Below are 72,089 nucleotides of genomic sequence, written 5' to 3'. Positions count from 1 at the left end.
TAACTTTTACATAAAGTTTTAGCACTTCCTTAGAACATAACTACTTTTCACCTCCTTCGCAACAAGTGGACAGGTCTTTCTATAGCAAGCAGGTTCTTTAAGTTTCCCCAAGTAGTCAAAGATCTACATCACCAGTCGCATGAAACCAGGTAACATAGCTTTGAAACCTCACTAAAAACACAGGCTAGCTTGATTAATCTCAAAGTTGATGTTTTCATGACATTAGTATGATGTGTTAGAATGTTTAAGAAGCAATGAACTATTCGTTTTGCTACTGGAAATGAAAAGTGTTTCCAAAAGCCAAACTCAGTCTTCCAACACCCTAAACACCTACCACAAGTGGCTAAAGAACCCCAGGCCATTTCCCACCAGGCAACTGAGAAGCTAAGAACTACCAAGGCCATTTTAGTTGGTTTTCTTCTTTTTTTTTGCTTGGAGCTTTAGCTCTCCCAGTAATCTCTGAAGTGACTTAAGTTGCCAAAACAATTTCATCTCCTGACTACTACCTGTTACTACAGCACTCGCACACAGAGCCTTTAAACAACACAGTGGTTCAGACTGTGGCATCAAAGAAGTTACTATATTGTACTTTAAGCACTTATCTGTACAACATTACAGCATTCTGCACGCAAATTTGTATCAGAGAGAATGAAATGGCAGGAACCCTGTCAGAAAGCAGCTGAAGTTAAGAACCCTGAAGGTGAAAACCTTCCCACCACTCTTCGGAAATTATCACACCTTTTTATCAGGCTTTCCTCGAGCTGGATACCCAATACATTTTATCATTGGGTGACCTAATGACAGTAGCCCTTTAATAATCTCTTTTTAAGTGTTTCACTTTTAATTAGTACATTTTCTTAGTTTTCCTTTGTATTACATCCACAAACATTTTGGACATAGCGAAACCTCTATTTTCTATAATTAGACTAGCTTGTAGAATTTCAACATACTTTAGCAGAGGACAATTTATATTCAAAGCTAGAGAGGTGAATTACTACTCTTCCCCTCCATTCCTGTCTCCCTCAACAGTGATTCTGCGTGTTCAGTTTACAAAACTGCTGGATTTTCATAAAGTATTACATGACCCTCAAATAAAACAAGTGTTGAAAGGACATCTCATTTTAGCATCCAACACCATAGATATTCAAAAGGAAGTAGCACTGTTAGGAAAAAACCACATGGTCTGCATATACAACCAGAGAGGAAGAAACATATCACCAAGAATGTGGATGTATTTTCCATACCTTAAGTGATCTTAAATCTAAAGAACATATGAAAAGTTTCCATTTTTAATGTTTTTATTCAAATCAATATACAAATACAAACATTTCAAGATGTACAAAAATAAAAAAAGGACATTTTCTACACCTTAAAAAAGATGATCAAACTTATGTCTATATGTACACTCCTTTCTGTGGGAAATCCTAAACAGCAGACATTTTTCTGTTCTCTTCAGAGCATTCTATGCCAAATCCCCTCCCCCAAAATCCAGCCACACTTATGACTACAAGTAACATTGCAAAAAACCTAACACTCTAAGTGTCCCTGAACAGATTACACAAAACCCATTTCTCACAGTTAATAACCATGATAACTTATCTCCCTAATGACTTTAGGGCAAACTATGTGCTGATGGATAGTTTGCAATTCAAGCTTTTTGTAGTTTGTTGATATATAACAGGAGCATAGTTGGACTACATTTTTCTTTTTTAAGCTATTTTTACAAATTTCAAAAAGCAATTATAGCTTTGTTGATAGCATTCTTCCTTCCTCCCTCCTTCCCCCAAAGCTTCAACTCTTCAAACAAAAATCTGCAAATAAGAATAAAAAGCAGTAGAAGAGGTCTGAACCCAAAATAATTGGTTTTTACATCATCTGCCAACTTAATAGGAACTGAAATGATCACCTGCTAAATAGCACATTGTACTAATGAATGCAGGGGAAGCATTAACACAATAACACTGTTTTGAACCACCCTATAATGCACAACCAAGTATCTTTTGTATGAAGTTTTGCTCGGTGATACTGATCAAATTATCTCAAGCAGTATAGCTCATCTCAATGTTCTGTCATTCTATATGCTTTAACATTTGCCAAGACACTGTTTTCTTTTCATGTTCTGGCAATGTATGTTTTTCAGAGCTGCAGTAATGTAAGGATGTAAGGCAACACGTGTGGAAAGAGGTAGCTGCTCAAACTGATAATATTGGAAGATGCATTTTTGGGGCACACAAGCCCTTCTTTAAGTCTCCAATACAGCAAAAGGCTTTAAAACTGAAAACAGTTGCTCAATTTACATACATGTGCTCAGTCACTAAGAGAAAAGCAAGTTGACAGTGGTTCAAAGAAAGCTTTTGAGAAACAAGTTCTCTCCAACCTTTTTTCTTTGCCATTCCTTCAGCTGTCAACTTCATCCACATCATATAACAAAGTTGCTTAGCAAGAGAACAGTTAATATCTACTTGCACAGTGTCCAGAACATGGATATCTAAACCCATAATCTTCTAGCTGCTAGCTGTAACAAACTAGAAATATTTACCTAGCCCTATTGTGGATAAGGATCTCAAACTTTACTATGATTGAGATGAATGCAGGTTGAATACCTTTTTTATAACAGCAACCTGCCTGCAGCACACTTAACTATATTAGCTTTCAATTCTACTGCTTTTACAAACTATGACTCTTCCCTCTGTCTGAAAAATCCAGTCATCTGTAGAGAAAACACAAATACAGCAGAAGTAACGTTTAATTCTGTATCAATAGCTAGTTTGGTAAAACAGCCATTCTTCTCAACATTTTATCTTAAGGTCATCTGATTGAAAAATCATTATTCTGTACTTAGGTGTACGGGATACACGAGTTAAGTTTTACCAGCAAGTTTTAGTCAGTGTCTTATTTCCTGCTGTCTTAAAATATTTTAAGATTGTCCTGTGAGCTCATTTCAGCACTAATACATTATATACATATTTTTTTACTTGCTAAACATTTATTTTTCACTCCAAAGGAAAACTTGTTTTTCTAAAAAAGATCCTGAGCACATTTTTCAACCATTACCCCACACTCAAAATTTCATGTGGAATACTGTTAGCACTGGTAACATCAGGAAATTCTCCGGTTACTTCACACTACTGGTTAGGATTATAGGACAGCACTGAAAACTATTTGAAGTCTACTGAAGCTTTCCTTTTCTTGTTAAGACATAAGAACACACCACAGGCAGTTTTACTGCAAACTGAGAAGAAACCAAAGAACATGAGATGTATTTATTACCAAGACAAACTCTGCAACACTTAACATGGGAGTCATATATGGAAAAATGGCTAAATAGAAATTTGTAGGCAAGATGTAGCTACACATGACACTTTCAAGAAGTTTTCTCATTAGTCATCTACTTCCTGCATATAGACCTACTGTGAAACTACAACCAGCAAGTACATCAACTGACAGGCAAGATCAATATAAACCAAAGAGTTACCAATGTAAGGAAATTGCTTTACTTTCAACAAGGTGGGAAGATGTACAACATATGTTATTAAACAGCAAGTCAGCATTTGAGAGGTAGTCTAGTTGCTCATTTGACTGGGAGAGGTAGAGCTGGTTGAGAAATCAATAGCTAAGGCCAGTCAAAATGATTAATTACTCAAAGTTTCCCAAGATGCAAAAATATTACTCTCAGCCTGAGACTGCTTATGTTACCAGGGATTCAGTTGTCTTGCTCATGTCTACTCACTTTTACATAAGTAAGATTATTCTAAAATATCCATTCAGGGAAAGAATGCTCCCAGAAATAACCAGGGAAATAGCTGAACTACATTTTGGCATGTGTCAACCAATTAATCTAATTTATACATCTTATAACTATGAAGGTTAATGAAGCTAAATGGCTCTCCTCTTTAGCAGGTTGATATAACTACAAAACAAATACATACCAAAGACTAGAAGCAAGTTAAGTCTCAAATTCCATAAGGGTTTACCTATATAAAATCCTCCATGCAACTTCTTTCCACAAAAGAACCAATTATTTTAAAGATGAAAGCTGAAACACATTGGTAATACAGTCAACAGGTATTAAACCACTTGTATCTTGAAAGTTAAGACATTTGGGTACAGAATCATACATAATGCTCCCTTGGATTGATGTAGACTCTTCCAGGTCCTGAGTTTTGCGGGTATCTGCTGCTCCAATTTTTGTAGTATGTTTGCTGATAAATCGGATACATATGCTGAAGACTTTCTTGCTCCTGTGACTCTTCAGCCTCACAAGTAAGTTGCCTTCCATTCACAGCTTTCTAAAAACACACACGAGAAGTAATCATAGTTCATGTACAGAACCTGCAATTCCTATTCGTAAAACTTTAAGCAAAATAAAAAGGTACATGATTTCCAAAGCAGTCCTGTGAATCAAGAAACATGAACTCAACAATACTATTCATTAACAGACATATGACAGAAGTGTTAGTAACTACTCAGAGTTGACCTCAAACTTTTGTTTCTAAGGAAGTTAAGATTTTAAGGCTGAAAAAAAAAAATCCTAAAAGCAAAACACAAACTACTAAGTAGTCTGTCAGCACTCCCGTGCTTTGTTAATTTACTGAACTAGAACTTCAAAGCTCTAGTGTTTATGTATTTAAATTAGACAGAAAAACTACCTAGGAAATAAAAGACATTAAAAAGTTATCAACACTTTCCACTTCACGGACAGCAAATCCACACATCCAACAGTTATTGACTAGGATGGACAAATACTTTGCTCTTCATGAAAACCATCCTTATAAGCTTATTTTAAGGAACCAAACAAAACTGAAGCTTCTGTCAGGAATTCAAGCCATCTTATTATTTACCATGTGCTGCAAGTTTTCAGCATCTTTCTCTCTGTACTGGTTTTGCAAAGCAAAATGTTCTTTCTGAAAGAAGAAAAGTTACAGTGGAAACAAGTCAAAATTCAACACTGCATAAGTGGTTTGGTTTATACAAAAGTGCTAGTCATCACAAAATACACGCTGCCCTGTGAAGTGTCTTACCTGACTACCATTTAGAATACTTCTTACAAGCTCATCTCTGGCAGAAAAAAGATGCTATTATTAATTTGGGAAGTGTTATTTACACTAATGAAAACACAACTTGTCATTTTGTGTAAGTCTATATACTCGCCTCTAATTTTATTATATCTGGGAGACAAAGTTCTACCCATTTCAGGAAGAAATGCTTCCTTGCCCCTTTTCTCCATCTAGTAAATACAATGCATACATTACAGAGAGCACACTTGAATGGATATTTTCAAATCCTAAGGAACTCAGTTCTTTGTTAGGCGTCTACAGTTTTACACTGTATCAAAAGTGGTATCTAAATGTTGCACCTTTTCTTCTTAACCTTAGTTTTGAAAAAGAAAAACTGTACTACAACTATACATTTGCATTTCTGTGAATAAAGGTATTTTTTCCATGGAAGATTTAGTACAACTAAAACCACTTCCTCATGAATAGAAAACCTTCCTGCAATTGAGCCAGCTCACTATCAGAAGGGCCAGTTTTGAACCTAGTCATTTTATCTGTTATTTGAACCTTTTTGGAAAGTAACACTTCACTGAAAACAATGTAAACTCAATATTTTTACAGTTATGCTAGTGCCTAACGGCACTATGGGGAGAAAACAGAAGAACTCCTGTTCTTTAAACTCTAGAATGAGATGTCTCATTTGTCTGAACTAGCTATTACAGACTCCAGTTCAGTAGCACAAAAGGTTTGAATAAGTAAGAGTTTAAAGCCTCATTCAAGACAAAAATAAATAAATCTGTTCCCGAATATTAAATGCAATGTCTGAAAATACTTACTGGTTCAATCTGCAATGTAAACAGAGGTCTGCTTGTATGGAACTAATACTGTAGTAGATAGATACAGTTTTGGAATTATCAAGAGCCAATACAATTCTCACAAACTTTTCAGAAGTAACACTTTGACTTCCATTTGCTTTGAGTTTAATAAGGTTTTTCTTAAACATTTGCTCAGTTCCACCACTCAGCTCACTCATCTCCTCATACCTCAAACGGCTTTTAGAACTACAGAATCATACCAGTGATACATCTGTGTTCCATTTCAGATTTATTGGCATGAATTTTGGATAATAATTCTGTTTCTAGAAATCAGTTTAACTTTCAACAATAATTCTACATATTAACTTTTTAAAACTAAACTAGTGCTCATAACACTACAATTTTTAGATTAGACAGAGCTATACAATATATTGATTATAATGCCAGTTACTTAACACAGGATTCAAAACCTTGCTTCCAGCCCAAAATTTTTTTGCCACCATTATGATGCAGTAAATTTGTTACTAGAACATGCTACTTCCAAACATACAGTTAATTGCCAACTGACTTAAAGGATCACCAACTTTAATATCAAAAAATGCTACCTGAGAATTATGACTTAGGATACAGCTAACGCTATGGTATCGTCACTCTTAATTAAGTTCTTCCCTCTATGCCACACTTAACTAGTACTATGGGGGCACAACAGGCTACAGTAATAGCTTTTGCACAGTTACACATTTGCTTCCATTTTGTAATTCTTGCTTTTCCCAACAGCCTCACAGTGGTACCAACAACATAAAAAGTAGCTAAGTTGCTGGTCTGACAGCAGAAACCCCACCAATTTCAAGTAATGTTTTATTCCTTTCTCTTCCTTCCTCTTCACTTTTTACTTTTCCACATTTGTTAAAGCTCAAGTTTTGAAGTAATTTTTAGTTACTTAACTTTTAACATGACTTGCAAATTCACTGCAAAACAAGTTTGAAAACTCATCTTTTCTACTTTTCCCACTCCTATAGTGTTTCTGGCCTATTTTTTTAAGTTTTGTTTGTGATATTTTGTCTTGTAATTCCATTAAAAGTGTTTTTTCCCCTCTTTAAAAGTCATACTGCTTTTGCTCCTCAATTCTTAGAAAGCAATCTGTAGATCAATTCCAAAAATATGCAGTTTACCATTTACCAGGAGACATTGCTATCTCATCGTACCTAAGCTAAGAGCATGAATTCACCATGTAAGGAGGCGAAACACATATGGGGAACAAGAACCCTGACATCACCAAAGACTAATGTTCTGCGAGCAAAAAAAAAACATCTGCCTGCTCTAGAATTTCTATCAACAGTGGATGTAGACATGATTTAGACAAACACTGGAAACGAGAACAGGAAATTCCAGTGGGCTCATTTATTCAATTAAAACTAGAGACACAAGAAATGATCTCACATGGCATGAAAACACAACACACCCTTGCTAGAAAAGGGAGTTGCACCTTTTACTGTCATGGACTAAGTGATAGAACCAAAATTGTCATATTCTGTCAAAGAAAACTGGTGCTGGGCTACAGTGTTTCTATGCAGAACATGTGGGGGTTTGTGCTTTGATACTTACAACAGTTTGCATTGTCTTACATTTACATTTTACAGAATTATAGAATCACCTATGTTGGAAAAGATCTTTAAGATCAAGTTCAACCATTAATGCAACACTGCCAAGTCCACCACTAAACTATGTCTCCAAGCATCACGTCTACATGTCTTTTGACACATCTACATGTCTTCCAGGATGGCGACTCAACCATTTCCCTGGGCAGCCTGTTCCAGTTATGGGTAATTATAAAAATCAATAATTATTTAATAAATATAAACATTAAAATACTTGATTTTGCAGAGTTTCATAAAAGCATTGAGTCTTACTCTAAACATGCTCCTTCTCAAACACTCAAACAGTCCTTTAAAAGCCTATATCAATTATCTCACCAACTTCATCTTACATTTTCACATCCGTTCCAATTTAGAAATCCTATTATGAAAGCATCCACTAATACAAAACTTGTGCCTCATTCTAGTCCCTATCTGGTTAATGTTTTTTTTCCATTAAGATTCTTCATCAATATAGATGAGTTTATCTAGGCACATTTCGTGCTTCCTTCCATTCAGTCTTGTTTGCCTAAACAGCTCTTCAGTCTAAGGCAAGTTATAACAATAATGCTTGCTTTTTCATCAAGGAAGAGATGTTTCCACATGTATTAACACCATTAAGAAATGAACTAGAAGAGTGTAAGAGAGCCATGCTCTATAAATGAATCAATATTATGCTATGTTTAAGAGTACTGTGGATGATCTTTTCAAATTTGATCCAGAAATATCAGCATTCAGTAAATGGTATTATATATTTTTAACTGTGCTAATACAATTTCATTATCTTCTTTCCTGATTTAAAAAGGAATACAGATATCACGATTAAAGAGTTTTAGTGTTTGACCAGGTTGCTTGGCTAAGTATATGAGGTATTCTTACAAGTTGCAAGACTAAAGTCAGTCTTCTCATGGCTAGAATTACCAATGGGGCTGTATTTCCCTTCTCCACTTATTTCTGTTGCTACAAAAAATGCCCTACTAATTTCTGAATGTTTCGAAAACTCTGAACATTCATGCATTGCATCATACAAAACAATGTTTTTTCCTCTTTCCTTCAGGAGCGTCTGTCAAGCTAGACATAACTTCAGCTCTTTCCCACTGTCAAAGACTGTCCATTTCAGTCATGTTTCTAGGCTAGTAAAGAACTTTTACCTCTTAATGATATATTCTTTGAAATACAGTGAAACTAATTCTAATGATTCAAAGGATAGCCTGAATTAGTGCCCATTCCTTTTTTATAAGTATTATGCAACAGAGGAATTCCTCTTTAAGCCACTGGAATTCTTCCATTGCTCAACTTCTTCCTGATTTGCCTCAAAACTCAGCTGCCAAGCAGAGACCCCTCTCTCACCAAGGACATAACCTTCAGGCTGCTCACTGATCTTTCCTATTACATGAAAAAAATAGTTCTGAGTAATAAAACAGTATTTCCATGACAATGATTATTAAAAAAACCACCCAGACAAAAGCAATACCTTTGTTGCTAAAAAAGTTGATGAAAATGAACCTACAGTCTTCACAGTAAATATAACTATTTACATTGCCATGTTTCCTTTGTTCCATATATTATTCCTATGTTTTGGACTTCTGCCTCACTATTTTAGGATTGTAAGTGAACAGGTTCTTCTTGATTAAGTGATTCACATGAATACATAAATTGGTATCTGCAAACACCAGTATAGAGAAATTATTGTGAGTATTCAGTTACACAGTACTTTTACATACATGTAGCTTATTATTTAACGTTAGCATGTAAATGGTAATGTATACTTAAAGCATACTTAAAGTTACTTACCATTACTTACCAGTAACTCCAAGTCTGAAGGAGTAACTATGTAAGACATTGGTGACCCAGTATTATCATATGTCTATAATACCCCCCTTCATTTTAATACCAACACGCATCTACTCAGATATGAGTAAAATTTAGTTCAATATTGACTGCTAGGACACAAACAGGAACATTTCAGCTTAGTTGCTTCTGGAACACTTCACAAGATCCAAAAAAGCTACTGTGCATGATTTGAACAATAACCACAGATGATTTAAAAATTTGCATGTTAACAACTTACCAGAAGCAGCTTAAATTGGATCAATCCACTTTCAATCGTCAGTTATTGTGAGTATGCAGACGACACCATCTAAGGTCATTCTTCTTTAACTTTTCTTTGCACCTTCATGTAGTCTATAATTTCTACTCATATTGAATTTGATCATCTATTGCTGTTGACAATGCAGTGACACTTGCTGCAGTTCTTTTCAGTGTAACCAGCAGCTTACACCTGAACTATCTAGAGAGAGGCTCACCAGCATGCTTGTCATTTATGACTAAACAATACAGTTCAAACAGAACTTGGAAGAAATTACGTGGCTAGTACAGACTTTTAGTCAAGCAGGACAAGACACAGTGACAGGTTCCTAACTTGCTTCTTTTAACTCTTTACAGCTATTCGAGTGTTGGTTTATTACAGCAAAACAATGCAACCAAGCACTTCTTGGCTAAAGCTACTATTTTGACACTTATTTCTATTAGGCAAAGCAGAAGCTGTTGCCTCAAGTATAATAGAGAGTACATGTTGATTATAAGTAGTACCAGCTAGAAAGACTTAGCCTCCAGCTCCAGTTCTTTTCAGTTTTGGACTTCCACAGAAGAGAAGAACAGGTACACTGACAATGTTATACCAACAACCATTATTTTAAAATAAAGCACAGTTAACATCTAGCCTGAAAAAGAACTATATCTCTCTCCTTTCTTTCCAAAACAACTTAAAACTGCATTTATCCAGCTTGAGAGAAATGACTATTTGATTCAGCTTGTTTAGGGTCTTTTATCTATTTACAAAATACATTTAGAGAAAACATTTTATTACATGCTTAACAAAGACTAGTGTCAGCTTCAGCTTTTCTTAGTTCTTAAGTACTCAGTAATAGAAGCCACAGCAAGCAAAACTAAAAAAGAATTCAAAGCCAAGAGTTCAGAAGAGGAAAACAATAAGGGATGTATTTTATGCGTAGTCCTATAAAGGACAAATAATTGCATTTCCTTTTGTTGTCATTTTGCCATCTAGCATCACTATAGATGCACAAATAACAAAGTAGTCCATATCTTCTGATTTTTTTAAGCAAGATAAGTAATAATGGTAGAAGATTAAATCATAGGAATGTATTAGTTGAAGTACAAGTCATCAATACTGCATTTGTTGAGTATCGTAGCAACAGAAGAAAGTTACTACATAACACAAAAAAACATTGTTTCTTTTGTGTCATCTTAGGTGTTATACCACCTTCAAGATCAGAAGACAAAAGCCTATTACGCTTTTTGCCAATTCAGTGTTTTATACCTTCATATTATAAGCATCAGGCTGCTAGTAAAAGTAGCAATGATCTCAGAAAACTTTCTTGCTTCATTCAGCAACAATACTAGCAAAGTATTACTCAAAGTACTATTTATAATACACAATATTCTTTTCATGTGTTAGTTTCATGAGAAAGAGGAAAGCTTTTATTGGCAACTCATATTTGGTGAGCTTTAGTAACCAGCAGCCACATGAAGAAAACTACAAGAATATTTTCAGTGTTACTCTATCAAATCCATCTTTGAAGATGGGTGAATATTTTTTTCCTAGGGCCTTCCTCTATTAGAAAAAAAAAAAAAAAAAAGGCTTTTATAGGTCCTTAAAAGCTGCAAAATTACACCAGAGTATTAGAAAAATAGTATTAATTATACACCAATGATTACCTGATTACCTCAGGCATGTAATTCCGCATATCAGTGGTTAGAATCACATTATTTATACAAAGTACTGAAGTTGGAACAAAAATCCCATTACAAACAATTACGATCTAATTCTCACTAATAGTGACAGGTGATTAAAGTTTTCTTCAGTGTAAGCAGAAATCTAAAGATCAGGTTAAGTGATTTAATATATATTAAAAAAAAAAATCACACTTTAGGGGCTACAGTCAGGATCTATACTTTTCATGAACAGACTGGTTTATGATATGAAGTGTAATAATCAATGCTGTTAACTGAAGCTGTCTCCCATACATGGGTCCCTTCTGCGTTGCCTTGTGCAAAAGAAGCTGTTTGAACTCACCTGGAGTTTCTCAGGTAGCCCAATCCAGTGCAAAGCCGTGCTGTAGTTAAGAAGGACAGTCCTACCCTTCCTTGTTCCCCGCTAATTTTAACCATCTCATTTGCTAGAATTAGCTTTCCAGCATATCACCTCTATGATCCTGTTACATCAGACTACACTCGCACAAACACTAAATGCTGGTAAGGACCTTCACTGCCTATTGCTGTCTTGTTTGGACAGCATTACTTGAGATCACATGAAGCTACCCATAAAAGCGCACTAAAAATTTGATTACTTGTCAAAGAATTAGTACAGAGTCTTTTGTTGCTGTTAAATATAAATTCAAGTAAAAAGATAAAATTAGAAGTTACATAATTGCAAGCAGTTTAAAGTGATTTAGTGATGTTCACTGGGAATCAAAACGATACTTTGGTAAATCAGCCACGCTAATGCCCAAAACCCAATATATCCCCAGCACTCAAACCGTAACAGCTTAAAAAAATGGTAGTTGTAACTAGCAAGGAAGATGATGCTGCTGAAGTCACTTGTTAAGCTTACCAAGTATATTTTTTCCCCCCATATGAATATTGTTTTATAAAACTATGTATATTCTCTTCATCACCACAAAATTTCAACTATAGCCTTTTCTACTTCAGGAGGAGCAAAGTCTGTCAAACATTATTAGAGACATGAAAGGGATCTATCTACCAGTTCCCTGACCTTTAAGGATGACTAACACCAAGGACATGAGAGATTCAGGTATCACATGTGTAGGAAAACTTTTTGGTTGTGAATCAACAATCAAAAAACTCCATACAATACTAGGAAAGCAAAATCAGACTAAATCAACAGAATAAAGGGAAGTTACTACTTTTCCTACCTCACTGAAGATATATATATATAACCACTTACTCACCTGAAGCATAGCTTCTTTCTGTGGTACAGATAATGCTCCCTCCTCACATGAGGATGGTTTGTGAGTGGGTGGAAGATCAATCCTGTAGTAAAGAAAGAATGAAATATGACATGTCAAGTTTATGAAGTCCAATTGAATGGTCAGTTAAACATTATTTATATTAGCTGCCAAATCATCCAACACTCACCCTCAGGGACACACACCTTTGAGTCAGCAATGACACATATATGGAGTATTGCAATGATAATATACCCACCACTGGCAATAATTCAGACACACACTTTTTGTAGAAAAGCGCTGTCTATAATTTGTTATTTGTCCTATGAAGTGTTACGTAGACTGAACTCTCCACCGCCATCCTCTCTCCCCTTCAACTAAGTGTGATTAGGGACTATTAGCATCTATCATCGTTTCTAGTTTATGAGATACAGCTTGAAAAACCTTCAAGAAAGCCTTAGAATCAATTACTACATGCAAGACCTCTGTACTGTAACTTTCTCAGTGAAAGCAAATGGTTATAAAAATTAAAGTGTTTGACTATTCATGTAAATATGCTTCAGCTACAGAATTTAAGAGAAATAAACAACAAATCAGTATTTCTAACCACATTAAAAATTACCGTTTTAAGAAAACACTTGACTCATCTTGCTAGCTCAAGAGATTCAAGTGTTGAAACTTATTTTATGCTAAATTCTGTAAGCTACTTTATTCTACTCATTAAGTATAGAGACATGACATTTTCATTTCTCATTCAGTTTAAGTGTTAACTGTACACGGCATATGTGAAAAGACTTCTATTTACAGATATTCAAAGCCATCATCGGTTTTTATGCATGTTCCAAGCAAGGTCTAGACATCATCCACTTTAGCTGACAAAATCTTTTCAGACTTTTTTTGCTTGCTTGTTTTTGTTTGACCATATTGGATGCTTAAAAAAGTAAACCGCATGTCTGCATCAGAGACTTGAAGAAATAATGTGCTTTCTGGAATACTGGTTAAGTCAATCATTTCTAAGCACACACGTCTGTGGGTGATGGCTTCATTTTACACATATTTCTTTCTTAGTGGACTTCTACTCTGCAAAGCATGGTTAATTTGCTCTCATGTTAGACCTACAGTTATGATAAACCAGCAGTCTGTGGCATCAGTCAAGATGGATCTCTCCCCTGCCCTCCAGTTCAACCAATGAGCAGTTTTCTTTCAAAAAAAAAAACTTCTGAAGAGATAAAGGATTATATTACCTCTGAAGTCATTCTTAGCTTCCTCAATTCTTTTTCAGAAACATAAGTGATTTTACATTTGTCTACTCTGTAAATAAAGCCCTGAAATTATGACAGCTGCACAGCTGCTAAGGAAACTCAGACCTTTAAATTCCTGTATAGAACAAATGCTTTCTGCATATTGCTTTCAATTAAAAAAAAAAATCCAACACACTTACACTTTGTCAAGATAGGATGGCCTTTTTTTCCTTGGGGTCAGCAGCACTGTCACAAAGATGGTAATGATAAAAAGAGCAAGGACTGCTCCGATCACAGCCCCTGCTACAGCAACAGAAGATGTCTGCTTAAATGGCATATCTGCAATGTGATAGCATAGGTTACACCTTTAAGAAGTTCTCATACTTCAAATACTCAGATAAGCTATTTCAGCATTGTTCTGAGAAATGTTTCTTCCTTCCATGACAAAACAAAGCCTCACCCTGCGCTAACACTCTTGCAGTCTTGGCTCCAGTCACCCATGCTCATGGATCATTAATATAATTTCAAAAATTTCACTGTCTACTTTTAATAAATACTAGCTGCATGCTTTTATTTTCAATTTCAAAGCAAGATGAAGTTACAGAACGCATGCTTTGCACTTACATGAGCAAACGAGGTGTTAATTCAAAAAGCTAGACAACTATGGCTCTATTGGCAATCTTTCTTTAAAGCCCCTGAAGTCTGCAAGAATGAAAAAGGGAAACTTAAAATCAGGGGAAAAAAAGACATACTACAAGGAGCAATAGACATTCAAACTCACTAATACTTTGCTTACACTAATCAAAGCCACCCCTAAGACCATCTGTCATCTCTAGGACTTCACACTTCAGGCTACGAGAAAGTAATTTTTATAAATGAATTTTAACAAAAGTTATTTGTTTTGTTTTTTTTAAAAAGCATTTTCTTTTGACCTCAGCACTGCCAAATCTAATGTTTTGCAACTCTCATACTGAATTAACACACTTGCCAGTCTTTGAAGGTCACCCATTTCACTATACCAGGAACTTAAAAAGTTTTAAATCATGTAAAGCTGTGAAACTTATTAGCACATTTTAATTCAATATCATCAGTGTTTCAAACTTGCAACAAAAGGCTTTTCAAAAAGTTGAACAATTGGAATTATTCCCATGCGCTTCACTAAAACTTCTACCGGTAATATATAGGTAGATTACAGAAATAACAGTCTGACCTACATTGATTACTGGATAAGAAAGGTAACAGCAACGGAACTCAACATTAACAGAGCTCTCTACTTGTAACATATTTGTAATGCCGTTTACTTTAGGTATATTCCTTCAGAAAGAATCATATGCTGTGTTTATCCAAACACACACAAACCATACTCTAATTAATCTCTTACCAGAAGAAACTTCAGGAGCCTCTCCAGCTACGTATCCTATTCACAGGTCAAAAAACCAAAATAACTACCCAATCTGTTTTATCAATTCCTCATAGTTCTAATGCTATTCTGCCCTTATGGTGGAAAGCTGGATAAAGGCAAATTTTTCTCATCCCTCATTTAAAAAAAAATAGCACAACAAAACCCAAATCAAAACAACCCCAAACCATCTTATTTCCAATCTGATACAGGAATGCCTGTCCTCTCACTGCATATGAACGACAGGACTGCAATATTCCCTGGGATCACTCATGCAGGTATCTTTATGCAGATTGAACAAGACTGAAATCAGCATTTTTTGGTGACTTTCTTAACATTAAGGGATAAAGTCATAAACACTATCAGGAAGCTAATTCACCCTGGAAGATCACAGTAACACATCACCTTCAGTGATCCTGGTTCTATTTTACAGAGTAGCTTTCTTGGCAGAAGCTCCATTTGTCTGTCAGTACCAGTCTACACTAAAAAGAATCATCATTCCCATCTTCTCCTGAAGAATGGGCACATGAATCACTGAAAGACTCAAACACTACATTTTAATTAGCTTAAGTTTAGCTCACACTGGGTTCCCTCTTTAAGTGATAAAGTTGCAGGTAACTAATATACAGCGTTTGGCGTAGAATTCATGAAGACACTTTGGTCTTGTGAGCACAGCTTTACCAGAAGAGTTACTTGACTGTTTCATACTGTACCAACTTTACACTGTGGCGTTTTTTCTGGTAAATTCTGCTGTAATATCGAAACAAAGTATTATACTTTCAATTAAAGTTTTTGGGTGAGATAACAATAGCTACCCATTTACCTTTGAACACCAGGAAAAATAAAAATATCCCAGCAAGCGTAGCTACATACGGGAACTGAAATTGCTTTAGCAAAAATAGTAGGCCCAAAAATTCTATCAGACTAACCAAAGGAATGATCAAAAACCCAGACCACCGTGCCAAGCTGAACAAGCCAGAGAGCACCTCTGAGACATGGTGTCAGCTGCACAGCATTTGAACCACAAGTTGGTCAGAAACAGATGGGAATTGATTGACTCCAAGAAATACGTTGAAGCAGAGCTACAGCAACCAAAAACAAACAAAATATTATTTTAAAAGAATGTGAATCCTAGACAATGTATCAGCTGTGGTTCAAGTGAAACTATCTGGACATCAACTATACCTATTTATCATTCTCAACATTCATACTCTTCAAATAGTTTAAGATACTTGTTTTATAAGCTTATGGTCTCTAAGAGGAAATGCTAAAAAAGCCCATCTTAAACAGCTTAAATACGTAAGGTCCTTCTACCCAGCTTCTGGCTTTATTTTGCTTTTTCATCTTCAGTTTTAAGAATATATCTGTCAAACATTTTTGAACACTACCTATGTTCCAGAATGTAACAAAAAGTTTATTCACACAACAGCCATTTGTACTTACAATCAATTCTTTTTACAGCAGACATAATGTACAAAACATTGCAACACGCATAAGCCCTATCCCTATTATCAACTTCAACTCCAAAACATTTCAACTTCTTAACCCATAGGAATTAAATATATATATAATCTATATTTTTAAAAATCAAAACAAAAAAAATCCACAGAGACAAAAGCAAGATATCCCATGTGGAGAACAGGTTTATGGTTATGTTTATTTCCAAGTAACACCATCTTTTAAAGATGATATATCAAGTATTTTTTTTATTTGAAGAGAGGTATTATCTCTTTATTCCAGAAATAATTTGGATCAGAACCTTCTGCTAGAAATTTAACTCCTTTTCTTGTGTTTGCACTCAAACTACAGATACACACAATATCACTTGCTATTGTTCTTGAGACTTCGGTCAATCATGTATCAGTACTCCGTTAATCCAAACATGAACTTAAGTTGTTTGGGGAAGCTTTTCCATTTGAATTTCAAATAAAGCTGCTGTTTTAATGTTTTTGAAGACATGCAGTCATATGCAATCACAGTGTATTGTCTACAACGCTCAATACAACTATTTTAGTGAAGCTCTAAATGCTGTAAGCTACCAAAGATCATGAGGATAGAAAAGAACTTCCAGCACGAATGTTCATGAAGCAGCCGTAACTATGCAGCCTATTCCATTTTAAAGGTAGCAGAGATTTTTCCCTTTTCAGCTTTCAAATATTAATAGCCTTATCAGGTTCACTTTCTTGAGCTAAACTCTTAAAAATGGCACTTCAAAGGATCTACTATTCTAATTATGAATTTATAATTGTTCTGTAATTCATCTGAAGTTATTTCATTCTTCCCTACATAATCAGCAGAATTAGTTTGGTGAAACTGCTCAAGACAAAGTAGAACAACTTCAGATGTCAAACGAGATGTCCTACATACAATGCCATTTTAAAGAAGAACATGAATACATTGTTAAATCAGTATTGATTATTTGCAGGGAAAATAAATCCACTGGGGTACGAGACTGCACAATTTATCTAAATTCCTGTTTCATACGTTCTGTAATTGCACCATCAAATAGTGTGTTTTCACTACATGAAGTAGCAATGTAAATGTCCGCTTCTCTGCTAATAACCTGAAATTCTGTAATTACCCTCTTCAAAGCAAGCATTGTAACTTATTCAGAAGCAGCATAAAACTGCTGTTTTAACTTCTGGGCATAAAGATTCTAGCAAATGCTTTGACACCTCTTAGCATGCTCAATGTTTATTGGCACCCAGGAAAAAAATTTGCATTAGCTTCCACCCTTGAAATCTCTTAGTTTTCTTCTTAGTTGTGTCCAATCCTCCAGCTTTCAAATACAATGGTAAGATTCCAACAAAGCCTCAGAAACAGGTCTCTGAACTTGTATCTTGTGTACTTGCAAAAAGAGTCTTGTCTTCATTAATGAGTTTTGACATCCTGCCAATTACAGACCTAACAAAATATCTTACTGTATGTATATATACACACTAGCATAAGGCTTTAGAAATCAGTGACTATAAAAAAATAATTTTTTATCTTATTCAAAGACAAACCTTTGACCTGTTTACACAGTTACTCCTCAAGATTTTGTTCAGAAGTTAGTTTCAGTGCAATGACTTCTTTTAAGTACATAGTTACAAGAAGGCTCATTAAAATGCTAAGAGGTATTCATTTTTGTGCAGAAAAACCCTAAAAATAAAGCTTTGATTCTGCTGTAACTAATTTCAATTGGTAAAGTATTTGCTATACAGAAGCGTTAAGTTTAACATGTACGGTATCTCAATTGGAGTAATTCACTTTATCTGCAAAGCAAATGCCCCAAAAGATTATATTTGATCATTGCCTTAGGTAAACTTGCTTTTAAATCAGAGAGCCAAGACAGCCACTTTCTATTCTTAAACAATTTTGAATGGCAACTTAAATTTAGCCTTTTTTTACCTCTGACATAGACCAATATAAGCACTCTGCATTAAAACTCAAATCTTAAACAGTAGTACAGCATTGGGAAAAAAAAGCAGCTCAAATACATTTTCCCCAGATTCAGTATTTCCATTTGTCAAGTCACAATATAAAAACCTTCAAAAAAAAAATCAGTTTCAAAAAGTTTATTCCTTCTCTTGTGTAAGTATAAACAATCTGAAAGTGATCAGCCAATGAAATGAACTGCAGGTACATGTTTAATTTTCAGTGGTTACTACACATACCACTCCCTCCGAGATATTACCGAGCCATCTATGTGAGAAACAAAGTCTTCTTCATTGTCATCATAACATTCACCACCCATATACTTCATTCCCAATGTTCCACCTTCATAGTAATCCATTGGTCTTTCATAACGTTCCTGGTACCTGTTAATATTGTCTATATTGTTCCACTCTGGTTTTTCAGGGTCTTCTAAATAATCTTTAGATATTAAGCTGTTCATTGGATGCTTTATTTCTTTTTTTATACTGCCAGGGTAAGAATCCACATCATCTGACTGAAGAACATCTATTTGAGACTCTTTTTGCATATCTGATGGTGGAATGTAGTTCTTAGCAAAGTAGTCACCACGGAACGTCCGTCTTCTCCTATAGCAGATAATTCCAACCAGAACACTGACAAGTATGAGGAAGAGAGCCCCACCCACCGCACTACCGATGACGGTACCCCAAGTGTCTTCCTGCATTGCTGGCAAGGTTGATGTTGGGAAATCTATTATTCTAGGTTCTGTTGCTAAACCTGTGACGCCATCTGTCGAAGGATGCCAGGGAACCGTGGGCAGTCGAGTGGTAGTAGTAGGAGGATCTAATGGAAAGAGCAAAGAAGTAGACAAGACACAGAAAAGGCACAGAATGTCAATGCAAGCTAAATCAGTTAAGGGTTTATAAGAAAGCAAAGTTGATGGGTATGTTCTACAAGAATAGTTTTTCATTCTCAGGTTCATATCAGTACAAAAAGTCTTACTCTTTCCACAGGCTTTGATCTAGCTTCATTACATGTGGTTTTGAGCTATGCTGCAGCAGGATAGGAAGTATGGGGAGAAAATAAAACCAAAATAATCTTTACGTAGACATCTCGCTCTCCTCCAAGTAAGGAGATGCAGCATTTTTGTTCAGATGTTCACTGTTCATACTTTATTATTCACCTCCCCCATGGAAGAATGGTGTCTATTAGGGAAAACCCAAGCAGCCCTCTTTATTTCCAACCAGCGCTTAGGAATACGGGATCAAATTAATTGATTATGCCAGAGAGTCAATTATTCCACACTAAACTCCCACTTCAGAAACTGTTCAGGGCACTGAGTATAAGAATGAAAAACTATCAGTTGTGTGCGCAGTCAGCAGCACATGAACTACTGATTTTTAAGCTATTCTCTCCAAAAACATCTGTTGCATTAATACAACTTACTCAACTTCACCTTGGGATTAGTGAAAGAAGCACAGTTAAAAATGGCATGTATTAATCTCAAAATAACGCTTATGTTGAGCAAGGTGCTTTCAGGATTTTAAAATAAAAAAACTGGAACATTTGAAGTAAAAATGATTTCTATGCATTCCTCCTAAAAGCAATTTGATCCCTCATGCACAAAGAGATTTCCATATTCATTCCTCAATGTAACGTATCAACTGATTTCATGTCAGGTTATGCAACTAAACAAGAGATTGCCAGATACCAAGCTTCTCCAGCACTCAACTTTTTTCTTTGTTCTTTAGGTCTACTGGAGATGTGTGCATCTATATTGAAGACAAGGTTGCAAGTGATGGGTTGATGACACTGAGAAAGCCTCCTGAGATTTTCCCAGTCAATTGCAGTGTCACATGCAATTCCAGCTTCTATACCTGTGCTGCACTGAACAAAACCAGCTTTTTGCCTCGCCCAATGCAAGGTAATTTTAAAATCAGTAAAGCAAACAACACTAAACATGTTATTGTGGCTTGAATCTTTCAGAGAGAATATTACATGGACAGCCAAGTAGCTCATTATGTCATGTTATTTAGTTAAATGCCCATAAGCAAGATTCATGGAACTACTAGTACTGTATTACAGAGGCACCCTAAATTTACCACCACAAAAAAGTAAAATAGATCAAACTGGAGATCTGTCAAGCTTCCAGTTATTTGACAAATCATAACTTTAAAGATTCACAGATATGATTTTTAATCTTACTACTCAGAGACTGCCATACAATTCCCTCATGCTATACAGAATTAGCACATTTGTCATGATCACTTTAAATTGTACTTTGGTCTGCACCTCACTGCTGAATGCAGCATTTTAAGCTTGACATAAGTAAAGTTTTACATATTTTCAAAGCATATAATTATATTACTTGACTATGTAAAAGTGGTGATTTGTTAGGGAGCTCTACATAAATGAAATTAATTTGACAGAAGACAGGAAACTGGATAAGAAAGACGCACTATCAAAGTGAACAAAAGGAATTCAGATTATGATTTTAGTAAAAACTGATCTAAAGTGAGTTTAATAATTTAAAAAAGAAACAGAGGTTAAGGAATCCACATTTACCAGTGATCCCATGTCCCACAAATCCATAGGTCAAGTAGTTAAACTCAAACCCCTCCTCCTTGAAAATGTATTTGCTTTAGACACAAGATTTGTTAGCTTAAAATACAATTTCAGACAGTACCAGCAACATCATCTTCCAGGCTATGTATACACTTCACTTTATTTAAACTGACTTCATAATTGTTCATCCATTTCTCTCTGGTACTGAGGTCTTCAGTTTCATCCTCCACATCCACAATATAAAACACACATTCACAAGTATGTAGTATTTGCATCTTGGCAAGTTTAACCATTACATATGTGAAATAAATACAGTGGCATTTACACCTAATTATTAATGTATTAGAATACCAGTGTTTTTATGAAAAGCTTTCCTTCAAAACTTCTGTTTCATCCCACAGTTGTCAGGCTGTCCAGCTACATTATCTACAAGCACTAATTAAGATATTAATCTTAAATTCATTGCAAATATATATCAGTGTTTGTTTATAAGTATTCCTAAAATACATAAGTATGATTACTACTGTCTCTGTCAGTACCTTTTAATTTTATCTTTCTTCAACAATAAAGTTGTCCCTCCTTGTTTAAATGTCCACTACAACTAAGATCATGTGAAGTTAACTTCTGATGCCACCCAGAGCTTTCTGAATGTAAAACTAGATTTATTTTTTTACTTCCTGCAGCAAGCAAGTTTCCCAAATAAAAAACAACATTAAGATTAGGAAAGCCAGAGTTCCTTACCTCTATTCCGTAATATTTTGCTTGCAAATCACAAATCACATCTCAACTGCTATCTCCAAATTAAGAAAATGCCACTCTTGTCTGTTGGCATGAATTCTTTCATACCAACAAGCTGTTTAATTATAACATTCCACGTCATCACCAATACCTGTTTCTTTGAGTTCTTAATGGTTTTCACAAAACATTAAGCACATCACTTAAAGCTAATTGTTTCAAATAGCACTTTATTCAAAAGTATCGATTTCCTACTGATTTTTTTTTTTTTAACATTTTGGTTGTGGCACAACATTTAACAGCTCTCATCTCTTTCACTGATGTAAGCTTGTGTTGTTGCACAAACCACAACATAACAAAGTACTCATGCAGGCCGGGGAGCTGAAAGTGGCAGAAATTCTGAAAAAATTTGGTTTTAGGTTAGATGCATCTTGATTTTGGTTTTTGTCTCTTACTATGCTCTGGGCCCCATTCAAATCTTTATTGGATATATTCTGTAGTAAGGACAAGGACAACTGAAGACTCACAAAAAATTTATTTTTCTATTACATACCACCCTCATTAAAATCGGAGACATTACTGGAGAAAGCAAAAACGTGTTTTCTGCTATGAACAAGTAAACCCATCAGCTCCCTGCATACATAAAAAGCAGCCAAGTTTTCCTAGTTTGCTTCAAAGTCTTTGATAGCTTTCTACCAAGAAAAGCAAGCTGTTTACTTCAAATTGAACTCTAGTTCTCAAAGCATCATTGTCCTTGTACAGTACACAGTTTTCTATTACTTATTTTCCAGATGTTTCTGACAAAGACTTTCAACAGCTTCAGTCTGATATTTTTACTTTTCCCTTAAATGACTATTCTTAATAGAGTTCTCCTAGCTCTTGCAATACAAGACTTCGAACAGGCACATGAGTACCCACAATTAAGTTTAGTAGAGACATCCAACTATATGACATCTCATGTCCCCAAACACTGCATCTCGCCCTCACAACCCCCCTGCAGTACATCCTTCAAATGTCCATGGAGTCTTTCCATGAAAGAAGGCTTTTTTAATGTCTGAAAATAAATGGCTTTAACCAATGGCTCCAACCATTCCCACTCTACAGTCAGGTAGGGGGTAAGGATACCATGTAACCCTCTCTCCACAAAGTGTCTTATGTACACAGGTTCCACGATGGAATTAAATATTTTACTTAGGGTTATCTTCAGTTTGTTCCCCCCATTCTGGCAGCATGATAGATACGAAGACTAAGATCAGCCTGAATCAACCAACAATTTCTTTCATCAACCATCCATTTTCAAAGTTCATTTTACTTTTGCAGTTTCTAGATGGGATTTCCACACACCAAGTAGAAAATCTTGGCATTTCTTCTGCTATCATTAACCAAGCTTGCAAGGAATATTTAGGAACAATGTTGAAAGTCCAAAGCCTGCTCTACCAGGCAGTATCCAAGTTAGCAGTAAGGATATCCTAGAACCTCTTTTTCTGTACAGCAGAAAAAGCAGTTTATCAATATGACTTCTAATCTACACTCTAGAAAATACGAGAGCATCTGTGTGGTGGGCTGACCTTGGCTGGATGCCAAGTGTCCACCAATGCGCTCTATCACTCCTCCCCTTCAGCTGAACAGGGAGAGAAAAAAAATACAATGAAACCTTCATGGGTCAAGATAAGGACAGGGAGATCACTCAGCAATTACCGACACAGGCAAAACACACTCGACTTGGAGAAATTAATTTATTACCAATCAACTCAGAGCAGGATAATGAGAAATAAAATAAAGTCTTAGAACACTTTCCACCCATCCCTCCCTTCTTCCCAGGCTCAACTTCACTCCCGATTTCCCTGCCTCCTCCCCCTGAGCAGCGCAGGGCGATGGGGAAGCGGGATTAAAGTCAGTTCATCACACATGGTCTCTTCCGGTCCTTCCTCCTCACACTCTTCTCCTCCAGCATGGGCTCCCACCCATGAGAAACAGTCCTCCACAAACTGCTCCAGTGTGTGTCCTTTCCTTGGGGTGCAGTCCTTCAGGAATGGACTGCTCCAGTGTGAGTCCCCCATGGAATCACAAGTCCTGCCAGCAAACCTGCTCCAGCATGGGCTTCTCTCTTCATAAGGCCACAGGTCCTGCTAGGAGCCTGCTCCAGTGCAGGCTTCCCACAGGGTCAACAGCCTCCTTTGGGCAACCACCTGCTCCAGTGTGAGGTCCTCCATGGACTGCAGGTGGATATCGGCTCCACCGTTAACCTCCATGGGCTGCAGTGGGACAGGCTGCCTCAACCTGGTCTTCAGCATGGGCTGCAGGGGAACCCCTGCTCTGGCTCCTGGAGCACCTCCTCCCCCTCCTTCTTCACTGACCTTGGTGTCTGCAGAGTTGTTGCTCCATAATCTTTCTCTTCTCTCCCAGCTGCTGTTGCACAAGAGGCACTACCACCATTGCTGATGGCCTTGGCCTTGGCCAACAGCAAGTCTGTCTTGTAGCCAGCTGGCACTGGCTCTATCAGACACATGGAAAGCTTCTAGCAGCTTCTCACAGAAGCCATCCCTGTAGCCCTCCCTCCCCCTGCTACCAAAATCTTGCCATGCAAGCCAAATACAGTCTGTATTCACAATGCTCTCTCAGAAAACAGGCCTATATATGAAGAAACAAAAGTAAAAATGACGATCAGCTCTGCTATGTCAACCCTGACCATACCCACTCTACAAGGTGACTCTGCACTTACAAGCCACATCTTTCTAGAATTGCTAGGATTGCTGACTAACAAAAGCTGGCTTTACTCTTAACAAAAAGTTGTCTCTTCCAAAGGCAGTCATTTTAAAAGATGACACAGGAAGCAGATATGTTCCTATCTGAATGCAAGTCTTGTAGGTCACCTCTCTCTTGCAAATGGAGAAAGGGAAGTCTCAGTCAACAGTATGAAGGTGAGAGGACACAGAGCCAAGAAGATAAAGTAAAATACTTGTGTAAAATACTGAGTAATCTATATTACAAGATCAAGTGCTTAACATATCAAGCTGACATCTTTTTTTGGAAAACCTGTTGCTGTAGGACTAAGTCAGGAACTTCAATAGTGCTTGATCACCTCTGAACTCCATGAAAAGCATGACTTACTTTCGCTGCACAAGTATACAAAGTTCAACTTTACATCACTGAACAAGTAAGAAGTAGTGAAGATATCTGTGACTCAAAGCCAACATCAAAGAAGTCTCCAGCTTCAAACACCATCTTAGTATTTCCCTATCCATATAAAAGGCATATCATTTCCTGTACCTAAAAGCTAGTGAATCTATCATTTAGTCCCTCTCAATTAATTCTCTTATACTTCCCTATTCCACTTCAAGAGTATTAACATATAGGTTAGGAATGCAACAGTATTTATTTAAAATACAGCTTTATTTTTTAACAATGCATATTAGGACAAAAAGTATTTTTTGCTCAGCTTACATTCCAATTCTACAATACATTTCAACTTAGTTATTTTTTTGTAGCAGTTAAAAAGCTTTACAACTACCAACGCCATGACTGTTCAGAAACACTAGAGTCGTAAGTCTTCTTTGACAGCTTGATAAATCTGAAAAACTTGAAAAATAGCGGCTTTGTCTGCTATCTTCCAAGTTTCTCTATGTTTTTGCCAAGTTTTATACAGTGGAAAGCGGTTAAGGTAGAAAAATAAGATAATTAAATGATTGCTCTACTACAGTATAGTAGTGCCATGTTCACCATTACTAAGTAATATCTGCTCAGTTAAGTCTAGTATTAAGTCAAACTGCTTACCACCTTAAAGTTTACTGCTCCACTCTTATTTTCTGTACTCCTGACATGAGTCTCTATGTTCCCTGTATAGAGTAACTTGAATGATTATCAAGATGGACATTTTTGGTAATTCATAGTCACTTATTCATCCTGCCTTATTTTAAGGGCATTTCAGTTATTTAGAACTAGTCACACTGAGAAGTTGTTTAGGAGTTACAATAAAACAGACTTAATATTAATTTCTGAAAACAATACAGGTACTTATGATTGCCTCACCTCTCATTTTAATCGTCTCCTATATACTAGAAGTTAATATGCAGTGTTTTTAATCAGTTTGGTATAGTGTTCTATAAGGCACCTAAAGCAGAGTGCTGGATGCTTGTCTCAGCATTAAACTGAGAAGTACAACTTGCCTGAGCGTTAGCTGTAGCGACACGGCACTAGATTTATTCTAAGTTGCCTAAAAATCACCTGTATTTTCTTAGTTGTTGGTCATGCTATGCACTCCAAGATTAACATGAAGTTCTTAAAAGCTGTAATTAATATCAAGTATTTGTTTCTGTACATATGTACACATGGTTTCATGTAGAACCATGACTCTGTATGATCTCTAGCTAGCTGAGGTTCATTTTTGGCACTCCCTAAAACCAGCTAATTTTGCTATTTGCAACAAAGTTACTCCAGCAAAACGAAGTGGCTGAACAAAGCTGAAGAACAGCACACATGTAAGCAGTATCCATTGGTCCCCACCAAACACCAACTACTGCAGCTCAAACTAACTTACAGCAGAGCTGGTTAAGTTATGTTGCATTTACAACAGGCTAGAACATAAGCTGTCATCACAGCTCAACTAGGATGCATTTCTATTCTGCTTTTTCAAAAAACTTGATTCATTTTAGAAAACATCATATAAGAATTTAGAGTTAGCCCATTTTAGTCTGTTAGCCACTAAGATCATTTGAATGATAGCCTTATACTTTCATGCATGACAGTCATGGTAAAAAGCATGACTTCTCTTACAGCACATCATAGTCATAGAACTGACAACTGGACTTAAAACGTAATTTTTAAGTTCTGTTTACAAATAATTCCACTGTCTCGGAGTATTTAGAGGTTTCCAGTTAACTAGCTTATTAACTAGTCAGTTAATTAGAACTTACTAGTTTTCCTACAATGACCTGCAGATTAGTTGTCTGACTGAAACACCATCCCTTTTTCTAAAGATTCAGGTAGCTACCAAAAACAATTTAAATTGTGACAGATGTGGCTTCAAATAGCATGTCCTGTACCTTCAGTTTCAACCTTAAGTTTTGTCATCTCAACCCTTAAGTATTCATATTTAGTTTTAAATTATTACATGGAATGAAACATAGACGACTTCTTTGTAACTGGCCAACATGCCCTCTGATGCTCATTTTACACTGTGGAATAACTGATGTCAAGAACTTGAAGAGTCACAATACCATACAACAGAATGAACTTTTAAATTTCAGGTCTTATTATTTTCCTTAAAAAAATAATATATGAGCACTTATTGATCAAACTAGGATTAGCTAATTTAGCCAATCCATTATGGAAATTTGGAGAGCTTTTTCATACTTGTACATCAGTATTCACATATACCTTAAGTCATGCTGTTCTTTCACAAAGGAAGTGTCATAGTGAAACATTAATCACAATGTGTTAATAGATACAAGAATGTTTTCCAACAGCAGAGGTGCTAAAACAGACACAAATTTACCACATTACACTAAGGAGATCAGCAAGCGTTCTGCATGAGATGCTTTATGATTACTGGATATCTGCATCCCAAGAAAAGGAGACAAGTAATTGGAGTACAATGCACACATTCAGCACATAACCCTAACTTCCTTAAAGCAAAGCATCTTTGACTTTCCTAAATACAGTTGCTCCCCTCCCACTAGCATCTGTTTTACAGACAAGGTACTGTTCATTGCAGTCAATGTCTTGCCAAAACACAGGTTAACACTGGAAAAACAAAGTTCATCTAACCAAGAGAAAGCATTAATCTCAGAAGCACTAGGTAAACTACCTCAACCTGAAGAATTTCCACTTTATGTTGCTGTTATTGAATAGTCAGTTTAATCCTAAGTCATACTGTGGATCTCAACTCCTTACTTTCAATTGCTTTTCATGCAAGGCTGAAGTATTTTATGCACAAAAGGGCTCTGAAGTTTGCTATTTCAACTACTGACAAAATAAATTCTGAGGTAACATACTGTCTTTGATGAGAATTAAGACTTACCTAATATGTAGATAGTCTTCTGATCACTTCTCTGACCAAGGGAATTAGTCACCTTACAGACGTAAGTCCCAGTGTAGTTGTAAGTCAACGGGCTGCTGAACTGCAGAGTATTGTTGACAGATAGCAATCCTTCAGGCCACTGTCCATCCAATCTAAAACAAAAATGTTAGTTATATTTTAACTGCAAAACTTTACAACTAATGTCTAAATAAAACTAGTTTAAAATAATATTTGCAATAGAGACAAGTTCACTCTCTAGACTGTGCTCTGACATTGTCAGTGGGCTTTCATTGGATATTCTCAGTGTTCACCTGAACATTTAATATTTAATTTCTATCCTAAGTTCTTTAGAAGTCAAATCTGCTGGCACTAGCAAGCTGTCTAGAAATGAACACAACTAAGAAAACATTATCTCAAAAGAACTTGGAGGTATAATTCAACTCCAGCTCTAAGAACTAACCGTCAAACTAAGATGCACTTACACTGCTGTCATGACTATCTGCCCATTCTCTTGCATCAAGTTGAGCTATTACAATAAATATTTATTTTCTGTCAGTACACACTTATTTTGACTAGGATTTCCTAGCAAGACTTCAAGCAGTTTCTTCCCTCTCAACTTGCCTTCTCTTATCTCCCATCACTTTTCCATCTAAATTCCAGCACTGAAAACAACTGTGGTGCTTGGTGATACATTTGGGTAAACAACTGGTTAAAAATTGTTTCCAGTGAACTGGCTTTTCCAAATCTGCCATTTCCCTGTAGTATTCTGCACATGACTGCAGTAACCACTGTGTAAGCACAGCAGAGAAAGGGGAAAGGGCAGAGGTACTGGAATTATTTTAACAGAGCTGTCAACTGCCTATTAAACACCTGTGTAATTTCATGCCATTGCATCCCATTTTGTTTTTATCTAAGTATCTATTAACAGCTAAGCAGGACTAAGTCAATATTCAAACGTGATCACCACGTCTCAGCCTCTTAGAAACATTTAGCAAATGTGATTTTAAGTAGTATCAAACAAAAAAGCCACTCCTGACACTTTAAAGTAGGTACTCAAATGAAAAAAGCCCCACAGTTAACAGTAAACATTATCTCCAACAAATGTTGGTTCAAGACAACATTCCCATTGCTTTGCTTTCAATGATTATTGCCCAGAATTGCTTCAGCCTTATAAAATTACAAAGTGATTAAGCAGACACTTCAAAATTCATAGTACTGGAAGTATTTCAAAAAACATTATAATAGTCAACTGTTTTTAAGGCTCTATTCTAATGAATTTCTTGTACGTGCAACATTTTAAAATATTATTTACCATGAAAATATTACTATCCTAGCAAACACCACGTCACCTTTGCTTCCAAGGGATGAAGATTTTTTTTAGCATGGTAGTTCTGGAAGCTATTATAATTTGAAACCAGTAAGATAGCACACAATTTCAACACAGTTTGTTTCCATTTCCTTAACCACTCAAACTATCCTTATTTTGCATGGGATTTTTTTGCCCCCACTTCAAGTTCATCATTCACCAGTATTACAGCTTCTTGGATGGGTTTTGTTGTTGCTCAAACAGAAAGTTACATTAGTTTTATTCCAGAAAATGGATCTTTTCTTGTAGAAGTTGGTTCAGATTTAACCTTAGGAAGTTTAAAAGTAACCTCTGATGCTTGAAGTGGTTTAAGTATATTTAAATACATATATTTCTTCTGGAATTGGAAATAGGGGTTTCATTGATTAGGTCTTACATGCATCTTAAATTCAAATCAGAGAATTGAGAACCCAGTTTATATGAAGAAACAAGAAGTATTGCTGTTGAGAGCCTGGTATACTTTTTTAAATATAGGAATTTGCGTGTGTTGAAATCTCATCATACCAAATTTGAGCTAAGCATCGGATTGGGATGGCAGCCTATTGTAGCACATGGGTAAAGCATACATTTTACTAAACCTACTCTAGTGTAGGCATGCCATTCTGACTAGAGTTCGCTACAATACTGACTTAAGATTTCAACGGCTGCTTTTAGGATTGTGTCAGTTATAGCAATGTTTTGTCTCCCTGTGAAACTGCCATCAAGCAATTCCAAACCTATGAATAGAGCATTTTCAAACCACATTATGACTACTGCTCCTATATGCTAAACTGTATCTACCATTGAGAAAGTAGGGAAACGGACTCCAGTTTCACATCAGTAAATATTCCTGTGATTTTACCAACAGAAGCACTGTAACATAGCTACATAAAAATTTACAGTGTCATCAGTAAAGTTGTTTCTACAGGTAACAAATCAATTTAAAATAACTGGGTTTATTTAATTTCTTTTTTCTTCACAGGACAGATTCTGATCCACACTTCCTTTTATTGTCTGTCTCTTGCCCAAAGTACATCCTTGGCTGCAAAAGCAAAGCAGTAAATTTGAGTAGGGCCCACCCAATCCATATATTCATGAAATGCGGCTGTTAAGCAAGAAATTTTTGTGGATTTTTTTTTTTCCTAGAGCCATACGTTCAAGACCTAGTTTCTATCACGACATTTATCTGTCTTGGCAACTAGTTGAGCACTTTTGAAAAACATGATAAATTCTATAATTCAGTAAGCAGTATTTATCATCTCAATTGTAATTTCCAGATTTTAAGAGGCAGACACAGAAAAGTCTGTTCAAGTGTTTACAATCTACTTTAAATAGTAATAAAACAGAACTGATGAAATAGTAGTTGGATCTCTACTACATTTATTAGGCTTTGCTCTCTATACTGCAACATATGCAGTTTAGTCTACTTTATTAAGTAACTACAAAAGATTTTATCCTGAGAGTAATGACAAACTGTTCAGGTTTTTAAATTTACAAGATATCCACTCACCCATATTCACACACATACATATTGAGTATCCTCCTTTAAGAAGGCTGGATTAAACCATTACAACCCAATACAAGTTATATACTCCCTGTTTTCAAAACAGGTGTTTACTGCAAGATAAGAGATTATACCACTTTAATCATGTGGCAAGCCCCTTTTTATAAGTATTTACCTGGTCCATGTAAATTCCATAGGTAATGGATTTGCATCAGCATTACATCTGAGCTGAACATTCTCTCTTCCAATGAACCAGTTTCCATCATAGCCAGTTACTGAAACTTCTGGAGCATCTAACAAAAAAAAAAAAAGATTTAACCTATCAACAATGAACTTGGACATGAAGTGTGTGCAATGGTCAGCTCAGTGGAGCAGACTTTTTCGGTTTATTGGGGTTTTTATGTTCTTTTTTAATTTAAAAAACAACAACAAAATACGCAGAGAACACCATTACAGTTCCAAGCTATAGCATGATATGCAGCAGTTGATTAGATGAGGAACAGTAAGTTGTTTTAGTTGGTGCAACTGTCCCACTGTGTGCTTTCAGCAAACATGTAGTGCTTTGGGGAAGTGAAAGGACTTCAGAAGAAAAGGATCAGTTTGATATTTTTTGAAAGTGAGGAACGCTAACTTAGAGCTACTTCTCACTAACAAAATACAGCAAAGGATCAGAAACAGTGTTTTGAGAAGGCAGGTAATTACAAAGTCATCAAAACATTCACAGATGCCAGTTAAAATGGTTAACAATTATGCACTGGCATCATAATATAGAATTATGTTCTTATGCCTCTAAAAAGCCAAGAGGCCACTTCAGATAAGCCAAGAGACCTGGCTGAAATAACCTAGCTGAGATATTCAGAACCCAGAGAACAGAACCACCAGTATGATTTGGTATAACCTCCTACAGCAGAGACGGAGCAGTTGCAAAAGCTGTTTGCATAAGGGAAGACTGAAGGAAGACTAGGGAAGAGACACAGAACCTCTGCTTCTCACTTGCTGCTGTGTTGCTTACTATACAATTTTGTTAAAAGTTCTGAAACATACCTTAGCATTACTTTCAGATAAAAAAAAAAGAGTTTAAGACCAACTTGGCCTCTCATTTCACTTTAAATATGGAACTTCCTTCTCTTATTCACTGTTTGAGACAATAATGGGAACAAATAATCTTTACTTCCATTTCTGTATCAATGGCATTTGGATCTAGAACTACATTTCAACATTCACAAAATAAACCAGTACTATTCACTATTTTATGCCAAAATAAGTGATTCTTTATCTAACAGAACAAAAGCAAACCCACGAGACATTCTAGTCAAACGAAAAAAGCAAAGTTTACTTTTTCCATTCACTGTATTTCTTCTACTTGTGTTGACAGATTTTTATGATTTAGGAACTTTAAAGCAGCACACAGCTGAGACAATACTAGAGAAAGAACAGAAAAATACCTTGGTTTGGTCATGTATGCATTGTCTAACAAGAAATGGATCACATTTTTATTTAACTGATATTTTTAATATCATATTTAACTGGTTTTCATCTGTTTTATTAATCTTAACTGGTTTTAGCTAAGCAGCATTGTAAGCCACCTCACTTCATATTCATGCATTTTAAATCCACAAATCTGTTAAACAAGCCTGGTACAGGTTTGAATTACGTAAGCAATCTGAAGCTGAATAATAAATGTTAGGAATGTATATATTATATTCTTGTTTCCTCATGCAAATTAGAGTGGAAAAAGCTTAGCAAGTAACTTGAAAATAACTTACTGACCCCTCTAAGTCCTACTTTCAACTTGTCAACTCAAACATGAACCTTCAATTAGAATTCTTTTTTAATATTGCTGAAATTGTAAGACACTATAAACAGTTTACGGATCAACTAAGTTTGTTATTTTGTCTGTAATCTTTTCGAAGTCAAATATATAAGTGAAGAACATATACGTATGAGCTACTATCCAAAACAAATGGCAGAAATGTAACAGTATTCTAGCTTTGTGTCTAGATGTCACCAAGCGATGTGATGCAGTCAACATGCTGGAGGAAAGGGATGCCACCCAGAGGGTCCTGGACAGGCTTGAGAGCATGACCCATGCAAGCCTCATGAAGTTCAACCAGGCCACATGCCAGGTCCCACATCTGGGTTAGGGCAATCCCAAGCACAAATACAGGCTGGGCAGAGAAAGGCTTGAGAGTACTCTTCAGGAGAGGGACTTGGGGGTGTTGGTGGATGAGAAGCTCAACATGAGCCAGCAATGTGTGCTCACAGCGCAGAAAGCCTCATCCTGGACTGCATCAAAAGAAGCGTGGCCAGCAGGTCAAGGGAGGTGATGCTACCCCTCTTCTCTGCTCCCGTAAGACCCCACCAGAGCACGTAGCTCTAGGACCCCCAACAGAAGAAGGACATGGGGCTGTTGGATCAAGTCCAGAGGAGGCCCACAAAGATCATCAGAAGAGTGAAGCTCCTCTCCTATGAAGACAGGCTGAGAGAGTTGGGGTTGTTCAGTCTGGAGAAGAGAAGGCTCTTGGGGAGACCCTATAGCAGCCTTCCAGTACCTAAAGGGGGCCTGCAGGAGAGATGGGAGGGACTCCTTATCAGGGAGCACAGCGATACGGTGAAGGGTAATGCTTTCGAACTTAAAGAAGGTAGATTTAGATCAGATATTAGGAAGACATTCTTTATGTGGTGGTGAGGCACTGGAACAGGTTGCCCAAGGAAGTTGTGGATGTCCTCTCCCTGGAGATGTTCAATGCCAGGCTGGATAGGGCTTTGAGGAACTCTAGTGGAAGTTGCCCCTGCCCATGGCAGGGATGCTGGAACTAAATGATCTTTAAAGGTGACTGCCAACCTAAACCATTCTATGATTCTATGTGTTTCGGGGTTTTTTGGGGTTTGGTTGTTCTGGTTTTTTTGGTTTTGTTTGTTTGTTTTTTAAATACAGGTACTAGGTTTCTACTCCTGCTTGGTCTACCTCTTCCCACATTTTTCTATACAGTTTTAATTTCACTTTTTCTCCTGAAGGACTAAGTGCTCATCTCCTTTCTGGGGAAGGTAATTACTCTCATTATCAGTGTATATTAGATATATACCAAGTTAGCAACTACCTTACGTAATACTTACACTGTATGTCCAACACATGAGGGTATCTTATCTCCTTTTCCAAAGCAGGGTGCCTCACAACACAAGTTATACGTCTTCCTCTTGCAAATCGTGTAGGGACAATCATATACTGACTTACAACTGTCACTGTTTCGTTTGGAAACAAAGTAGAGCTGGATTCCATTTCACCAAGGCCTCCTTCCCAGTCAATTTCTGCAGCAGGTTTTCCAGTGGCTGCTGTACAAGTGGCTGCTACTGTCCTATTTGCACCATCTATTAGAGGGTTTGGTCCTTTCGTTAAGCTCACAACAGGTTCAACTAGGGAAGAATAAAAAAAAAGTAAATTTAAACAAGACTGACTCCACATTTTTGACGCTTGCTATGTAAAAAGAGTTAGACAAGATCTAATCCATTTGCAAAAGCCCATGCTCATCAGATAACCTAAAAATAAGACCATGTCATATATCAGAGATGTTAGCTCTGCAAAGCTTTGGCCTGCTGATACTGTTCACTTTTGTCCACTCATTAATGTTTCTCATTCATTCATTAATGCATTGACAGGGAATTCCAACATGGTTAGGTTCAAAACCCCAACTACAGTGCTCCAGTTGCAGTGTCAGACAGACAGCTTAACTTATTAGGTTGAAACTATACTTTGAATTTTTTAAAAAAGCCTAGATTCTGCTGCACTTTCAAGCATTATGCTTAAAGTATTAATCTATACTGTCAGTTTGTGTCATTTCAAAGCTACTTAATTCAGTGTTTTAAGACCCAACATTAAGAGTTTAAGCTTATGTTGATCAGTACAATACAAATTGATTCCATGCTGAAAAGGGCAGTTAACCTCTAAAGTATTTATAATATATACACAGGTTATACATAAAAATCTAATATGCACACACAAATATATATAATATATTTATATTTTAATGTAAAATTTGTGTATATATATCATTTCTATATACAAATAAAATTCTCTCTATATATATATATTTGTGAACGAATCCCTATAGTATTTAGTTCAATTGGTTTAATTCTATGTCCAAGACTGCAAGTGGAAGGATCTGATCTCCTTGTAAACCCATCGTTCACCTCAAAATTTTAGAGGCTTAGAGAACACACTTTCTTCTAAAAGGAAGTTGAGTTCCCGATGTACAAGTCTACTGTTGAGGGCTATAGACCAAAAAGCTTTTAAAAAAATTCCTTTTTTTAAGAAATCTGTTTCAGCCCTGTACAAGCCATCCACCAGTTGCAGCCTAAGCCAAAAATACCATCTAGTGCTTCAGATGCAAAACCTTGGTTTTGCTTTCTAGGATGGTTTGTTTCTGTCATCAGTACTAGAAAAAAGTTTCCCAGTAGCATACTAGCCTATTCCATAATCCTTATCTTTTGATCTAATAATACTACCAGAGTCTTCCATAGTGAAGTCATCAGTACACACCATAATGCTTCAGAATTCATCTCAGTGGACCAGCCCTCCCCAGTCACAAAGCATACAACTCTTTCAACTTCTGTGCCTTTCAGTATCTATAAGGAGAAGTTTAGTTCACAAAATTTCTTTCCAAGTTGAAGCTGACCCACATACCTTGAAACGTAGCAGAGTTCACAATACCTGGCAAAGATACTTCTCCAGCTCCCTATACATTCAAGAGATAACTGGATAACTAGTATTTTCAGCTTGAGCAAATTCAGCGCCAGAATCAGTTTTTGATTACTTTCTGCTCAGTGTAACACTGCTCATGTCTGAAGAAGGCATCTTATTATTTGCATCATTACACTAAAAGGAAAGGTAACTACTAAATGGATAACCTTATAAAAACGTGTTTCCTGTTAAGCTCAGAAATGCTTAAAAAATATACCTTATTACCAAGTTGAAGGCTGTTTTTGGGGCAGATACTGAGGGTGGATTATTTTCTACTTTGCTTCTCTGAATATCTACCCTCTGTGATTTGTTAGTGACCCTAAATAAACCAACCACAGGGGTTTTGCACCAGATCCTTTATCTGAAGCATCTCTAACAGAGCTTCTTTCAAAATTTGATGCCTTGCTCTCCAGCACTAGCAACAACTAAACCCTTCTGCAATACACTTGTATATTTGAGCTGACGTACATATGAAGTATTCTACCATTTGAAAAAAGCCTTTAAAACCTAGCATGGAGAACTTGGCATTATGTAGCTTTATTATTTGACCCACAATTTAGTTCCCCTGATTTAAAATAAACAGTACTGCCTTGTTCCCCCCAGATCACTAGCAGTAACCTTTTCAGTAGCTTCTGTAGTATTTCTGAAATGCAGAAGTGAACACCCAATTTTACATTTAGTGTCTTAGAGCAAAAATTGCTGTCTTTATGCTTGTATCTCCCCTCTATCTCCATCACAGTGAAATCCACTAAATTAGCAGCTGTCATTGGCTTTTCATGACAGATCTTATAGACCCAAAACATTTCAGCTGGAAATAGTTTCATATTGTATTCCTTTGAGTTTTCCTCAAAAAAAAGTATACAATTCCAGATTTTTTTCCTCTACCCCTTTGTGAAGGGATACAAAAGCCAACAACAACCCTTAACTAAGGGCAGCAGAGAGCTCCAGACCCAAAGCAGACTACTCAGTACACTACTTCACTTACTGTGCATTCAAAAAAAAAAATGTCTTCAAATATTAAGTGATAGTAACCAGAGAACAGGTTATAGACTCGTTTTAAAAGTCTAGTTTCTCCTAAGATTATCATTATTAGGAAAAAAGCATACTTAGCTTTCTTGAGTAGTATCTGAAATTTCTGAGATTGGCCAGTTTCAGCTCATTGTGTAATTCTTAGTTTTATACTTGTCAGAAAGACAAAGCTAAACTATTTCAAACTACTCAAGTTCATGAAATATAGTTATTACCATTCCAATGTATTTTGGTGCTTTAGATGATTTTTTTTATTTGTTTGGGGTTGTTGGGGTTTTTTTGTTTTGCTTTTTTACACTTCACAAATGGTTAGGCTTCTACTGTCACTTCTCCTAAGATTCTTGGACTACATGCCAACTACAACCAAATAGCTACATACTAAAAAGTGGAAAGTTCAGTGGTCGTAGGGAGACACATGAAGGACACATGAAGGGGGTTGGGGAAGCATTAGAGAAGCTGCTTCACCCGTTCCATAGAAACATTATGCTCTACTTGGGTCAAATGAAAAAGATGGTGAGGACAATGCTTAGTTTGGGAAAGGAAGCCACCAGTCTCACAAAAATCCAAAAGCAGAAGGGACCTGCTTCCACAATGTAAGAGTTCAAAGGCATTGGCAGTTTCCACCATCCCCTTTAAATAATTCACAAAGTAGATAACCTGTCTATCCAGTCAATGTATCAAAAGGTCAGCATGCATGGATCATCTCATTCCTGCATCTTAAGAGAAGAATAGTCACACAAATCCAAAGCAGTATTACAGCATGAATTATATTTGAGCTATAAGAAATGGTGGCTGAAGTATGCACGCTACATGTGTGGCTCTTCAGGAATTCTCAACAAATTTGCATATCTGTGCTAGCCTTTTCACTGATTCATAGCCACTATTTAACCATAATTACCCTAGGCTTCACCTTACATTCTCAAGGAGTAACAAAAGACCTCCGATTGTAATGTCTTTACACATCTTTATGGAAAAACAACATAATAAAGCATCTAGAAAAAGAAATGCCTGGAAACTTTTTAGGATCTCAAAGTTTCTTCTTGGTTTTAAGTACTTTAGAAGCCTTTTTCAACTGCTTCTGCTAGTTTTAAAACTGATTTTCTTCTGCTACTGTGCACACAGGAGGTCTGGACAAAATTGGCGTGATTATAACACAAACAGTATTATTTCCACTTACCAGTAAATCACTAATTCCTTTGGCAACAGCACGACACTGGGAATTGTCAGTCCCTTCTTCACCACAACTGACATTTACTTGAATAACTTCTTTCCAAAACAGTATTTCTACTTTATTTTCCCTCCCCTCAAAACTAGCAGCCTTATACTTCTGTGTAGCTTATCCTGCCCGCTAACTAATCCTTTATTACTGACTTGGGGTTTTTTTTTTTTGTTATTGGGTTTTAAGACCAGTCAGTTGACTAATTTATTTGATATTTTTTCTTGGCCCAGAGGAGAACAGGTACATCTCATCAACTAGCACTTTTCAGAAACCGTTACTTTTTTAGAATTGTCTGAAAGGATCACTTTTCCATACTGTCTGACATGCATCTTTTATGAATTCCCTGTTGTTAGGAATTATTATAAGATATTATTCCTAGATTAGCGTGTCTGGAATCTCTTCATGGTGACAGACTTACATCTAACCTTTGCCGTTCTCATCTGTGCAGCTCTTTCTTCACTTACAGCATTGGTAAAAGCTAGCCTGCAGAACAAGATCTACTTTATCAATATCTATGCTGAGCAATCTAGCTCAGCAAGACAGGAGGAGTCCTGCACTTGTGAACCAAGCACTTTAAGTCATGTACAGCATTCAAGCTAGTAACATAAGGCGGTTAGCTCTGCAAGCTACCATGTCACTCACACACCATCTCTTCTGCCTTTGAACACCATTTCGGACAGTTCAGTCAGCATCTTGAGAAAAAAAACAGCTTGACATACAGTTATTTCCCCTTTTTTTTAACCTAGTTTAAACTAAGTAAGCGTGAAGAACCAAAGATTTAAACAAGATACCTGTTAGACCCAAAAAGCATTTTCTTATTTTCACTGTCTTGACCCTACAGTGCATTTTCTTAAGACAACATGAAGCACTAAGCAAAGCAAACTGCGAGTGAGCAGTCAGCAAACATGGTAAGTCTGTTAAGCTTAAGTAGCATAAGACAGAGGTTCTAAATATGGTCTAAGTGATCAGTGTACTGGGGCAAAATAGAAGACATTTTATTCTGTAGTTATTTTTTCCTCCATTTGTCTTCAGTGTCTGTGCCTTACGGTGCACAAGCATCTACTACATGATTAAGTATGTCCACTACACATAGGACGGAAACTAATTCTTTGCTAAATAGTAACAGAGTCTAGGAAAAAGGGCAGTGCTGTTTGGACTGAAAACAGTTTCAGCCCCAGGACATGAAATTCTCTCCTCACTTAAGAGAATTTTTTACAACAGTGGGAAAGTGCAGTCAGAATAAAGCTGAGTTTAAGTTACATCAGGTTTAAATTTTCATCAGAGCTAGTCAATGCCTAAAGGCTCTGCTGAGCTTGGAACTGCTGAACTCAAAAGTTATTCAGGTTACACACATATTCTAAAAACCATTACTTCCCCAGTACTTTTAATGTTTAACTCTAGATATCAGTGTAGCAAGACGTTTTTAGAAGGACAGAAAATGCTCTGCCAAGGCCACAGAACATAGATAAATCTAACAGAGGTTTGACTACCTAGCTCTACATACAAGCCAAGTAGCTGCTAACTAGGACATAAAAGAATCTTTGCCAGTAGCAGTTGGGTTTTTGCTATTCAGAGGTTGATACCAAGTCACTGATAGGCTTACAACTATCAACAAGCATCTACATAATCCACTATGAAAAGAACTATGATCAAGATTAATGTATGCCTGACAAATACTTCTTTACACATTATCAAAAATTGCAGTTGGAATGGGTATCGTATCAAGCAGGTTGTGGCTCTTCTACATTTTCAAATGTAGAATAATAAACACATACGCCATATATTTGCTTTATAAGTTCCTTCTCACATTCTCCATAAACCTAAAATTTGAAGGGCAAAATGGATCCAACTACCAACATGATCTGAAAAAATGCATCTTAAAAATAGGGACTGACTAGAAGAGATGAGGGAAAGCAGTAAGAACCTCCCACTATATGTTGATGAAGCACAACAGCTGAAACCTGAAGTAAAATGACTGCTACAATAGCCGCTTGTAGTACAGACAGAAGACAGGTGGAAGAGAGCCATAAGGTCACATGCTTTGTATATCACACTGAACTTACTTGGTCAAGTTACTGGTTTCAAATTGGATTAAGCTATTTTGATGCATTTATTTTGCCCCACCTTGTGGTGAAAACCAGTTTACATACTGTACTAAAGCCATCTGATTAATCTCATATAGTATTCTGCTACTGTGAAAAGTAGAGATCAAAGACCAAGAATATTCTAAAAAGCACATTTGTTTACAAGAAGAGTCATTGAGAAGCACCTAATCTGTAGAAAATACCACTTGACTACTTGCAGTGGATACAGAAGTAATTTACTCTATTATAAGAAGGTGTAATATTCTAAGGAGAGGGCAAGTCAATGGGGCTTCAACTTTCAGGATAGAGTAATCATTTTAGGTCGTATTGCACTACCACCTAAGTCTACCTGTGCCTTCAGTACTAGCCCTTTGCGACAGCAACACCGAACCCCCAACAAGATAGACAAAATCAGTTTGTGAGAAAACTGAGTTTATACAAGCTTCATATTACAAATATCCACAAGCAGTTAAGGGCTTAAATTGTCTCTTCCTTCCTAGAACTCCCAGTAGTCGTCTATGCAGTTTTACTTTACACTTACACTGTGCAAAGAACAGTTTACATCACCAGACACAAGCAGCTACTTTAATTTATTATTATTAGCAACAAATATGAGGAAATTTAGGCAAGGCTGTAGCTAAAGCCATGTTTGGCTGCTTCTCAGCACACACACAGAGGTCCCTATTGCCAGGTCTATGTTCCAAAGCACTGTCCAAATGCTTAGATTAGCACAATGCTTAAATAGGAACTGCTTATTTGTTTTTAATATCTGGAAAGAAAATAAATCAAAGAGCAAGTTCTAAAGAAGCAAGACCCAAAAGAAGTCTCCTCAGTGAAGTTAGTAAGAATATCAAGACATCCGTTACGAAAGACAGGCAAATACATTTTTTTTTTGTATTGTCATTGGGTTAAAAGGTAAAATACAACATATTAATGTTTGCAGAATTTCACTAACAAGTTTGTGCTATTAATTTCGCCTCCTTTCATAAAGAAGTCGACTTACCTAGTACTGTTACAGTTGTTGATGACTGCGTATTTCCAAGTGGGAATGTAACTGCCTTGCAAATATATTCTCCTGCATCAGAAAAGCTTACATTTTTTAAGATGATTGTTGCATCTGCAAGTGAGTAGTTTTTAAATGACACTCTTCCTTGGTATTCTCCTTGAACAGATATTCCATATTCAGGATGATGAACAGCAATAGTCTGTGAACTTTTACCGTGTATCTTCTCCCAAGAAACTTGTGCAATTGTTTCATTTACATCAATTATGCATTTCAGTGCAACCTTCTTCCCCCAAACTGCTGTCACATGTGGATCAACAATTGGTCCAGCTAAGGCACCTAAAAATAAAGCAATCATTAGTTGGTACACAAAAAGGTTATCCCTCTAAGTCTTCACATTAAGCCTTCTTCATTAATTAGCTTGCTTTTTTCAAAGAGAATTCTTACTTTCTTCTGAATAACCGTATGCTAGCTTATTCACAGCAGTGTGGAAACATTACAAAAGGATGCTTTAAGCAGAAACAAAACTAAAGGTAGATCAACCATTCTTCGGAGAATACTGCCACTAATACATAACTTTCTATAAAAATGACCTGATAACTGTGTAACTGGTATGTCAACCTTTTGGGAATTTAACTAGACATGATCATTGCATGTATTCAGGTTCATTGAAAAAACAGTCCTCAGACATGGCACTTGAAAATTTTTACCTGATGCTCTGGATCAGTAATCAGACTGCTAAATTACTACTCTTATTTTTACTTTCAAATGATAAAGACTACTAGTAAAGTTAATTTAAGGAGAAATGCATAAGTGAAACTTCTACCACTTACCATACCAGTAACTACATAAAAAGCAAAGCAACAATTAGAAAAAAAACCAACCAAAAAAACCCCAAAGACCCATAAACTACTTAATCTTCACAGTGACAGTTAATCTAAGAATTCCATTTTAGATTCAGTATCCTACTTTCCAATAGATATGTATGTACTGTCATACATATGCAAGTTCTTTTACACTGTAGTGTGGTGTCTTCACACTAGATCTTCCCTCTGTACTAACACAGTAAATATGCAACAGTAGGTATAAGCCAAGTGTTTGCTTAAGATTCAACGTATTCCCATTTAATACCTAAAATACTTTCCACAGCAGCAACTGCATTCTGAGCTCAGCATTTTATATCACCACCTTTCAAGAAAGGAAATCCTTCAGGACAAATTTCATTAAACCATAGATTCACAATTGAAGTTGCTGGAGCATCTGTTTGGCAAAACAAATCATTTGTTCTCTTACAGTAAACTAACACGATGAAAAAGAATCAAAGTCTTGGTCCACACTGTGTTTCTTTTTCTGTGCTTAAGTTTTAACACAGTCATTTCAACTGCTCTGATTTTCTCTTCAGTTATCAAATCAGTACTCAAGCTGTTATTGAGGAAGTTTACCCACGGAACAATATTCAAGTCTAAATTTTAGTAGCCCCCTTTTCACAAGCACAAAAAAGGTTGTTTGACTTGAGATATTAACCGCCTTGTCAGTCAACCAGTTCCCGCAAAAGAGAAACCATGTGTTCGAAAAAGAATTCTCTACATGCTTTTATATCTAAGTCCACTTTAGAAAGTTTTCCATTTCCCATCAATTGATTTTTCAGCGTTCAAACTATAACTAAGTCAATGAAGTCACCTCAACAAGTGATTAAAAGATTCAGCTATGGATTTCTTCAGTATAAAACTAGTAACTAATGCCACTAGTATAAAAACATTGCACAATGTTTTATGCACATAAAAAGTTGCACAAATAAATCAAACTAAGCCAGAACTTTAAACCAAGATTGTTGATATGCCAGTCACTAAGAGGCAAGGGGGGAAAAAAATAGCCAGAAAACTCAAAAAAACCCTGAATAAGTAACTTTAATATACAGAATATCTACCATAACTAAACCACAAGTAACTAAAGAACATTGTCTAGTCTTCTCATGCCTCTTGAACTAATATGTACTGCTGAGAAAGACATTGGAAAGAGGGCAACTCTTTGAAGACTGAAATGTGCAGAATTCTGCCCAAACTTTGTCTCCACTTGACAATGCTACATTTAAGCATGAGGTGGAGTGCTCCTTAAAGACTACATAACTATTGCTTTCTACCTTATATCTAAATAAGGCTCACAATTTCTGCACTGTATTTCAGAATGCAAAGAATATACATATTCTGTAATGTCATTTAAGAAAACACACTTTTGTTCAGAAATCAGTAATTTGCAACATTTCCATCTCCTGAATCTTAACCTGTAGTTAACCTTAATATAATGATCAGCTGTATAACTCCAAACTTAGTACAGAAAAGCCCTAAAAGTAAGCTTACATAAAAGCTGCCTGGACTTCTGGGAAGGTAACAAACTGAACTGGAAAGTCATCCTAGTTAGTGGGACACATAAGCTCGTTTGTTTCCTTTAATATTTTTTTTTTGACAACTACTTCCAATTAAGAGGCTTTAGCTACAGAAAAATGACCAGAGTACATTTAAAAAGTCAATAGTCTACTGACAGTTATCCCTTTTTTGAAGATGTGGAAATAAAACATTTTTTCCACCAAGGAATGCTTCTAACAGTTCATTTGTGCCATGAGAACATTGTGTTCTCACATGAATTGCATGAATATTTTTGCAAGTCAAACATTTCTATCGCTGATACTTTCAAGATTGACAGATTGAACTGAGCAGGCCTCATATGTATATAAATATACATATATTACATTTCAGCTATAGAACATTGTTACATCTTATTGTTCATTCACCTTATCCAATAAAGACAGAGCCAATAGATTATTACACACTTATCTCTTCTGACATGTTCAGACTCTAAAGACAACTCATCTACACTAATCATTTATCTTGATCTTACATATAGTTTATATAACAGTATATATATTCCAAAGTGTTTAAAGTTTTGAAAATAGTTTAAAGCTCAAGTGAGAACAACCACATCTTTAGTTCACAATAACACCTTTAGTTTTAAACTTCAGCCAATTATCAGTATTTAACTAACTTTTGGTTGCTGAATAATGAAGCTAACAGTTCAAAATAGCAAGTTATTTACTATATTGATATCAGGGCTCTCCAAGACTTGGGACTCTAAGACAGGTATTTCCTCTGACATAGACACTTCCACTCAAGAGTTAATACTTTTCTCTAAGATTGTACTTGAATAATGATTAACAGCTACATGTCTACTCCAAAGTAAAGCTTTCCAGGCTTACAATGCACAAGATTCTGAAGAACAAGACATTTCAAGGCCACATTATTCATCTCCTTAACTGATCCAAGGTACTGATGCATAGGACACATTCACTGTTTTAATAAAGCCTAGCTCTCCTCCTCTTGAAATCTAACATTGAGATCTGACCTCTGCTTGCACAGTCAGTTTCAATACTGAAGTCCTTCCTTATCATTCTCAACATCCCTTAAGAAAAAAAAATTTGTATTCACTTACTAATCAAGATCTCGTTTTGTAACTTCTCAATGCAAAACATCATGAAGTTTTCTTAGATTTTTCTTTAGATTTGACAAAGTTTTTGTGGAATCTATTTTCCTTTTTGCTTACTTGGAAGATGAAAAAATTTCTGACATCTTCCCTCAATCATGTGCACTCTGACAGGTTATAAGTTCCAGAAAGTCTTTGAAACGTGGAATGAGGTTCTCACATAAGCTGCTTAATTGAGTACACTGTCAGATGACTTTTACTGGTGGTTTACAATAATTACTTGAGTACCATATTGTCATATGGCACCCAATCCCATCAATTTCAAAGCTTTGAACTTAACTATCATTCAGCCTGTATATATGTTTTAGAAGTCCTTGTCTGTATCAGTCAGCCAGACTTAGTCCTTTAATGAACCAATTCATACTACTAGTCAGATTGCACAGGCAATCAATTTACCTTGTTTTGATCAGAAAGAGCTTGTCCAGTACTATTTCATATGCAGCCTGGTACTATTGTTATCTCCAGTACCTTTAGATGTTTGAGTTTTACCTAAGTTCCTACACACTAACAGATGTTTTGATCGCACAATGATCCAATCCATGCTGGTAGTACTTCACATCCAAGTCTATCACAAAACTACCTTGCGTCTAAAGTTATGAGGTGTTAAGCAGGTGGATACTCCTCCTAGTTGATCTACTTGACACGCATATTTTCCGATCTATTTGCATGCCTGCTAATAAAATCCAACCTATTTCACAGATAACAGTTAGTTGCATGCAGACACCGACAGTCCACATCTCAGCTTCTCAAACCGCAACATGTTGTTCCTCTCTATCTCTAATTTTACCAACCTCAAGGACTTAAAAGCAGCCATTTACTATTCATGGCTCCACACTTGCTTATTAATGCTGTGATACTGCCCTACCTCAATTTAAATGATTTCAAAGCTGAAGAATGGATTACCTCATTTGAGAGTGGAAGGAGAGAAAGTATAACCTTCTTGTTCTAGTATTTACAGTATAATACCTTCCAGCAGAACATGGTTTTGGCCCTTTGAGTTCTGACACCCCCTGCTCCCTCCCAAAAATGAGCTGCAATATCTTTTCATTTTCCCACCCACCTTTCACATCACCACACAGACCAGATTTCAAGGCCAAGTACTGCAAATATATCTCAGTAAAAATTGTATAAGCTATTCTTTTATTTCAGATAACTACTAGATTTCATCATTTTTCTCAAACAGGTTGTTTTTTTTTTTTATCAGGTTTACATTGTGTTCATTAGCTCTCCAGTTTCAGACCATCGCAATAATCTATTTAAAAACAGTAACAATTACCATTATCACTTATCTTACCAAAAAGCAGTTTGAAGAGTAAACAAAGCAGGAAAAATCCCTAAAACTTATTTCTGGCATTAAAAGCCACCGAACTAGAAGCTATCAAATATTGACTGTGATAACATGTTCACTAGTAATTCTTAGCCAAACTTCTCACCAACTAAAAAAAAAGATACCAAGGAAATACAGGGTCTTGAAAACATAATGACCGTCTTAATAACAAAGTGCCCATGCTACAGAATGAGAGAGTAGCCTCCACACTTCCAGCCTTGTTATTTGCTATAATAAACAGCAGATTTAGAGGTTTTCTATATGGAACAGCCATGCAAAAGTCTAGTTACAAAAGCAATCCATTTTGTTACCTGCTATAGAACCATAGCCTGCTTAACAGCACACCACTGGCAAGACAAATCGCATTGCCACTTCTTAGCCACTTTGCACCAGCTCAACTGTTTCCACAAGACAATAAAGCCAAACTGCAGAAGAGCAGAAAACCTGAAGGTTTTCTCTACGTCAGCAAGTTATTCAGCTCATAGGTGTATCTGGCCTTAGTACACACTAATACAGAGAACTAAGATGAGTCCCAATCAAGAGTGGAGCAGAACAATAAGAACACCCCATTTTGGTGACATCAAGTTGCTATGTCAGCAGAACTTCCCACGAAACACTCTTAAGGTCAGGATAGACATTATTGTTAGGTCAGTTTAATTTTAGCTGACATCAGAAAGCTTAGATCCATTCTCCCAGCCCTCCCTCTCCTGCACAAGCACTCATCAGGTACCTAAGAGAGAGCCCTACAAAACCACTCACTTTTTTCTTCCTGATCTAGCCTTCTGAATTTCTCTTTCCCGGTTTAGTCAATCACAAGTGGCAATGCAACAGAGGCAACAAGACCACAGCCACATATTCTACTGGCATTTTAAGATCTGTTTAGCTAGAAAATCAAATCACTTAGGGACACTGCAGAAAACAAGCCTGAAACCCTAACTTGAGGCTTTATAAAAATATATGCTTAAATTACTGGGAAGAAGTCAGTGTGTGTCTTTTGAGTACCAGAGCATGATCAAATTACTGTGTCAAAAAAAAAAAAAGATCAGGACCAAGGAATGGAAAAGACTCAAGATTAAGTAGTACAAAATGCTCCAACACTAGCTTCCAATTAAAATTGTTAAGCAAGTACCTAGGAAAAAACTGCACTTACATCAAAGAGATAGTATTATAGCCTAGTGTTGTTCTCATCTTTGGATTTGCTTTACCAGTCCTCGCTTGAAGCGGAGTGCTAGCTTGCCAATGAAGTTTTTTGGGGGAAGTAGGCTGGGAGCAGAAACAGGGCATGAGACTGACTTCTATAAGCATTATGTTCACTAGACTCAGCTCAAGTTCCCTTTTTTATACAGCATCTGCCTTTTAAAAAGCAAACCAGAGGTATGTTATCTCCATCTTAGAAGACCAATTCATAGAATCATGGAGTGGTCAGAGTTGGAAGGGACCTTAAAGATCATCTAGTTCCAAGCCCCTGCCATGGGCAGGGATTCCTCCCACTAGACCAGGTTGTTCCAGTCCCTATCCAACCTGGCCTTGAACACCTCCAGGGATGGGGCATCCACAACTTCTCTGGGCAATCTGTTCTAGTGTCTCACCATCCTCAAAGAACTTCTTCCTAACATCCAATCTAAATCTACCTCTACCTTCTTTCAGTTTAAAAACATTACCCTTTGCCATACTGCTATGCTCCCCGATAGAGTCCCTCCCCATCTTTCCTGTAGGCCCTCCTGAATACTTGAACACTACTATAAGGTCTCCCCGGAGACTTCTCTTCTCCAGGCTGAACAACCTCAATTCTCTCAGCCCGTCCTCATAGGAGAAGCGCTACAACCCTCTGATCTTCATGGCTTTCTTCTGAACTTGCTCCAGCAGATCCATGTCCTTCTTACGTTGAGGGCTCAAATTCTTAAAAACTTGTTCAGTGTTTATCACAACAGTATAACAGACATGCAAAAGCCTACCAGAAGGCAAAAAATCTTGAAGTGAGGTGTAGCAATTGAAGAGTCTGAAGCAGAGGCTACTGAAATCCTCTTTAGCTGGCAAATGCACTCAAAGTCATCTCAGACTGCTTTCGTATTTTATCAATGTTCAAGGGACTCAATCTTTTGAATTCAGAGGTCAACCTGATACCAAAGGGAAATGAGGAACATTATGACAATTGTTTAAATAATGACATATTCCTGGATTTCTCCTGCTGCATTTATTTATCACTACTGTGATTTACACATATTCATCACTTGGAAGTGCATCTATTAACTTCTGAATGTTAACTTTTTATACCTACAAATGAACCAAAACTAGGTCCCAGTCTTAACTTTATCTAACACATAAGCACCTCCCCTTCAGGCAATTATAGCCTACATGCTTACAAAGGCAAGGGAAACATCGTTGCAAGCTGAAAATTGTGAAAAAGTTACACAAAGATAAATTTTTTAAAGCAACCTAGAAGCTGAACACGCTGGCCACAAGAACAGGTTGAGTTCGACAATGCATGTAAAGGTCAGTCTCTTAATTTCAGTGCTGTGTCAATCAAGAATTAACTGTTGCTAAAGCAGAAGTATTACCCAAAAGATCAAGCCCAAGACAGATAAATTCTCAGTTAAGTCCTATCACAGGATGTTCTGCAGAATTTAAGTATTTTGAACCTCTACCTGCTGCTTCTAAGGGTGGAGCTGACAACATGTCGCACTATTCTAACAAGAGGCTCATCTTACTCAACCCCTTCAGTCCCCACAGCTGACGGAAGGGAAAGTCAATTATCTTCCTCTAGTTGCTGAATCAACATGTATAGCTATATACAGATATTGAGGAATACTGGTATTTGTGGGGAAGGCTACAGATACCAGTCACAAGATAGCATCCAGAGCCCACAGGGAGAAGATTCATACTGCCTGTTAAAAGGCCATATAATACAATACTGGACAAAATACTCTCATCCTAATATAAATGAGTCAAGATGATAGAGTATACAAACCTCTATAGCACCACAATAAACACTTATTATCAGCAAGATAGATGTTTTCATCACAGAAAGCAAGGAAACAGATTAGAAAGGGGTATTTTACTCCAGTGCAACACAAAGTCAAAGAAAAAGTAGTTAAACCTCTGAGTTTAACATTAACATAGCTTAAGCACAACTCAGAGTCATGAGTCGAAGTTTCAAGCGCAGAGCTTTTTTTCAAGTCGGCATGGCTGTGACCCACTATTCTTATTTCACAATGCTGCTTTCTTCACGTGTTAACTGGTACTTCTGGTCTAGTTTCACCACCTCCACCCGGGGCAGAAACTGTGCCCCTGCATACTCTGCTTCCTACCTTACTGCACAGACCTTTAGTGTCAAGCAGCAGGAAACTAAATACAATCTAAGACACTAGAGGAAAGTTTAAAATAAAGGTTAGGCTCATGATTCAAATTGAGTTGTGAAGGACACTTAGAAAGCCAATTTTATAAGGTTAGAGCTTTAAATTTAACTGCTCACCAAGAATGTTTACAAAGGCCCGTGAACTTTAAAACTTCATCTGGAATTTCAACTTAAACCATATTAGCACCAGTGCCTGTTTTACATGCTCTTACATTATAATCTTCTATGTATGTTAACACATAACAAATTAAGACATTTGTGTTTATCCTGATACTAAGCATTCAGATGTTTACAAGACATGTTGAACTAATAAGTGAGGCAAGTTATGCAGCAGCTGGACGTTCTTCCGCAATGAACATTCCAACCTCTGTTTAACCAGACAAACCTCCCAGTCCCACACCCTTTAAAAGGAAACACACAAAACAATAAGGTACTCTTTGTTTTCCAAGAAACGGGTCACACTCAAAAGCAGGACTGGAGGAGAACATCTCATGCTTAGTCCCACTTCCTCAAAAAACTAGTAATAAGAGTAAACAAGTAGTTCAAAAGTTATCTACAGAAACATACACCATTTCCTCTCTCTAAACACCACAAAATGCTTCACATTCCCATTTAAATAAATTTAAATGCTGAAATACCAGAAGTAATAAGTACAAATACACAAAAAGAAAAGCAAGAGATATCAAAAAAAAAGCAGTTATTCATGTAACTCAAACTTTTGATTGGAAAATTTGTTAAAGAGCTCCACATACTCTTTTCAGTAAAGGTTTTCTTCATCAAAGGGCCAGCCAGCTCCCAGCAGATAATCAGTCCTCTCTATTATTTCTCATACTCTGATCCACAAGAATATATTCAGCTTTTGTCACTTTTTTTTTTTTAAAAGCTCTTAACTCTTCAGAGCTGTGTATATGAATCAACACGAAATCTCTATTAGCACCAGTTTGTCCTCAACTGAGTCACTATGACATACTCAAATCACTCCTTAGAGACTAGTTTTCTCATTCTCAGCCACAAATAAGACTTGGAAAAATAACAGACAGCCTTCAGCTGTGAAAAAAGCAACTCATTCTGAGTACACTCATTAATAAGTTGTTATAAGTTGATGTTTAGACACATGTTTAGTGTTGTTTCCTAAAAATTAATTTTAAAAGCTCCATTTCTTCATTTATTTGCAAGGCTGTGAATTCAAGGTGATGACAGAAATTCCACTCAGGAGATATAGGGTAGCTCCTAATCACTTAGTTTTAGTCCTAAGCTAGTCCTTCAGCTTTTTTGCCATCTATAAATCAAGTACACAGAACTTCATTTGCCTTTAAGTCAGCCCCATCACCTACTACCAACTGCCTTTCATGACACAAAGAGACAATTACATACATATATTATAGAAGAACTGCCAGTTTCTGGACATTAGTTCATTCTTTGAATGAAGTTCAATTGAAACCTTTTCATTTCAATTCTTGTATGCTTTTCAGAGCTAAGTCTAGAAGTTCCAAAACTGGCATTACAATGCTTTTAACTTTAAAGCAGATGCCAACATAATATTAAGAGGACATGCTTCAGAACAGTACACTACCTAGTTTATACCTTCTATAAAGGTACAAACTGCTGCAGCAGTGCAGCTGCCTTCATGCAAGACTTCTGGCAAAGATAGTCTTCTTTCCTCTTAAGACTGTAAAACTGTGAAGACAACACAGCTTCCAGTCCACAGTCCAAGCTTCAGAGACAAGCATGAGACATTCAAGCTGCCATAAATCACCATTATTCTACCATGTTCAGAACTGCAAGAGATGCTCAGCTGTGCCAGTGAAGGACAATCCAGTGGAGCCAAGGCTTACTGGAGGATTGTTTGTCAGGACAACCATTTACTCCTAACGCTTTCAGCTGTCCCAAGCCTGATCTCACCTGTCAGCTTCGCCCTCAGCTGATTTTTAAGTAGTGATCCATTTCTTGTTGTCTTCTGCAGCCACAGCATCCTCTGGCAAGGAGTGCCAACAACCTTGCTACCAGTTCTAAAAACACCTTCTTTGCTTGCAACTTGCCTCCTTTTAGCTTCATTTGATGAGCACCTATTTCTTGCACTGTAAGAATGTATGTATACACATTGTTGACATCACTCATGATTTCACAGGTTCCACCATATCTCTCCATCTCTTCCCCTTCTCCCAAGAAATAATCTCTTTTCTCAACTGAGAAGTCTTAGCCAACTTCACACAGAAGCCCATTTTCATACCTTTGATCCTTGCTGCCTTCCTCTGAACCTACTTCAACCCTAAAGTTTTTTAGGTTTTGTTTATTTGTTTGCTTTTAACATCAAGGGACCAAAACTGAACAGAGTACTTGAACAGGCAAGCAACCTAGTAACACATTAGCACAGTATATTTTCTTTTGCTCTCCAACACTTCATTTGCCCACCACGCCCTTTTAAAGAAAACACAGAAAATAATCAGTTATGGAACTGACCATCACATACCCAAGGCCTTGTTTCCAACTATACAAATAGTCAGCTCAGAGGCAACAATATATGAAGTTTACTCCTCCCCTCCGTCAAGGGGGCCTCATGGGTATCACTGAACATTTACCTACACTTCAGATTGTTTCATTATTCAATCACTTAGTTTCATGAAGTCCTCTGTAACTGTGTAATTCATCTTTATTCCAACTTACCAGAGAAAAGTAGTTGCACATAAAGGGCAAAAATAGGTGTTTGGGAGTGGCTTGAAGGGTGGAATTCAGTTGTACAGAGTCCAACTGTTGGCTAATTGTCTATTGATACTGGGGCAAGTATAGTTTTCATGTTTCCGATGGCAGGATATAGTGCACTTAGTAAGTTTGTGCATTATACCAAACAGATACAGTTGATACACTAGGAGGCAGGACTGCTACTTTCAGAGACCTGAACATGCTAGAGAAACAGGCTGGCATGAACATTATGGAGTTCAGCACTGGCAAGTGTAAAGTCCCACATATGCACTGGAATAACCCAATGCCTGACCAGGCTGTAGTTTCCTGGTTCCTCTTCTCTTGAAGGAAGATGTGATGTCTGCCTTTTTCTACTCATCAGGAACCTCCTCCAGTCACTATGACTTTTCCAAGGTGACAGAACATGAGATCAGCCAACACCTCCTGACTTATGATAACTTCAAAAAAACCCCACACATAGGGCATTTCAGCTATTTTGGGGGGAACAAGACCAATGGAAAAACACTTATATTAACGTGTTTATTAACCCATTAACATTAATATATTAACTTGTTTATTAATTGTCTTTAATAGGATATTACTTTTACATAGGAAGATTAAAGCAAAAATTTAAGTCAAGCAGAAATGACTGTTGCTCCAACTTTAAATGGAGAAAGGAACATGGCATGCTCAGAGAGACTGCCCAATGCATTTGGTGCTGCAAGCGTACACAGTCCTTACAGAAAACTCAAGGATAAGCTAGCAAAAAATTCTGTCCAAGTAAAAAATTCTGAATTTCTTGAAATAAGCACCCAGGTATCAGAATTTTGCAGGGGTTGTTTTTTGTGAAATTAATTTTCAGGAAGGACCTGAAGTTCTGCTAAGCATACAGCAACAGTTGTAAGCATTCAGCATTCCCTGTCCCCACAACTGTACCTCTTACACTGAAATTAGAAAACCATTAAGTCAGGTACATGGACATGTGTGATGTCCTAGATGAAGGAACAAGACCTTCAGTCCCTAGGAAAGTCTCTATTCCCTTAAGCAGGCTGCCCCTCTACTTTTTATATCTCATCTTCCCACATACCACCTACTCTAGGAAGAACCGAGGGCTGCAGGAGGAGAAGGGAGGTTGTACTTTGCACTACATGAAGTAGCAAATCTCTTAAGTTCAGGAAGATGGCTAAACATTAACCTCACAGTTTCAATTACTTGTAAGGTTTGAATGTTATCTGCCTATATTTAACAACTGCAGCCATACTATGAAATACAAAATGAACATATTTTGTCAGGAGCAGCAAATCATAAAAATACAATGCCTAAATCTCAGCTGTCCACTACAAGATCTGATGAGTTACCAGCTACATTACAAAGTTATGTGGATGCCTGCTGCCCACCGCTGGCTTTTTTTTTAAGCTGGTAAGGCCACCCTCCACTACAAGCTATTCCAGCAAGTTAACCCTTTTTTCCCCAGGAACTGCATCAGGACAGTAAGCCTAGGTAACTGATAGCCAAGTATATTAATGCTGTATAATAGTATAATAGCTGCTGTATTTACTGCCAAACTACATTTTGAGTATTTGTCATGCTGCCACTCAGCTCTGTGCTGTAAGAGACTGGTTTTACTGGCTACTTACTGAAGTAACAGAAGACACGCAGGCAAATCTTTCTTTAGTAAGTTTTAGAGGATCTCTTAATTACTTTAGGAGTTAACAATGGGATCCAATTTTAGAATAAGCTTTTAGCAGTCAAATTCCTTTATCCTAAATCTTGTTTCAGACTTCACTTGGGCATTTTAGTCTTAATAGAAAAAGACTTCCAACCACTTTTACTTTTCTTCCAGCAGCTATAGTATACCAGCTCCTGCCTACCCATGCACAAAATGAGGGTAATTTAGACTGAAAGGGACTTCTGGAGTTTATCCAATCCGATCCCAAACTGAAAGCAGGGCCAACTTTGAAGTCGGATCAGGTTGCTCAGGGTCATTCCATAGCCAGGTTCTGAATATTTTCAAGGACAGAAATTCCACAACCTGTTTCAGTACTTCATTCCCCACGTGGGAAAACATACTGCTAACACTTTGTTAGAATTTCCCTTTTGTAGCTTGTGTCTGTTGCCTCTTATCCTTTCCCAGTGCATATTTAAGTAGAGCCTGGCTTCATTTTCTGTCTCATCTCCTATTAAAAACACATAGCCAGCAATTAGGCTCTCCCACCTTGGACTTTTCTGAACACAGAACAAATTCACTTCTCAGCCCCTCTTCATACATCATGTCCTGCTAAAATCCTTCTCTTTGTGGCTTTCCACAGACACCTCAGCATCTGTCTCATACCTGGGAGCACAAAACTGGGCACAGTAAACTCCAGACAGTCTCAGAAGCTTCAAACAGCAGAGACTAATTGCTTCCTTCAGCTTGCTGACCATGCCCAATATGTTTTTCACCTTTTACACCACAAAGGCACATACACCACAAGGGCCCCTAGGTTCTTTCCTGTAAAGCTGCTTTTCACCAGTTAGCACCACATCTACACTAATGCATGGGGTCATTCCGCCCCAGAAAGGCTTGGTATTTCCTTTTGTTGAATTTCATGAGGTTTCTGCCAGCTATTTCTCCAGCCCACAGAGTTCCACTCAATTAGCCCTAATCTCCAGCATATCAATTGCCCCTCACAATCTGGTAGCATCAACAAACTTGCTGAAAGTGCATTACTGACCTGGAAGAGGGTTTGAAGTGCAGACTGCCCCTGCACTAATCCTTAAAGACATGCCTGCCACCAGTAACGAGCCTCAAGGAGGACTCTGTACAGCTATCACAACCTTCCAAGTCCAGCAGTACACACAATTTTTCACCCACTTAGTAATCCACTTACCTAAACCCTATCTCACCAATTTGCCTACAAAGATGTTTTAGGAAACCTTGTTAAAAGCCTCTCAAGGTCAATAACACTGATTGCTCCTCCTCTGTCCACTGTCCCGTCCTATGTATTTACAACAATCAGTTTAGGACCTCTTTTCAGATCAGTCTCAAACTGTGGAGACACCGCAACTCCTTTTCCTCACTTCAGTTTTCACCTTATTTGCAGCCACATCAATTTATCACACCTAATCCATGCCTCTTGAGTCTTGGAAAACACATCTGTAGAGTACATCACCAAAGGAACTTTCACTAACAGTTCCATAGAGTCCCACAGTCCCCACCTCTTTCTGTAAGGCAGAACACTCAGCAGAATCTTTAAAAGATCTGACACAAAGCTTACACAAAACTATTTGCCAACAGCAGATTACATTCTGATTTGTCAGAAGGCAACACTTTTATTAAATATTCACGTGAAAACACTGATGTATCAACTGTGATAAGTAATCTGGTTATAGTCAAAAGCCTTACTACTTTATAGCCATTGAACTTAACAGTTGTCTTATACATATAGAATCATAGAATAGTTTCAGTTGGAAGGGACCTTAAATATCATCTAGTTTCAACTCCCTGCCATATAAATTACGTATCAGATGTAGTTCAAGCCTCTGCACCACAAACTGCTGAAACACTGCTATGCAGAACTTGCTATACTTCTTCCTATACAGGATATCCTGGATAAATGGGTATAATGCACTTGCTAGTTACCGGAGGTAGACTATTTTATGCTACTTTACCTACCAACACCACACAAACTTTCAACAGGATGCACTTAAATCTCATAAGTGATTAATGGTATGGTTACAGTCATCAAATTCTCATGGTTGATTTCTTCAGATCTATAGTGCCTCTTTAAATGTTAAAGTGCCTTAACGAAGTCATAATAACATTACTTCTGTTTCAAAAAAGTTTGTCTTTTGAAGTCAAAAGTGCATTTAAGTGTTTAACATACAGAAGTAGCATCACTGGGAAGGGCCTAGCAGTGGGTTTTTATAATGCAAATACTATCAATCTTTAAAAATAAACTACAATATTGAACTAAGCTTAGCAGCACTAGATCTTTGTTTCTCCGACCTCCAATAATAATCTTTGTCAGAGTTGACTAAGTATATTTTTATTGTGGCAAGGGCCAATGGGTGATGTAGCAGAAATTAAAGAAGGAATCCTGGGAAAAAAATTACCCTAAATTAATACAAGTCAAAAGTTTTGCCCCCTCAGTTACTCTGTTACTATGAAGAAGTTCTTTGAGTTTGATGTAATTTAACTTATGCTTGACTAAACTTACTATTGTTCTACCCAATTATGTACACTGAAAAGAAATAAAGTAAAGCTAGTTACCCAATTTGAACATAATCTCAACTTCTTCACACTATCGCCAGCATTCCTTCATCCAATAGGCTGTTCTTAAGAGTGCTTGTCCCAGCAATAAATAGTTTTCAGCTTAACCATATGCAGCATGACTGGTATTGCAAGTGAAAAAGCAGCAACATAAGTGGGCAAAGAACACCCACATGAAACAGGATTAAGAAAAATTTAAGTCAAGCACTAATTTGTAATCTTCTAACTCAAGGGCTCAAGTGAAAATAACAGATCTATAAGTACCTAATAAATTCATCAAGCTAGCTCAGTTTCTTTCTTCAACTCACCTGTACACACATCACCTACGGACATCCATTTGACTAGCCTTTACTCACCTTCCAGCAAGTGTTTTTGACCGGACACCACCATTTCAAAGGCTTCAAATTCTGCACACGCCACTGCATTACAGTGACTAGCACCTTCTAAGTATTTAAAACAACAGTCACTTAAGGAAAACATTCTCTTCTGTTCAGACTAATCCCGGAAAGATACTAAGGACAAGTTTAAAACCTATCATGTTATACCAGCCTTGACTAATAGAAAAGGAGAAAACAACAATCCCCTGTGGACATACAAAGGTACCTTAAATACCAGATAATGAAAATCTGATTTGAGGGGGGGAAATCAGCAAAAGCCTTCTACTGCTGCAGGTAATCCTAGTACACCAGTCATGACAAGCTACACTTCACTAGCCTTCGTGTTGAGGACGTGAAAATGTGCTATTTTAAGGTATTACAAAATTAAAAATGCTTTTACTTCTGTATACTACTTGAAAAATGAAAAAGAAGCAAAAGTATCAAACAGAAGAATGCAGTAGTGATTAAAGAGGATAGTCTGAAAGCTTGTTACTTTTCACCACCTGAACTAATACTGACCTCCTTGATAACATGCTCGTGTTAAGCTTTACCTGCTCCGTTTCCCACACTTGTGAAAACACAGGTAAAAAGATAAAGAACAGAGACTGCAGTTTCAAGACTCAAAAGTTCCTTACTCTTGCTGCTAGTTTCATTATATTGGTAACTCATAGACAGAAAGACCAATTTTTGAGTTCACATTTGAAACAGTCCTAAGTCTAAAAGTTAATTACCTGAAAAGAATGAAGAGAAAAATAACTCCCGGAGCATTCATCTGTTGGATAATAAAGAAGTTTGTTTAGTGTTTTTACTATGACTTGGAAGTCACGGTGCTATGCCTGGAAGCTCTTCACCATAAGCCTGTGTACTAAATTGTGTAGTAAGCAACCCCTGGTCTAGCTTTTCCAGAACCAAGGTAAATATTGGCCATGAGCCTCCTCAAGAGTCTTACTCAGACATATCTACACCTCATTTTAACCCATGATTTTACACATTCACCATCTTCTCACATCCAAGGAAGACAAGCTCTCACTTAACAGCTTTTTTACCTATCCTCACTTCACAGATGGAAACACAACAATTATTTTCCCTGACACTCTTTACTGCACGTTTCACTGTTTCATTGCTTCTCCCCTATTTCCTTGTATTTTATACACATTTATTTTGTATGCATTTTTTTTTTCTTAGCCATTCTTGGAATTTCTTCTCTTACTTATGACAGATGTGAGGCAATACATCTGCTTTTTAACTAGGAATAGAGAACAGTATTAATGACCCCCTTACCTCTAACAAGAGAGCTTGATCAACCTCTCTCACACCTAATCCAGTAATTCCTCATCTTCTCTATCCTCTCAATAAAAACACATTACTGCATTTCAAATAGCTGATCTCCAAGGCACTGAATGCAACTGTCCTTCAATTAAGTACTTTTCAAAGATCTTGTTTTAGATAGACTAACTCTACAAAAAAAAAAACCACCAACATCTAAAACCCCACATAGAACATTATCTGGGATAGAATTTACCTTTAAAGACCATATACAACTCCTTCTCTGCAAACAACAGCAACAGAAACCAACACCACATGGCATAACAAAACAATAATAGTTAAATAATTGCGCCTATAGCTACTCTTTACACATCTAAGAAAATCTGGCTGTTCAGTCAGTATCCAGTTATCCAGTTCCTAAGAAAATTCCTCACAGGAACTTCTGCAGTAGTTTCTATATACTAGTCAGCGTAGCAGTCATCAAGACAAAAAAATATTCAAATAATCCTGATTCAATACAACACATTCAAAGTTGGAAACAAGAAGTCCAAGTACAAACAAACAGTGCTACAGCAAAGTAATCTGTCAGCACAGAGCTCACCTTTAAGAGGCAAAGTACCAGGATTCCACAGGAAGCAGGCAACACAAGCAATCTCAGTGCTCTCACTTCTTTGCAGACTTATCTAACCAGTCTGTAGCCATACATTCTGATAAAGAGCTCTGTTTGGACAAAGCTGCATTTAACTACAGGACAGCTGGTCAAGCTACCTCCCCAGCAACAATGTGGTGTAACACGGGATGGAAAGTAATACTCTTCAAGTTTATTGCTCTTCAACAGATAACTGAATCAATACTAAAAGAGGACAACATTTACTAACAGCACTGCAGGTAGCCGGCACTTAGTGATATTACCTTCTACCAGTTTGTATACCAGGTTTTGTATTCCTCATACACTACCAGGTTTTGTATTCCTCATACACTACTTCCATTCACTACTGATTTTGTTTCTAAAAAATTGAGATTTAGACTTTTGATTCTAGAACTTAAGTCAATTTTTCTTTGAGTTTCACAAATGCTACTCGTTAGCCCCACACACTGCTTACTGAAGCAACACACCCCCAATTCCTTTCCCCAGCAGATGCATTTACACCTGTGATTTTGCATACCGTAAAAGCTCCACTACCAGCACCTGAAGGGTAATTAGCTCGAACAGATGCTCTGTAAAGGCAACATATTTTTGCTTCTACTGCTACAGAACAGTCCTTTGTTTCCCAATACCATCCTGGGAGTAATATTACTATAGAAGGAGAACATAGATTTGACCATAATTCTAAACAGGATACTTGACTCTGATCTTACAAGAAATAAATCCTGCTAGAGCCTTCTTTTGTTCAGTATCAAACAATCTACATATTCCATGACATAAGATTAAGTTATTTAAGGAGGCAAGAGAGAAACTCATTGTTTAAATCAGGAAACCTTTATGTAGCATAAATGGCTAAACAACCATCACAACTCTTTTATAATACTCAAAGCGTTCGTATCTTAACAACTTAAATAACATAATGTAACATTATGCTTCACTTCCATATATATGGGAGTTCTTGTACACAGAAGCCAAACTGTTAGTTGGCATCCTCACTTCTCATTCACCCTGAAAAGTACTATTACTGTAACCTGCTTTTACCCTGCCCAGCTCTTTCAGAGAAACTTCTATTTCCATGCAGACAAATTGAAACTGTCTTGTCTAATATTTAAATAGTCAAGAATTATAAGCCTATACAGTATATTTTATTAAAACGTTAGTACCTACACACTTTGGTATTTTGTATTTTATATGAGCATCACAGTTTAACAGTGATCTTGAACATGACAGACCTACCACCATGAAACAGGGCTAAAACATGTTCCAAAACAGCAGACAGCATGTTATATTGAGTTATCCTGAAGTACAGGCTTGACAAACCTCTGGCTTCATTTTTTTTTGCTAATTATCCAATAATCCAAGTTTAACTCTCCCCCTATTTGAAACTACTCTGTTATTTCCACCAGTGCAGTTGCTCTGTTTCTTCACACAGCAGTTTCATACACTGCTCTACCTACTACACAGTTCACCAACATGTCATTGTGACCAACTTTTAAAATACCCTCTACAGTATTCCACTCCTCCTCTTACTATTGCCATATTGGCTCACCTAATGCCATTTTAAAAGTGTATTTCTCTCCATACCATTTTCAAAAAAATAAATACATATTCGGACATGATTTTCTAAACTATCATTGTTGTCTTTTATACACAGTGAGGAAAAAATTCATTCTGTTGTCTTTTTGAACACTCTACAACACCTTCCCATTTCCAAAGTAGCAACCTGGTTTGCTTGATCTCATATTTTTGTCATGACTTGAACTGAAAATCCTAAAAAAAAAAAAAAGTTTCTAGTCAAATAGACTGTTGTGGTCAATAGTTACTTTAGAATTTCCTTTTTTTTTTTTTTTTTCCATTTGCAACTCCATTTTTGCATATGGAACAGTATATACTTGTCTTTATCCACACCTTTGTAATCCAACCCCTCCTCTATAGCCTGGAGTTCTGCTCTCCAGGCTGTTTTACGAAAAAAAAAAAAAAAGGAAATTAAAAAACATGCCCCACAAACTTTTCTGTTTCTAGTCTGGGAAGCTTAACATAATCATTGATCCCCACTGGAAAAAAATAAACGTATTTCCTCTGTGAAGTCCCTGAAAAATGCATCATATACATTTTTCTATTCACCTCACTATAATTTTGCTTAGTTTTTAACTCATGTTTACATTCCAACAAACTTCACAAAAAACTTAGCACTTTGTGCAAACTAACAAGGCACTGAAATTACAAGTAATTCATTATTTAGCAGCACACAGGTCCTCATATACAGCATAGGTGAAAAATATTTGCCACAACATACACAAAGTTATTTTATAGATTAAAGGTTATGATAATGCTCTTTATGGATGCTATACATCTCCCCTAGCTCAAAGATACAATAAATTTGGTCATATAAGTTTAGTACATACTTCATTGCATGATGCACTGTTAAACTGAGAAGTGGAATAATTACTCATACATGTAAGCTGAACCTGCTAGTCTCGCTTTCCTAAAAAGAGCAGTATCTATTAAAGCAGATTTATTATTAAAGCAGGTTTATTTTTATTCAAAAAAACAAAAGTTGCTGTTATTTCAGATTCCACATCCATTTCCTCTCATGGGGTTTTTTTTGGTAATATTTCTCTGAGGAATTATAGACTAAATAAATCATCATTTCCAGCTCTCAGTCAAAATGACTGCATAAAATTTGATTTGATTTTATACTGAAGTTTTTCTACCAGGGCAATTTTTTGATGTAGTGCCATTTTCAATGCTTCCTTTTGCTAGCATTATCAGAACCAACTAACCAGTAGGAAATATGGTGACCAAAAATATTTAGTCATTTTGGGTTCTGTCAACACAAAATCATGCTCAAAATGTGTTTACGAGCACTCTTGAAAGCTACACTCATTACGTTATTTTTCCTTCACGCTCACCTTCAACAGTTACAGAGATAAGGAAAACAATTGTGGGAAGTTTCAGGGGCAAAAAAGTAATCTAAAAACTAAGATGATGAAAAACCAACTTCCCCTCCTTCTTACCTCACAGTCCAGAAGTCACACTATCAGTCTCTTAAGTTCCCCCTTTTATCCATACATTTTGCTTCAAAACTTTGTGCTTGAAAAAGAACATTATTTCAACACAACAGTCCCGCTTTTGGCAGATGTTCTGAAGCATTATCAGTAAAGTTCACATCTTGAATCTGGGAAGACTGACATCTGAATTACACTCATCAAGACAAAAATAGCAAGGCACCACATGACTCAGTACACGGATGCTCTGAACTTCATTGTTACTAGTATCTTCAGATTTACACGTACAAATAGCTTTGCAAGGCCATGTCAAGTCTGCAACTTCATCTTTTTAATCACAAAAGAGCAGAAACCCCCCTGAACAGAGGGAGAGGGAAAAAACAGCTAGTGCAAGAAGTTTGCCAACCCGATGAAAACTAAGTCTTCAAACCTTAAGGTTTTGAAACATAGTGCCTTCTTAATATTGAAAAAGTCAATTTACCACAAATAAAGCCCAACACTGTCTAATAAGTGTTTGCTATCAACTAAGCACTCTGAAGTTTTATGTATGGAAAATTAGACTGTTGGATGTATTTAAAGAGGAAGAAAAATAGGTCTTGAACACTTTTTAAAACATTCAGCCAAGCAGCTCTAGAGAGCACACATGCAAGAAGGCAATAGATCTTGTTTCTGTTATTTCAACAGTAACTTAGTTTAATAGCTGATGACCTATTAAAAAAAATACCGAGGAAAGCCACTAATTTAGAGACTTAATCCTGTAGCCAGGACATAATCTGTGCAACACAGACAAATTTCTGCAGAAGCACTTCAACTTTTAGACTGCTTCTCTAACATATAGTTAGTTAATCTTCTCTAAAGAAGCATCCCACTCATCTCTGGCTAAGGACAGTCACCTAGTCCACAGAACTCTTACACTGTAAGAGCTACTGCAGTTGTTATTCAGCTTGACTAGGACCAAATCTGTCCTCAACAAAATTTATGTGAGCACACTAGCTGAGTACATTGAAACAGTAACAGGTTCACCATCAAAACAACGAATGATGATGAATTACTCTTCCTCCTCCAAAATAAGCCCTATGTACATCAAGACCCACCATTCCATCTTTCCCATAGTTGCCTTTCTTTAGGTACAGCTAGAACATATGCAATTTAACAGGGGTGTATTTCAGAAAATGAATGTGTTTAAGCTTAAATTAGTAACAACCATCTTTTCTGAAAGCTACATCATTGCCAGAGGGGGGAGACTACTACATACAAGAGCACAGTCTTACAGCAGTAGTGCCTCAACTCCCTCCCTGAAAAAGCATTTCTCAGATGCTATATAACTGCTTTATGATGGCATGGCTTGCAAGTTCCTTGGTATTTTTATCACATGAACCTCCAGAGACTACCTCCTCTAACTTGTTCCTCCTTCCTTCAAAAGGGAAAGGACACGGTATACCCTATAATAAAATATCCTTGCCAACTATTCATTACTGCATTGGGAATACAACAGCAAGATGATGGGTTTCAACGTGCTCTTACCCAAGTCCACTCTTTTCCTCATCTTCTACTGCTGTAAAGATGACACTACACACACGACATCGCATGCAGTAAGAAACAAAAAATTAAAAAAATCCTGTTCTGATTTAGTTTCCAACTGCTACGTCGCTTGCATGTTTCCCCCAGCAGAAAGCACGGGTGGGTGGTGGTGCTGGTATCTGCCTACGAGCGGTCGGTCACACCAAGCCCATGGGGTCCCCGTACGGCAGTGTCCCCCAGCAGCAGCTGCTCAGGACGTGGGTGATGTAGAGCACACGAACCCATTCTTCCGAGAAGAGACAGGCGATCTAAAACCATAAGCTCATCGCCAACAGAACTGATTTCACCCTAACTCAGGGGAAACAACGACGCGAGCCAACAGCACCAGAGGCAAAGAGCGAACTACGCCCGGAGAACACGAAGACCCACCCTTCTGTCCTTCCCGATGGCTAAGGGCGTGGGGGGACGGGGAGAGGGGGGAGAGAAACAGCCGTGAATTTCCGCAAACAAACGAAAGCCCGCCGTTCCGGACGGGAATTACGGCGGATAACCTGCCGCCCGCCGAGGGCGGGTGGAGGGGGAAGCCCCAGCCCCGCCACTGGACCAGCGGCGGACTAACTTCCCCCGCCGCGGGCTGCGGCCGCTCCAGCCGGCCGGCGCGGAGCCGACCGCCCCGACAAGCTTGGCGGAGGCGCGCAGCGGGTAACGGTCCCCGCCGCCGCGGCCAACGAACCCAACGGCCGGCGCAACGGCATTCCCCGCCCCCGCCGCGGCCTCCCGGGTCGGCCGGCACCCGCTCCAGCCGGCGGCGGCCTCCAAGCATCTGCGCGTCCCGGCAGCGGCGCTCGCGGGGATTTCTCGGGAAGGCGGCGGGGGAAAGCGCCCATAGTTCTCCCGGGGTCCAGCTCCCCCTCGCTCCCGGGGGAAGTTCCTACGACCCCTGCCGCGTCCCACCCCGCCTTCCCCGTCGGCAGGGCGTCCGGCGGGCAGGCGACCGCCACCCCGCCCCGCCGGGCGCGCACACAAAGTTTCCCCCAACTCGGCCAAGTCCCCCGGCGCTGCCGGGGCTCGGGTTTCTCTCCTCCTCCTCCTCCTCCCGCCCCCTCGCCCTGCCCCGGCCGCCAACGGGAAAAAGTTTCACTTACTGCAGCAGAAGCGAGAGAAAACCAGCCCCAGCAGCCCCAGCCCCGGCCCGGGAGGCACCGCCGAGCGGAACCGCCGCCGCTGCTGCTGCCTCCGCCGCTGCTGCCACCACCACCGGGGGGAGGCACCGCCGCCGGCCGCCGGAAAAAGTTCCCGGCGGGCGGGAAGAGCCGGCGAAGGGGTGAAACCAGCGGCAGCCTCCACGGCGGCTTCGGCCCCTGCCATGCTCCGGGCTCGGCTCGCAGTCGCCGCCGCTACGACGCTCGCCCGTCTCCCGCTCCCCGACCAGCCGCCGCCGCCCCGCACCGGGTGCGTGTGTCACTGAGCAGGGAGGCGCTGCGCACCGCTCCCCGCCCTCCTCAGAGCGGGCCACACCACCCCGCCGCGGGGAGGGGGGGGGAGAGGGAGGCGTGCGCCGTGCGCGTCTACCTCGACCCCCGCCCTACCCCCCCTACTTCTTCCACCCGCCCCGGGGCGAGGCGCCTCGACTCCCCCCTCACCTCTCTCGGCTCTATGGACTCGCAGACGCCCCCGCGCACTGCGGGGGGGGTTCCCCTTGGCAACACTGGCGGCGCGGGGAGCCGGTGGGAAGGGGTGCCACAGTGTCCTCCCCCCGGGGGAGGGGGGCTGTTGGTACGTCCCGCCCCGCCCCCTCTTCCCTCCCCGCCACCGCCCCCAGCGTGGTCGGGGGCGCCGCGCGCCCCGGCGGCCCGGCCCGGCTCCCCACCCTCCCCTGGCCCCCCCCCCCCCCCCTCCCCCGGCCGCCTCCCCCGGGGAGGGGAGGCTCCGCTACGCGTCCTCCCGGCCGCTGTCCGGCGCACGCCGGCCGCGGGCCCCGCTGAGGCAGCGGGGTAGCCGGCAGGAGAGGGGAGCCGGGCCGGGCCGGGCCGGGCCAGGTGGCGGCTGCCCCGCGGCCTGGGGACCGGTCAGCAGCGTGTCCCCTGGAGGGCGGCGGGGGACCGGCTGCAGCCCGCTCCGCCAGGCGCCGGGCGCAATCACGGACGTTCCCATTCGGGGAGGGGCTGGAGTGGGGGGGAGGGCAGCTGCCGGGCTCCCCTCGGAGCGGCGGGGACCGGCCGGCGCGGCGGCCTCCAGAGGGGTGGCCGCCCGCATCCTGCGCTGGGCCGCTGGCGGCTTTGGCTGCGGGGTTTTACCGGCAGCAAACTTTCCCGCCGTTATCCCCTGGTCCCTTACTCTGCCGTTGGCGAACCCCTCGAGAGGGGACATGTAACGTCCTACCCGCTCACCACCGAGGTACCGGGCAGGGGCACCCGCTTCCACACCGCCTCCCGCCGTGGCCGGTGCAGGCGCCTCGGCAGCCTGCGGGAGGGGAGCGCGGAGCGCAGGGGAACGAGAAGATGCGGGCCCCATCCTGAGCCCGAAAGAGCCGGCCGCGTCCGAAGGCGGGCGCTGGCAAAGCGAAGGGGTCTGAAGCCATGCGGGAGCAGCGGGAGCCCTGGGCAGAAACCACCGAGGAATACCAAATATGGCCCGGTGCGGCCCTGGCAGAGGGGCCTGCGGGGTCCGGGGGGCGGCAGGGAGGGTGTCTATCACGCTAACGCCTTGCAGGGATTCTTGGCTTGTGGCACAGCACATAGCTCTGCTCTGGGTAAGGCTGTCGTCCGTGAGGGCAGAGGCGCTCCCGGGGGAGCGATGATGCCCCAGCCAGAGGCGGAGACGGATGCTGTCTGTAAGTAAGGCGGCTGCTCTGGAGGTGAAGAGGGGCTTCGTGTCTCTGCCCAAGGTCCCAGCTAAGGGCTGTCTCGGAATTAGAGCAGGCTGTAACCAGGTCACAAAATTAAAGGTGACTTTTCTTGGAAATACAGTTTCTTTGCTGCATCTCAGCACTGATAGGAACGTCAGTGTTGTGGGCACAGTGTCAATGGATGTATCGCCAAATCAGATTTTGGACAGCAAAATACAGAAGCTGGGAAGAACCGGGTTTTGAGACTTGCTCCTTTACAACCTAGGTGTGCTTTTTCATTTCAGATGCACTATCCTTGCAAAACTTCAGCGAAAATACTGAATAGCTGTGGATACCATACCTGCTGCTGAGACATCTCCTGGAAGAGGGTTTCATACAAGCCCTACATTTTCCACAAAACAGTGTAATATTTGATAACTTCCTTCAACGGTGGGCACGAACAGCAGTTTGTCTTGAAGCTACGCATGGCTAAGTTTATCAGATGCTCACAATAGTATGTTCATCCGGTCTTCAGCTACGCTGAATGTTTGCCAATTAACTGGCCTCATTAATTTGTAACTGTGAAACAAAACAGAATTCAGGGGAAGAGTTGCTAGAGGCAAAGTGCTAGCCATGATGGACATTCGACGTTCATCAACGTTTTGCTATGCAAACCAACACAATCGAGAGGACTCTCAAAGTTTTGTGATATCGATGTAATTCTGTAAATCTAATCCTCAGCTAGTACAAAACGGTTCTCGTGCCAATTTGCTCTGGGATTGGGACTCAGGATTGCTCAGGTGGTTCACAGGATCTTGTCCAAAAGTGCGTAAGCAGATTTGTATGACAGTTTGTTTAAAGGAAAAAAGAGTGTTTTCCCACTGTGCTGATACTTTTGAAGCCTGCTCCTTTACGCTGTTGCTGTACTCTTTGCCATTTTGATTCTGTGGAAACCAATATATTCCACCATGCCAATAAACCTGGATAAATATAATACTGAATTAATCATTAGAGTCCAATTTTTATTCATACAAAGAGCCTTTTTACTCAGGAAAATTGATGAGCGTAATTGTAGCAGAATAATTTATACTGGTATGGCTTTGCTGTTGTAACATTCCAGGTAGATGTTTTAATTGGATGTAATTATTCCATTTCCCTGTACAGATGAGTCCTATATAGATAAATCCCCTTTTATAGTTAACAGTCGAAGCAAATTGCATCTCATAATTACATTTACACCAAGTTTAAGACACTCTTAGGATGGGCAGGAAATACAATGGGGCCACAGTGTAATTGAGAGTGCAACCCTTAAAATCCTATTTGTGACAACTATAATCAAATTGTCATCTGCTATAATATTTTCATTTCTTCTCATTCCAAAACAACAAAATGCATTAAGTCTGTTTAAAACAAAATGTTTTGAAGGTCTAGAACCAAAATATGTACATCAATTCATGCAGGCTAAGGAAGCAAATGCAGTTTGTCATATTTAAACAGAACTGTGCCCAGTCTGTAGGTAACATCTTCCAGTGCCAGATTCAGCACTGTTGTAATCAGGCATCCTGGGGACTCTGTGATACAAAAGGAAATTTGACTTCATGATCTCCGGGCTAAATTTGGCTCCCCAATGCTTAGAACACTCCTGAAGGCATGATGCTCCAAACAATTAATCTTGCATAATGTTGAATAAATGCATATAGGACACACTGGCTCAGTTCTTGTAAATCCATTGTTACTGGCATATTTTTTCCATAAAAAGATGGTTTTCCACAGTTGGCAGCAGCCCTGGTCAAAAGCATCTTTGAGCTGTAGAAAGACAGAAGACTACAGTTTACTTCCAGTCCATATCTTCGTCTCTCTCTGGCCATTGTCCACCCACCTGCCCTTTCCTTCCCTTCCCCCCCCTGGAAAAAAAGCCCTTACCCTTCATTTAGACTGGGGCGCTTGGCAAGCATTTACTTCTCCGTTCTTAACCCTTTTGGTCATTTGAAAACAAAGTCCTGAAGCAGTGTGAAATTAACTTATATGCATAACATTTGAAGTGACGGCACAAATTCCTGCCGGAGTGAAGGGCTATTCACTTCAGTGGGAATCGGCAAATAGATTTGTAGCAGAACAATGTGCTTTGCTGAAAACTCTCGCTTCCATTTGAACGGATGGGATGGGGCCTCCCGGGTGACGCTTGCGCACCACCACCCGTTATGACCCTTTAAAATAAAACCACACCAAACCAACCCCAAACAAACCCTGCCCTTTTTCCACGCACTTTCAGCTGGATGCGATATTTAGCCCGTTATTACACGGAGTTTCTGCCATTTGCTGACAGGTGGTTGCATTTCCACAGCGAGTGACATTGTTGCTGCGTCGTTCCTCCAGCCGAAGTCAGAATAGTTGTGTCTCTGGCCATGCCTCAGCAAAACTGCAGCTAGAGTTACTGTTTTCTGTGCTGCATGGAGAAAGGTGCCGTTTGGTTCCTTGTCTAGAAGAGCATGCAAAAGCATCTCTGTAGGCTGTGTGGCAGGCATGATTGACAGTGGTTCCAGCAGGACCAAAGAACGTGGGCTGCATATTTATGTGCATGCGTCTCCTGACCCAGCGGTGGACTCGGTGCTCTGATCGACCATGATGGTGTTTGGGAAGGACTCAGGCAGCACTCCACAATGCACGGTTTGGCTTATTGCTGTTAAATTGTGCTGGATACACTTAGGAGTTTTAGGCGGAAGAATGCTCTATAACCATGACTGTTATCAAGAAATGACTAAGATTATATATTATATTGTAAATATTCTCATGTTTCCCATCTCTTTGCATACCATATAATGCAAAATGATCTGGGTTGTCATCTCATAGAAAAATCTATCATAATATTTTGATTCAAATCATAAGCAAGCTTAGCCAAAAATAACATACATACAGTCGCATGATATATGATATTTTAAAAATCCATTTGCCCAGCACTTTGCTTATTAAAGATGGCATACTTAAATCTTGTTTCAATCAAGGACTATCCCTTTAAGCAGAAATCTGAGTGACCGACTCCCTCTTCATTGCAAGTTACAATTAGGAAACCATGATTCTCTTGCACATAGAGTGGCCCTGCTCTCACACATTTGTGCAAGAACATTTATGTGTCTCAAAAAACTCCCAAAGCTCATGCTTTTTTCCTCAAAATAGTAATGCAGTTACTGACAATAATCACCTTTGACATCATGTCTCATACCCATGGTCAGGAGTACATATCATCTGGTCTACAATGCAACTGAGATTCCCATTGTCTCAGCCAAGAGGTTTAAGACTCCCAGCCGACTGAGTAATGCGTGTCTGACAGACAAAACATAATAGGCAAGGAAATGTTTCCAGTTAGATCTCTCCGATTGCCACTTACCTCATTGGAAAAGAGGACAGAAAACTTAAGGATTCCTCTCGGAAGAATATTTGCAAGTCAGACAATGCTTCCTCTATTTTCTTTCTGCTCTGCTTCCCTTTACTGTAGTCTCTTGCTGTCCTTCTGTGTGCTGGTATGCTTGTCTTTCTCTCTTCCTCCTTAACTATTTAGGTATACTTATCTAGAATTGTGATATTATATACTAATGAATACAAAACACCCTTGGTTCGTATGTATCTGTATGGACAAATGCATGGTTTGTGTAATTTGTTCTAAAACGACAACATTTCTTTCTAGGCACAAGCCTTAGGTGCTTAAGATAAGCAAAAAGAGAGCACGGAAAGGCAAGTCAGAGAAACATGATCGGGTGGAGAAGAGCATGCCAGTCCACTTGGATGCCAATTGGACATCACTATACTGCAGTCCCACTTCCCTGCCCTTGGCAGCGGTCTTGCCAGCAGCCACAAAGGCCCCCCCAACCACACCTGCACGGTCTGACTGATTTCCCTACACGAGAGAGAGCCACTGACCTGCCTGTATGGGGCCGAGTTTCATCCATCCCCTGCATGGTATAGTGGTGGAGAATGGATAGTTAGCAAAGGTAGTTCTGGCTCACCCCTGTAAGAGGATTCTTGCTGTTCCAATAGATGTTTCTCTCATGACTAAAGAAAACCAAAATGAATCTGCTTTTCTACAGGGTCAAAAAGAAGAAATATGAGTTCTTGAAAAAAAATTTATATCCCAATGAGGCTGCAGTTTTTTATTGCATACCTACATTTCACAGTGGTATTTTCATTGTCCTTATTCACTGACATGATCCCAGCCCCAGCAGGAGGTTAGCTCTTGATTCAAGGAAAAGGGAGCTTTAACATTCATTTCAATGGGAACCTTTATTCATTTTTAGTATCAGCACTGTTACACCAGCTTCACTTAATTATGGGAGAAGAAGCAGGTTTAGAATTCCCTGGAGGAACTTGCTGAGGTTTTTTTCTCAGACTTACTCTCTTCATCTTCTCAACCACTCCTCCCTTCGTCTTTTCATTTTTCTTGAGAGTGCTTATTCTTATCTTTAGAAATGAGCATATCTTGACAAGATCATTTAACTACTATAAATGGTGTAATCTTTTTTTCTTTTTTTTTTCTTTTCTTCTTTTCTACTGTCTTTTCCTCTGTGGATTGATTGTTAAATTCAGCAGGTTTTCCACAGTGGGATGAGTGGAGCACATGAAACCAATGGTTGTGTCTGCCTGTGTCCTAGGGATACAGCTTGGATATATAACAAGTGAAAGACTCATCAGGGTAAAGTCACAAGGTAACTGCAGTAACATACTGTATTCCTCCTGCTTACATCATGTTTTGTACTAGAAACCATATTAACTTCTGCGAATTCAAAAACCAGTGCAAGATTGAAACATGCCATGGGCTCACTAAGAAGCAGTTACCTTGTTATACCCTAGGTTTCTGCCATATGAAGCTTGTGTACATTGCAGTTTCTATGATGCCATTTTTGAAATCTGTAAAAATGAGTGTTGGCCTGAAACTAAATGAAGGTTCTAGTCTCTGAATGATTTTTGAGCACATTTTAAGTCACTTTTAAATCAAGTCTTTTAAAACTTTGAATGGCAAAGAGAAATGCCTATTAATTTTAGACAGCTATTTTTACAATTTTACATGTATAATTGAATTCAGAATTTGCCCTTCTACTTTCAACCTGAAAAAAGCAGCCCAGAATGCACCTACATGTTTTTGATCCTTTGAAAAAAATATTTGTAAACTGAAGGAACCTTATTAAACTTTAAAATCAAGTTGCTGTGCATAAAGAGTGCTTCATTTCTATACAGCTTTTTAATAGATGCTGTTAGAAGCACGCAGAAAATCTCTAAAGCTCTGCTTCCACCTGAGCATTCACCGGTCCGTCCCAAGGTGTGTCTTTACACGAAGACAGATACACTGGGGAAAATGGAAAGAGTTACTGAGGTTGAAGTCTTCATCTACATAAATATCTTTCACCACTTTGATGACTCCTATGTACAAGAGAAAGCTGCATTTATAAAGAAATGAATACCCTTATTCCTGTAAGGGAAAAGAGCGCCTTGATTGATAATAACTGCACCTAAATTGCAATTATGTAACTGTTTTACTTAGAAATCGCCTCATGATCAAAATTGTTATATAACAAGGAAAAAATCTGTTTAGATTAAGGACATATGAATAGTGGATTTTTTTTTCTTTGGTCATCCAGCCAAAATATGGGAAAAATGTAATTTCAGTTGTGCCAAACAAATATTGCTCAATTTTTTGGCTTTTATAAACATTTCTGACCCCTTCAAATTAGGTCAATTTCTAAACAAAAGCATCATTTAAATGTGAAGTATCAGCATTTCATTTTGGAAATACTTACAGTTTCATTGTTTCAGTCCTCCAGAATAAGACATTCTGCCATTTGCTGGAAAATGTCCCAAATTCACAAATGTTTTCAGATTCTGCAATAATGAGGTTTGGAGTAATATTATTTTTGTCGGGGAGCTGGGGGGGGTGGGGAGGGGGGGCGGGGAGGGAACGGAACAAGGGTACACCTACACCTTACTTAAGAGTTCACAAGGCCTGGGAATTTTTTTCCCTTAATTTCTAGTAATCCACTCAGAAAGGATTAAGTAATCCAAAACAGGCTACCCTGCAACAGAAATACAAAAGTCCTCTTTTCAGCTTGCACAAAATAAATCGGTTGAAGGAATATTTTATGTAAGGTGTATAATACGGAAACACCTGACATTCTTTCAATGTCATCCTTTAGCAGATGCAATTAAGGAAAAATACAGGCTTAACTGGCAAAGCACATACAAGTGTGTATGAAGAACCCAATTAAAAGAAAGAAAACTTGCTCTAAGTTGCATGTCCATGTAAATACCTTGAGAAACAAAGGCTATAAAACATATTTCTCCTGCCCACAAACTCACACCTGCTAATGCTTCATAAAATTAGTTGCATCCCCAATACTAGCCTTCAACAGCAAGTTCCAAGGCCTAATTATATATTTAATTATCTATTTTTTGTCAACTGATTTACATCCAAGTATGTTCAACAGCATGTCATCTGGGATCAATTCTTCAGTGATTTTATTATAGTTTCTATATAATGTTACTTTGGTATATCCACCCTGTTCCCACCCCTGAGCATATGGCATCTCTTTTTTTAATACATCCG

The 72,089-nt window shown here is 38.4% G+C and overlaps 1 protein-coding gene across 1 annotated transcript; it reads right to left on the bottom strand.

Moving 5' to 3' along the window:
* Positions 1-16,466: 16,466 nt before the first annotated feature.
* NECTIN3 (nectin cell adhesion molecule 3) lies at positions 16,467-64,127 on the bottom strand. Its single transcript, XM_074154217.1, has 6 exons — positions 63,819-64,127; positions 40,709-41,047; positions 33,753-34,049; positions 30,811-30,928; positions 27,787-27,938; positions 16,467-19,310 (listed from the first exon to the last, which is right to left on the bottom strand). The coding sequence occupies exons 1-6, from the start codon at positions 64,039-64,041 to the stop codon at positions 18,718-18,720; spliced, it is 1,722 nt and encodes a 573-aa protein (XP_074010318.1). The 5' UTR covers positions 64,042-64,127; the 3' UTR covers positions 16,467-18,717.
* Positions 64,128-72,089: the final 7,962 nt, after the last annotated feature.

Source organism: Numenius arquata, chromosome 1, assembly GCF_964106895.1.
Source record: "Numenius arquata chromosome 1, bNumArq3.hap1.1, whole genome shotgun sequence".
In the NCBI taxonomy this organism is placed as follows: Eukaryota; Metazoa; Chordata; class Aves; order Charadriiformes; family Scolopacidae; genus Numenius; species Numenius arquata.
This window is presented reverse-complemented; position numbering and strand designations above follow the sequence as displayed.

Bases quoted from the DNA above. Each gene is read 5' to 3' on its own strand.
- NECTIN3 (XM_074154217.1), bottom strand. From the start codon at position 64,041: ATGGCAGGGGCCGAAGCCGCCGTGGAGGCTGCCGCTGGTTTCACCCCT. The intron at 41,048-63,818 runs GTAAGTGAAACT...CTTTATTTTTAG, and splicing joins TTTCTCTCGCTTCTGCTGCA to GTGCCTTAGCTGGACCAATT. The intron at 30,929-33,752 runs GTAAGTATTACG...TTTTTTTGTTAG, and splicing joins TCATGTGTTGGACATACAGT to ATGCTCCAGAAGTTTCAGTA.